Here is a 72,089-nt window from a genome sequence, read left to right as displayed (position 1 = left end):
CTGTCTTTCACCATAAGGTCCAAGCACAGGTTACAACAATGTGAAAACGCATTATTAAAATTGGTTAAAACAATTTGCAGTCATCAGTCCCAGCATACTTTATTGGGTTATGTAGTGAACTGTCAGGACAATGGGGAGGAGGAAAGGGGATCCCCGGCGAGGGGTGTAGCTGAGTCTGGGACACACCAGGGCAAGCAGAGGATGGGGAAGAAGAAGAGGAGGAGAAGTTTGGATTTGATATCCCGCTTTATCACTACCCTAAGGAGTCTCAAAGCAGCTAACAATCTCCTTTCCCTTCCTCCCCCACAACAAACACTATGTGAGGTGAGTGGGGCTGAGAGACTTCAGAGAAGTGTGACTAGCCCAAAGTCACCCAGCAGCTGCATGTGGAGGAGCAGAGACACAAACCTGGTTCACCAGATTACAAGTCTACTGCTCTTAACCACTACACCACGCTGGCTCTCCAGGAGAGGCTGGTGTGTAGGAAGTACTCACAGGGTGACAGAGGATGATGAGGGGATGGGGGTCAGTGCACAGGAACCAAAGCAGCAGGACCCATTGCCCGTGCCAGAGGGGCCCCTGTCTCCATGAACAGAGCAGACTCTGAAGCATAGGGAGCAGCAAGAGTTCTAGGAGGCTGAGGCAGACAAAGGCCCACAGCCCATCTCCCTAGCTGGCCAGGTGGGGCTCGCTAGCTCTGGGAGGAGGGGTGTGATTCCTTAGCTGGAGTAGGCTTGGAACAGGTGAGGTTCTCATGCCTCATCAAGCCCAGGTGCTGTAATCAGCATGCAAAAGCTGAGGTGCTGGGCCTGCTCAAGTGCTCCTGTGGACTCAGCTGGACTCAGCTTGCATGCTGCAGGATTTCTGTGGGACCATGCCTCAGTTTGGACCTTGGACAAGTGGATTGACACTGGACTGGAGACTTGACCTATTGACTTGCCACCAGGTAGGCCAGGGGTTCAGGAAATAGTAAAGGGGGAAGTTTTGGAAATTGCAACAGTTTGCAATCACAGTACGCATACTAGTAGTCGCAAGAAATTGGAAATCCGACAAACCAGTTTATAACAGAATAAAAACATATGGGATATAGCATTGTTGGCAAAGCTTACATATTATAAGAGTTATTGAAGTACACGTGCCCCGTGTGCCAAACAAACACTTAAAAATGGGGGTTGTTTATTATTATAATGTAAAATCCCAAAACTGTGTTTGACTTTATATATTACTTTCACTCATATAATTTGACATTCTGCTTACAAGAGAAAAGCGGTAACCAAGGACATCAAACAAGTCATATAATGTTTCTTAAATCATAATTGACTGTTTGAATGGTATTATGAAATTACCGTATTTTTTCATGTATAAGACTAGGTTTTTTCCCTAATAAATTATGTCAAAAATTAGGAGGCATCTTATACATGGATAGTGCCGAGGCCATTTTCTTAAATCTGAGCCCCCCAATATAGAGAGCGTCTTATACATGGGGGCATCTTATAGACGGGAAAATATGGTGTATATATAGATGAAATATTTTATTTCTTTCGTAATCACTTTAATTTTTTTAATTTTAAAAATAAAACAAAAAATGATGTGCAGAGATATACATACTATAGAGTCAAAGGCCAGGGTAAAGAGGTGTAGCTTGAGCATGTGGCAAAAGCTGTACAATGAAGGTGACAAACAGACATCTGTGGGGAGAGAATTCCACAGCTTAGAGTCTGCCACAATCCCCCAAACATCCAAGGGCAGTTCAACTCTCAAAGCACCACCCTCTGTTGACTTTAACTGTAGGGGAGATCTGCAGACCCTCCAAGTGTCCCTATTTTCCAGGGACATTCCTGATTTAGAGAAGCCGTCCCGGTTTCTCATTTGATGACAGAATGTCCCACTTTTCCTTAGGATGTCCCTATTTTCATTGGAGAAATATTGGAGGGTATGGAGTTATCTGCCCCCCCCAAACTGTCTGAAGGCAATCCTTCATGTTTCATTGTTTTTATGTATGTTGGTAGCTGCCCAGAGTGGCTGGGGCAACCCAGTAAGATGTGTGGGGTATAAATAGGGACGTTCCATTCCATAATGATAATTTTACTATTTTCATTGGAGAAATGTTGGAGGGTATGGTCTGTAGGGAAGTATTTCAACTATTTTTAGCTGCATCTGGAGCTACAGAAATCAGTAGGCAAACTGATGACAAGCACAGGTTTGACACTGCTCACATGTTCAAAATGTTTGCATAGGAGCCTATGTATTGCCTACCTGTTGCACTATACAACTCTCAGTGGGGTTTAACATTTGATCCTTCTTCCAAGGAACTCTGGGAATTGTAGCCCTATGAGGGGAATAGGGGTCTCCTAACAACTCTCAGCAGTCTTACTTCCCAGGATTCCTTGGGGGAAGCCATGACTGTTTAGTGGTATGATAGTGTTAACTAGATAGTGCAGTTGGAGCCTTAGTTTGACTCTTCAAGGCTGGGTTAAAAGTTGTTTATGAGGCAGGAGGGGCAGGGTTGGGCAGCATAGAACGCCTGTTTACCTGGTGTAAGATGAAGCATGCTAAATCCAACCAGTCCCGTCAAACTTGCTTCTTCTCAAGCACTCCACACATTTAATATCCCATCAGCATCCTTCTGTGAGGCAGAAGAAAGCTCTTCATTCAACACGGTGTCAGCTTTGTCATTTGTAATCATGTTCTGGTTCCTAAGCTTATGCATTCTTCCCTGTGTACCACATAAGTTTTCCGAATGATTATTTAAGCATGCCTCCTTTGCCTTCTGTGAGCTCCCTGGCCCTCAGTTTTTAGCTTACATTTCCCTTCCCTCGTTTCATGCCCAAAGAATTACAATTGCCTCTTTCTTATCACACTCATAAAACATAGAGCTGTGCCTCATATAAAACCGCACCATTTGTTTTCTTTGCAATCCAAGATACTCTGGGCATGCATTAAAAATAAATGGGGGCTGTGTTTGTCAAAGGTTTCTCCACAGTCAAGAGAGTAAAAAAAAAAAACGGGGGGAGAGAAGAAAAAGCTGTTTTCTCTAAAAACAGAGACAACGGTAATTTTTACAATTTTGTCATAGGTTCCATGGTTTCAGTCTTTTTTGCAAGGCCAATGTATCATCCATGTAACTAGGCCTGGGATTGTGTGATTTGCCCATTTATCATTTCAGAAAGAAATAAAGATATGTAAAGTAAAAAAGCATAAGGGCCCCTGGTCTTGCTATCAATGGGTCCTCAATCATGCTAGGGCCACAGACACATCTTTCCCAGTATGCGATTACTTTATTGTGGCGAAAGGGCTTGGGTTGTATATTCTTTTACTGCTTGATAAACCTATTTAGATACAATACCACAAATTGGGTGGCTACTTCTACAAGAGGTAGAAGTTGTTTTGGGTTTTTTTAGCAAAAGCCTTCTAAAGCTAATGAATGCAATCCATCAGACACATTTTGCACTAATCAGTTAATTAGGCACTGGGGGGTGGTCCTTCCTTGTCGCTTTCCTGAACCTACAGCTGGTCAACTTAACTGGATGACCCTGAGTTCTGCTCACATGAGAGGTATAATCTCCTGTTTAGAATGTTATTTATGTAGGTGCAATCCAGAGTAAATTTAGTGAATCTAGGTGGTAGTAAAAAAATCAATGGAATTAAAGTTCAAAGTTAATTTAGGCATGTATTACCTTTGGTTAATGGCAGCCCTTGTCTATAGCCATTGAAATTAGGGAATAGTCAATATAACTAGTCAAAGGGTAAAGTAAATCAATAAAATACAGGAATGTCTCAGTTGTAAAATGGTGTGTGTGTGTGTGTGTGTGTGTGTGTGTGTGTGTGTGTGTGTGTGTTTTTAAACCACCAACCATGTACTGCCCTTTGATGAACCCAGCTTAAAGGCCAATGACCATAAACATTCCTGAATAATGATAGACTTCATTAACAGACCCCTGACAGCTGTATAGGGGGAAATATGTCAAGACTTGAAGTTTTCACATAGCTTAGGGGAATAGAAAAATAAACTTTGTTGCTAGATGAATTTGATTCTACACTTGGTGGTGTGTCCGCATTACTTGAAATCCGTTCAGTGAAAGGAGTTTGAGAATTGAAACATATTCAGCTGAATGGTCATTTTAACATTTTTGGCTGCTTGGACACAGTTCCCACATGTCCACATTGAAAGGTCAGTCCTTGTTCTGTTCTGATGCTACATCGAACTCTTGCATCAGTGGTCTTTTTGCTTCAATGGAGGGTCCTTATTCATGAGTACATTGTGTTGCACAGGACACTTAGGTCTTTAAGATGTAGGCGCTCTATGTACAGCTGTGGGCTCCTGCATGAAATCACTGTACTGTATTGGGAGGTCCATGATCTGACCAGTTCATCCACCCACAGAATAAAATGCCAATCAATGTGATTATGAGGCAGGGAATGCAAGTTTCTTGTCATATTGACTATATTTTCCTGTATAGATTCTCAGTAGGCACCAAGAAGACAACAGTACTTTGCTTTTGCCCTGGCCCAACTCTCTTCCCCAAGAAACTGCCACATTCGACTACTTCCATTCCTTCCATCTCTCCTCCAGTGAATACCACCAACAGAGCATCTTCTGTACTGATAACTTCCTGTCTTCAATCCAGCTTCTCTTTTGCTAATTTCCCCTCATATGTGTGGGCAGTAGCCAGGTCATGGGCAGCCCTTGGTTTCTTTCTGGGTGGCCCACCAAGACCTGAGGAGTTCTTATTTTCCCTAACTTCCAAGCTGATAAGACATTAGCCTGGAAGCAGAGCAAAGATCATTGACTGTTCCTATGTTGCCTTGAAACATCAGTTTAGGAAGGAAGAGATTAGAGCTTCCATTTCCCATCAATGATCCAGGTGCAGCCTGAATGACTGTCATTGCATTGCTAATAGTGGCACAAAAACATTATCCATTTGAACATCAGGATAGCTAGGTTTCAGGCCTTAATTCCCCTCAGTGATCACTATGCAGCTTAAATGTGTGCCTGTTGACTGTGTGGGTGTTTACTTACTCCAACCAGCATTAGCGAAGGCCACACCCACATCCATTGTCTGTGGCTCTCAGGAACCACCCACTGCTGCCTTCTGGCCCTCGGGGGCAAGAAAGGTTGCTCACCCCTGCCCTAATACGACTTTATCTCAAGAGCACCTTCAACATTTTCCAAGTGTTGGGACCATAGTGATACAGCACATCCTTTGCATGCAGAAGAACCCAGGTTCTATCTCTGGCATTTCTGATAAAAGGGGGATGAGGTAAAAGAGTGGACAGTGCCACCACCAGAATACTGACCTAGGTGTCTCAGAACACGGTTAGATGGATGCTGACCTGGTCCAGTGGCCAGCCAAGGAATTTGTACTGTAAGACTAGATGAGATGGGGAAATAGAGGGAGACCTTCCCAAGTACACTCTCTCTCTCTCTCTCTCTCTCTCTCTCTCTCTCTCTCTCTCTCTCTCTCCATAGTCCATTCTGCTAAAAACATTAGCCCAGGGTTCAGACGCAAGAAGAAACAGGCTAGGGTCATTTTGAAAAGTGGGCAAACAACAAATAAAATAGGATGCTTGTACTTCTGTGTCTGGGGTTGTTTTCTTTACATTGTGGAGCATTTTGACTGACAGATATATGTGGCTTCTCTAGCCCTAACACATAACTGGGAGAGGGGGGTGGGTCACGTCTAGGGCAAAGGTGACAAGTCCGGACACCCTTTTTGGTGCGGCAGTGATGCGGGACAGCACAAGCTCCTTCATGGACCCAATGAGGGAACCCCATCATCAGAGTCCCATCGAGATGGGGGAGTGAATGTAGCGCCCGCACCACCTATCAGAAGCCAGATCCTAGCCTGCATCCCAGATTGGCAAATGGAGATGCAGGCTCGGACACGGGCTGGGCCAGGAGGCGGAGCAGGAAGGCTTCCCTTGGGTCCGCTCCCTGGCCATTTAAACAGCCCTCACCTGGGGCCCGACCTGCTTTTCCCTTCTCACTCTGCCCTTTATGTGCCTGGTGCAAACAGTAGTCTTGAAACGAGTGTTTGCTTACTATCCTTCAGAATTCATTGTTCAGATGAGAAGCAAAGACATTTCAGACTGAATCTGAACTACCTATCAATGGAACTCTTCTCCCAAAGGCAGGAGATAAGCTTTATGCCAAATCCCTCTTCACCTGTAGTCAACTGTGCCCTCCCCAAAGAAAAAATAAAATTATCTGGAGGGTTGGGGGGGGGACACCTGAGATGTGATGCTGGAGGTTACAGGGGGAGTTGGCAAAAAGAATCAGCCTCACCCCTTCCTCTAGCAGGGAGACTTCACTATATGGTGGTACCTTCTATCAGTGGAAGGTAGGATAGCTCAGTCAGTGAAGGCACGAGGCTCTTAATCTCAGGGTCATGGGTAGGTGACCCTTGTGGTCCCTTCCAGCTCTAAAATTCTATGATCCTTTAATACTATTAGTCCTTCCATGAACAGAAAGGCCAGTCTGGGACACATACTTTTTCCTCCTTGCTTTTGTTGATAACAGCAACAACTGCAAAACATTGGCAACTCTATTAAAGAAAAACAGTTTATGCCTAAGTTCTCCATTCCAAGCAACTACATTCTTTCTTTTTATCATCGTATTTGTTACGGGGCTCCGTGTGTGGATGGTTATTAATGGGGATGTTTTCAGGGATGTTGTAACAATTCCTCTTTCATGCAGCACTTAGTTCTGCCTTGCTCACACAATCTTTTTTTTTTTTCAAAAGTAAATAAAAATATTACACTGAAGAACCTTTAAGACTGGGGGGGGAAACATCATTTGTATATATGAGACCAGCTAAGGATCTGGAAGTATGAGAAAGTCATTTCATGGAATCCTGGCCTGGTATCAGGAAACTGTGGAGAAGTAAACATTACCTCTCATCTACTGACCATGAGGTCATAGTACACTCAATTATGAAAAGTAATTTATAAATGATTTCTACATATTACCAGTTCTCTAAATTCAACTCCTTTGGAGAAAAAGTTGGTCGGTGTTTCCCTGTGTTGTTGTCCCTTCTGCTCCTGATTGCAGCTTTTGAAAAGCAAACATCTCATATTTAAAAGGGAGGAAGTGATTTTAGTTTGCGGATGAAGCCAGGCAGAAATCATCTGAGTTTCCAGCCTTTCCAAATGTGTGATATGAAACTGCAGCAGCAGCTGCTGCAGATTCTTAAGAGGGTCGAGACGAACAGATGAACTTGCTTTTCACCAATTATAATTAATTGGCACCAAGGTGTTTACATTTCTGCTGTCATCTACATGCATTAGCACTAGGTTAATGTGCAAACCGTAAGCTAAATTATGTACTATATAAATCTTTTCATTAGATACCATGCCCCTTCTCCTTACTTCCTGAGAGTAACCTTTGATCTTCCATCAACAACAAAAATAATTACCATCTCTGCCCAACCTGGGTTTATCCATGTAAGTCAGGAATAGCTGCTGCACAGCTGGACACAGATGTTCATGTCTCCATACCTAAGCTCTGCAGAGCTTTCCACAGTCATTTATATCACTCTTGTTATGAGTTTATCAGTGTCCATATGTTGCACATTGTAAATGTACTGTAATATTCAGCAAATTTCAAACAATAATGAATCAGAGAGGGGGTGGGAAATAAAGGAAAAGAAACAGGAAAAGGCAGGAGAAAATGGAAGCTTTCCTAACACTTTAATTATGTGCCTAAGTCTAGATTTATTTATTTTTTGATAATGGATGCAAATGTCAACTCTCATCTGCTAGCAATGATTCAATCATCTAGTCAACTGATTTATCAACTGGTCATAACAACAAGCAGGAACTAAACCTCTTTCTTACCTGCCAAGTATATTTCAAATACATATAGGGACAAAGCCAACCAGTAAGACAGTAGCACCATAACCAAAAGCCTGTCCTTGACTTAATGTGGATTGTGAACTCCTTGTGCTTCTTTTAATTCCCTCTTGTTCTCCTTCAATTACTGCTGTCCCACACTGTCTCCTCCCCAAAACCCAGAGATTCCCTATGCGGTCGATGTAGGACTCCTATTTGGATTTTCAAACATTGGGACTGATGCCAGATAATTAGTTCAGTTCTGTTTCTAGCCATTACGAAGCAGGGTTCACCCCATCATAGATGGTGAAATTGGACGCACCCGATCCCACTCCCACCACCTCCATGCATTTGTACAACATCCGAAAAGGGCTAATGTAAAGAAGCAAGGACCCAGCCCTGGGAACAGGTCTCTCATTCTGTTCAGTAGCCTGGTGCCTCAGCCAACCATTTGGCAATGAAGAGTGTGTCCGAAGGAGCACATCAAAGTTGATCCTGAGACTCTCTTCACCAGCCTGCATACCACTGTTTCAGGAAGTGGCTCTGGCTGGAGGGAAAGCAGCAATGACCCCAAGCACTCAGAGAATGCCAGTTCAGGTAGACCTCGGTTGGCAAAGCACTTTCTATGTCCATGGCCAGATAACCATAAAATAATTAAGGCATAATGTTTAGGGATCCTGAGCATGCACTCTTGGTGTGTACATTTTAAAAAGGGATGGGGAACGTCAGAGCTAAAAGCCATATGCTGCCCTCCAAGTCTCTGGGGCTCTCCCTGTGTCACAGCTGTTTCCCACACCACACCCCTTCATTGGATATCCTCCACCCTGCCCACAAGTGCTTTTGCCCCACTATAAAAAGGTAAAGGTAAAGGAACCCTGACGGTTAAGTCCAGTCGCAAATGACTCTGGGGTTGTGGTGCTCATCTTGCTTTACTGGCCGAGGGAGCCGACATTTCTCTGCAGACAGTTTTTCCGGGTCATGTGGCCAGCATGACTAAGCTGCTTCTGGTGAAACCAGAGCAGAGCACGGGAACACCATTTACCTTCCCGCCGGAGTGGGACCTATTTATCTACTTGCACTTTGACGTGCTTTCGAACTGCTAGGTTGGCAGGAGTTGGGACCGAGCAACCGGAGCTCACCCAGTCATGGAGATTTGAACCACCGACCTTCTGATCAGCAAGCCCTAGGTTCAGTGGTTTAGGCCACAGTGCCATTATAGTGTGTCCTTTTTTACTATCATGGTGCCTATTGCCTATCCAGATAGAGGATGCAGCGGGGGTGTGGGGGATGTCGAAATTCTGACTTCTTCAGTGCTGGGATGTTGTCTACTGTAGAAAGGGAAAATGCACACACAAAAACTTTTTTTTTACTCAGGCCCACCCGCTAGTACTGGTATGCAGCCCCCCAAAGGTTGCTCAAAAGGGAATATGACCCTCAAGCTGAAAAAGTTTCCCAGCCTGTGATTTAAAACATATTGGTGGACCATGGGGATTGGGGGGGGGGGACAGACCACCTAAGCCAGCCCACCCCTGCTGCAAAGTGATGTGTGTATATCCATGAGTATACACACATTACCTCATTGAGTACACAGACACTCTTATTTGCTGCATTAGTAAGCCTACGGTGCATTCTGATACCATAGACAGTCATTTTCTGGATCTAATTAAAACTCCCACTTTGGTTGATTTGAGTATACGAACAGGCAACAGAAGGGCCAATGTTCTGTCCCACACATGCTTTCACTTGCCCTGTGCTAGAATAGTGTCCTCCATTATGAAGCAAAGACCATGTTCTCAATGTAAAACTGTTTCAATTTCAGACTGTTCTACTAATCAGCTGCTTAGTGTAAATTTCAGCTTTCTAGCTGAACTGGAGGTAGCTAAGTCATTTGGGGGTATATTTTCTGTTCCCAGTTTCAAGGGAGAGAGGTAAGGATGCCCCATTTTCAGACTTGTCTAGCAGTCAGGCTATGTTGGGCTAGGTGTGTACAACCTTTCAGCTCCTTGACTCCTCCATTTTGAGAGAGCGGGGTAAGAAACAATCATTCCATTTCCAGTTATTTTTTGTAATCAATATTTTTTGGGGGACTATGTGTACACAAGTTGTATTTCCTAAAGGCCTCTAACCATTTTGACATGCCTCCAGTCTGTGAAACTTATATATGATGTGACTGGCCCCATTCATACATAGAGCTAAGCCAAACCATGGCTTAGCACAAAGACACAAGTGTGCTGGTTCCCAAGAGGAGTTGGAAGCTCCCTTGCTCTTCTGTGGCCATTTTAACTCAGTGCATTGTGGCAGCCAAGCCAAGGTTTGGCCCAGCATCTCATTGTCCAAGTCTCGGTTTCTTGCCCAAGGATGATAACCAGCATCTGTAATCAAGGTTTGATTGGGGGAAGAGAGAAAAGCAGGTGTGAGTTCTTCTCTTGGGGTCAGCCATTGTAAGACATAGTTTGGCTTGCCATATTGTGCAAGCCAAGCCAATGTGTATGGATTTCAATGAAGGAAGAAGCATAACAACTTAAGTGTGATTACAAGTCACCCACTGAGCTCACTGGAGCTTATTCCCTGGCAGGCGTCCCTAGGATTGCAACAAACAGTGCCTGTAGATGCCTGAAGAAATACTGAACTTTTTCGTGTATAAGACGAAGTTTTTATACTCTAAAATAATGTTAAAAAACTGGGATCGTCTTATACATGAATAGTGCATTGGGGGGATGGGGAGACTGGTTCCAGCTGTGACCTGCAGCTTGTCAGTGGTGATTTGGTGGGTGATTGGTGGCTGTGGCAATTGGGTGTGCATTTGCTGGCTGCTGTTTGTGAGCGGGCAGACGCTTGTGGGCTTCTGCAGTGCGAGCGATTGTCAGCTCCACAACTATGGGCAATCCTCCCCCAAAAAAGCTCAACACCTCTGGGCCATTTCCCCCCATTTTCTTAAAAATAGGGGGCGTCTTATAAACAGGGGTGTGTTATACACGGAAAAATACGGTACCTCCTCATTATTGATAAGGTAGGAGTCAGACAAAGAGTGCTGCCTCATGGGGGCGAAACTGTTTTGGGCTCCCTCAGTGTTGAGGGGGCAGAGGAGGCCAAGCACAAGAGAAGAGCTGTCATCCACTGAAGCGGCTCAGCACTCAGTGCTCAGCTCGGTGCGCGGCACCACTCCGCGTGGGGTACTTGCCACATGCAGCCTCCCAACCACGAAATGTGGCGCATGTGCAATGTCCGGCCCCTCAATCTTTGGCGCGAGGTGGCACCTCCAAGTCAGACACTCAATACCAGGCCTTTGTTTCAGTTATTTTATTCAGCTGTTTTACTGCTTGTATTGATTATTGAATTTTTATCCCTCCTTTCTCCCAAAGAGCTTGAAGTTAGCCATGTTGCATTGCAAGTGTTTAATGCTTTGGTACATACATAGTAATTGTAACATATGAGTACAGAGCATGTCCAAGTCAGCCAGCTCCTACTAGGGATGGCAAACCCAAGCCAACTTCCCTAATAGGTCTAAAGGGAGAGAGAAAAAGTAAGAAAACAGATTCTTCTAAGCCACACCTGAGAAAGGGAAAAAAGTGACCAACTTGGCAGGCAGTATCTGTGTTCTATTTCCTGAACAGGGTCTGTGCAAAAGCTATCCCTAGGAGAGCTGTTAGCCTTAAATAATAAAGCAGATAACATGCACAGTGGACAGCAAGTGAGCTTTGGAGATAAACAAACGTCCTGTTATTTAATAACACAACACCGCAACAAAAATGGATGGCACACAAAGGCTAGCTGTGCTCCTCTCAGAATTCCCCACACTATTTCTGGGCAGAGAAACTGGGATGGGGAATTCATCAGATTTCTCCAGTGGGAGGAACATTTTTGAAAAGCGAGACTTGCTATTAGCAGCAATACCACTTCTCACTTCTCTGTCTTGTGGCGTAGAGCTGCAGAGCTGCCCTCCCAACATCATAGTGGACGTTGGAGAACAACGCTGGGGGCTATTGTGGATGCAAGAGCTTGGGGGAAATGAAGAGTAAGGGTGGCGGCCCGCTTAACTAAGACAGCAACCCTAACTCTCAAGTGGGAGGACTGGGTCTGAGTGGAGCAGTTGGAGCCACCACTCGCACTGGCTCCAGCCTGACATAGCAGAGACATCTGGACTGGGCCTATAAATGCAAGGTAGACTGAAGTGTAGGGGGGTTCCCACGAAGCAAGACATAGAGATAACAGCAAAAATCTTTACTGAACCAACAGAACTGGACAATGCAGCAAACTGCTTATATACATTTCTGAAGGCCTGGGCCACTCCCACCTTCAGCATGATTGGCTGTCTCAACTCCCAAGTTGCGAATCATAACTCAGAGTTTAATTGGCCAATGGCAGTGGCCCAAATCCTGAAATGTTCTGTGATTGGATATCATGTATCACATCAGAACACAGGGGCTCAGAATCCTTAGTCCAGACTCAAGCTCAGACCACTGAATACATAACATAGACCACCACATTAAAGTCCAGCAAATCATTGGATATACCAGCTCCATCCACTCCCTGCCCTCTGAAACACCCCAATTCAGGGATCTCCTGGTGACTGCTGGTATGAGTTTCCACCTACACTTTCAGTAGGCATAGCAGGGTATTCAGCAGTGGAGGTCTCCCACTGGCAGAGCCAAACCGCCACTGCATCCAAACACCACTTACAATGGCAGATCAAGGGCTTGGATTGCGCCATTGTTTAATAACCCTAAATAAGATTCCTTGTTATAAAGTCATTATGCTGTTAGTTCTATTTGAGATATGATGACTTTATGTGCCTCCAGCCTTAAGCCTGTTTGGCTATTTATGGAATCAAATATTTGCGTTCTCCCCCTCGTTGCACTTAAAACATATTGTTACTATACAAATATTCAGAATACAAATGTATCATAAATGGACGGTGATATCTGTAATAATAATAATAGTAATAATAATACTTCACAGAATACAAAATGGAGAAAATAGGTCGCTGCCCCAAGGATAATGAGACAATTTAAAACAGAGAGAATAAAATTTGCCCATAGAATATGGTATTGACTGCATAGGAGCTACTCAATTTGTCTAAGTTTGCCTTTATTTTTGTTTGAAAGGAGAAGATTGCTAATTTGGTATTACTTTTCATGAGGAGTTATGACACGCTCATGAGAGTTTTTTTATTTACTCTTTGCAGCGCCGTTTCTAGCTTCTTACATCAACTGCCTCAAGAAATGCAAGGGATTTAATTTTCTCGAAATTTAGTTCTATTTAAGACAAACTAGTAGCTTCCAAAAGGGTTACAAAATGATGGGCTCCAAAGTAAATTGAATCAAGTAGATTAGTACTTGCCTATTAAACTGCAATTAGCTCTTGTAGCAGCAAGACATCGTTTCCTGTAGTTTGTTTCATATTTAGTTAGCTGCTTTGGGAATATAATCAGGAATCCACTGTGGTCTCTCAGGAGCCAGAAAGTTTAAACTAATTAAAACTGGACCAAGAAAACTCTCTTTAAGAATCTTGCATGAAAGTGTAATGACCTTGGCCATTGACTTGCAAGGAAATGTTATACAAGTATTTTTCAAATTGACAGACACATGGAAAGTGTTTTATTAGCTACTGTGAGAAAGAGGTATGCTTGGACGCATGTGCAACTAAAATCCCAGTAGCGTATAGCAAATACAAGCCTTTGGAGCATGTGAAAATTCTCGTGCCAGTTTCCTTTTCCCCCTAAACGGAAGCAATGGTAGCAATACATAAAGAGAGGGGTGTGGTTTGGTTTTTGTCTTTCCTTGCTTACAATATCTTTTCACTGATGATGCAGTTGTAATGGTGGGTTGGAACTGCAGAACCTTGATGCTTCGTAACGTTTGCACTTCTGTCAATGTGTTGTTTATATTCTTCCTGAACAGATGTACTCAGTTTGAAAACTTAAGTAACTATGGAGTCAATCCAAAAATTCTGTTCTACACTCAGAATGATGCATTCCGTAAGTGGAACTCTCCTTCCATGAATGGAAGCTCCTTTGCTGGCCAGAAGGAGCCAACTCTGGATAATAATGGGTTATTCCTGTTCAGCAAGTTTTCCATATAATATAGCCAAGAAAGGGAAAAAGGCATGGCAGAGCAAACAAAGGTTTCAGATTTATTAGATCTTAAAATATAGACTTGTATTTCAACAGAACATTTCAAAGAATAATATAATCTTCAATTTCATACACTCAAAATGGTACACCTTTATTCAAAAATATATTACTTAATGTACCCAAAATACACTTTTCAAACTTTATTTAAAATAAATTCAGTTCCAAATAACCACAACCTTTAATCTATCTAAATCACAGGCAAATCTGTTTCCTTTTTAAATGTTTCTCAGATTAATTTTAACCTTCATGATTTCTCTTCAAAACAGCAAGTCATAAAAGATGCCTATATTAAAATGCATTACAGTACATGAACTGCAGTTTAAGTAAGTAAGGCTTTGTGGTAAATTAAAAACATAGTTAAAAGCAGCTGGAATGGGAGGGTTTTTTTGTCAAAAAGAACTCTAACAGAAGTAATTGTTTAGTATTTCAACAGATTTTTTGAAAGATATTTTAAAAACAGGAATAAATGTTATTTGTAAGTGAGATAAAGTAATTTTTCTGAAACGCCATACAGCTGACCGCATTTTTCTGCAACAGTGTGCACCCTCACTTCCCCATCACAGACACAAATCCTATTAAATAATGCTTGAAGGTGAGATTAAGTAATCCAAGAAATAAGTAAACGAGCATTCTTCTTAACTTAAATAATGCTCTTTGAGGACTGGTTTGAGGACATTTGGGGCAGGGGGGATTATTCTCTGCTTATTCTCCATTTCATTAACTCACTCACTGGCTCATGTGTTTTGTTTTGGTCGATAAACACAAACAAATCCATCGCAGTAGCGTTATAGTTTAATAGACCAATAGCATTTACTTGAGGTAAGAAGGTTGTTCTTCTACATTCCACCCTGCCCTGCTCCCGTAACTTCAAAAGCTATGGACCCAGGCAACAAGCAACCCCCAAAAGCTTAATGACTTCAGAAAAATTTGCAACCCCACAAGCAAATAGAGGTAACATAGCTCCTATGGTTACACTCCTTCTGCTAAAGAAAATAGCTTTGACAATTATGTGCAATCTTTCAGCCCCTGCATTTAAACTGCCATTTATTTATTTAAACACGGTTCAGCGTTTTTCTTTATCTAATGGAGTAGAACTTCTAAAAGGAGAATTGTTTTTAGCTAAGAATTTTCTCTCTCTCTCTCTCTCTCTCTTTCAGCCTTTCCTCAGTGCCTTTTCTAAATAAATAGCCCGCCAGAGTTTTCATTGGCACAATGTAGCCAAATGTATTCAATTTCCTTTAACAATATAAAACAGTCACGGGAGTTCTGGGGTTTCTGAGTTAAAGAGAGAGAACTATACAAAGGCTTTTTTTAAAAAAATGAAATAAATCTCAGCATGATTAGCTGAAAATCTGCCTTCAATATTCTAGTACATACTAATATAATAAAGTGTTTGCAATATCATTCATACAAAAGAAACTATATACCTTTAAATAAATTAATGCTACTATGTACATAATACTGTACATGAATGAAAAATGGCATAAACTGGAATAAGTTGTTTAAGGTCCTCGTTTCCTTTAAAAAGGCATTCTATCACCTTTACTATAATTAAGGAAAAAAGATATTATTGAGAATCTTCTTTTTTACAAACCGATTCTAATGGCAACCACATGATCGCACCACCATGTTTCTGTACTTTTTCAAAATAACATTTGAACTGTCATCAAAATAGAGCACAGAGATTGCATTCAGTTTCGTTGGGGCACAGCATGGCTTAGGGACATGATCAGGGAACATCAAATGGACCTGGAAAAGACAGAGAGATAAGTAGGACTCAGCTACATTCATAAAGATAAAGTGCATTATATGGGTTATAACACTGTGACACCAGATGGTGCTGTGGAGTCCATTTTTCGCCAGTGGGATTCCCCCGTATGAAGTTTACAATGCATTTAACTGAACGGTTTTTTTGATGTGTCTAGATCCAGCCGTAGTCAAACTAAGGCTTTACTTGTGCAGTCGTACCTTGAAAGTCGAACGGAATCCATTCCGGAAGTCCGTCTGACTTCCAAAACATTCAGAAACCAAAGGGCGGCTTCTGATTGGCTTCCTGCAGGAAGCCTCGTCGGATGTTTGGGTTAAAAAAAAACACTCGAAAACCGGTACAATCACTTCCAGGTTTTGATTGTTTGGGAGCCAATTTGTTCAGGCGCCAAGGCATTTGAGATCCAAGGTACGACTGTGGAGTTATATCCATACTTTCTGCTTGCGTTGATGTACAGTAGGTACATTGGATTGTATCCCATAAAGGTTTTCCAGATGGTCATGGATTTGCACTACTGAAAAACCCCTCCCTCTCTTCTCCCCATGTGTCCCCCATGCACCCTCAAATCTGCTCTGGGGCTAGGTGTGGAGAAAAGGGGAATGGAAGTCCCACTGTGCAAGTGGAGCTCCTTGTGCTAATGGGACAACTTCACTGGATTTGGGTTAGAGCTAGACTAAGTTGAACATAGATTCCATTGCAATTAATGCAACAAGTCGGCAATGGTTGTACTTAAATTCCACTGATTTCTCCTTCAGCCACAGTGGGCACCAGTGAATGGAGCTCAACTCAAAGGTTCTGCCAGGCAGCAGGAGCAAGTTCAGGATTCCAGCCAATGTAAGTATGTTACGGTGCTCCAGTAGCGCTGGCAAGGGTGGGGTGAAACCACAGCATATGTGATTGCTTTTTGGAAGGAGCAGGGAAGAGACTAGAGGAGGCCATTCCATGAAATGGGCTTGGATAACCATATGGAAGGCAATGCTGAACAGCTTCCTGAAATGAATGGGAAAGGTAGTGGAAACATTGGAGACTGAGATACAGGGTCTTTTGTACTTGAAAGCAAGTTAGGAATAATATTCTGCACATGTTGGGTGAGTTGGGAAGCAAAGAGGCCGTAGAGAAGGGAGTTGTAATAGGAAGGACAAAAGAGTATTAAAGCCAGGATAAAAACTTCAGCAGTAATAAGTTTCGTTTGTTTGGTAAGACTATTAAAATCTGTTATAGCCATCTGCCCAGCAGTGATATAAGTCTGTAGTCTTTGCCAGAGAACACAGAACAGGCAATCGGGAAACAGCTTTTATATAACTGTTACCACGAAGAGATCATTTACCAGGGAGAGATCTTTTCGAACAATCATAAATCCTTTAAACACACACACACACAGTGTTTAGTAGAAATAAAATGCACATGCATTTCCTAAGGTTGTTTAATAAATAAAATGAAACTGTTGGGAATGTGTGCGTCTAGTTTAATTTTGTAGGGACTGTGGAAATATCACGGGCTTCTCACTTTGGGAGGCAAGGGGAAGCACAATTCTCATTTTATCATTTCTTGCCTCTTTCTCATTTGAAGATGGAACAGATTAATAAGAATAGTGGTCAGCAGTAATACTGCCAAAGTTAATGAATGCACTTAGGAGTGTGAATTTTCCCAGCTTGTAATGCCTGATTGTAACCCCTTTGCCTTGAAATTATTCCTGTTTCTAACCTAAATAAATAATATTTCTAGATTTTGCACATTCTGCAATCATCATACTAGGTGCTCACATCTAATAGCCACTGCTGGCATAAGGTTAGAAAGAAATTACTTTAATGCGTCACATTTCACATAATTACACACACACACACACACACACACAATCGACTCAGGAATTTCCAAGTTCAAATAAGCCAAATACATCCCAAAGGCATGCATTAACCATGTACAGCCTGATTCAGCTGTAGTGTCTGAGAAAGTTAAGCTGCTGGTTGTTGTTTTTTTGAAAGTGTGCTTAATAAAACTTTTCTTGGAAAGCTACAACCTCATTGGGAACAGCCTGGTTGAAACCTTCACTTAGGTGAAGTCCAGAGAAATGAACAGTAAATGTCTTTAAATATTTTTAAAATTGGAAATGCTTATTATCACAAGGCCCTTTTTTGATTGTTTCACAGCAAGTGTCCTAATAGAGGAAAGATACTTATTGGCATCATCAGCATAGAGGTTTCTGTTTGCTACAGTCTTGGAGCCCAACTCCCATGCAGTAAGTATGCTAGAAAACACTTGCTACAATAAGCCAGTCTGCCATGTAGGAATCCCAAGGACTAATTGCCGAAAACAAAAGGCTGACCCTTATTGGAGTAATGTGATCACAGTGGAAAGGACTTTATTACAAGTTGCATGCATGAGCAGTTCGGTCCCCAAACTGCACCTTACACTGAATTCTAACATTCATAATTTGAAGTAGAACATGCCAGACTTCTGCATGTACTGTACAGTGGTACCTCAGGTTACATACGCTTCAGGTTACAGACTCCGCTAACCCAGAAATATTACCTCGGGTTAAGAACTTTGCTTCAGGATGAAAACAGAAATCGTGCAGGGGCAGCAGGAGGCCCCATTCGCTAAAGTGGTGCTTCAGGTTAAGAACAGTTTCAGGTTAAGAAGGGACGTCCAGAACAAATTAAGTTCTTAACCCGAGGTACCACTGTACATATAAATTGGAAGATGACAGCTGGAGGGACAAACAACAGGTGAGGCAAGATATTCATGATCAGATCTCAGGACACTTTTTTCTTGCAAGTTTAAAAGCAAGCTGGGTTGTGCTGGAACAAGGTGCTGTGGAAGAGGGTAATCCTTTCCCTTTGATCCCTTTTTCTACTTCTAAATAGATCCACCTACTAAAAGTGTTATCAGCTCAGCAGTTGGGGTGGGAAATGCAGGTACATGTTTTTTGGTCCTGAAAATGAACGACCGAGTCAAAATTTTAAAATATAATGGGAATGTTACTGTATAACAGTGCTTCAGGGGTTTCTTACAGAAATATGAGTATGTGGTTTGTTTTAAATATTAATCTGCTTGGAATGAAATGTTAGCACAGTAGAGGGGTTGCTGGATATTTTCTTGCCTTTGCATTGAAAACTATTGAAGCAGGGGAAGATATAAAGAAAGAAGGGCAAGCCCAGAAAGCCTGTGTGTGTGTGTGTGTGTGTGTGTGTGTGTGTGTGTGTGTGTGTGGGATGCTGTCTCCCAAATAATATTCTTACACTTAAGTACACTTAAGCAAAGCCCCGCTGGTATCCAGTGCCAAATGTATTGCTTTCCTTTCCTTTGGGCAGCATCAGTGAGGCTGAGAAGGGGGTCTTGCTGTCTGGACCGCCAAGGCTTGTGCCAACTTGGGTGCTGCAAATGCAGCAAAAACAATGCAGGAGGCAGCAGTTACAAGTCATAAGCCCAACTTGATTGGCATCTACAGCCACAGCAGACACTGCAAGTTCCAACAGTTTGACTTTACCCCCGAAGGCACACACTTCCATTGTCTCCGGAGCAAGACTGATGCAAGCAGCTGATTATCTATGAGATAATGTATTTACATTCCATTGGTTCAATTCAGACATAATTCCACCTCTTTTCCTGGATGGCACTCATTACATTTAAGGATGCATACGTACCAGAGTCTGCACTATGGCATGATTTGTTGCATTCATGTGTGCATTGAGAGGAAAGGAGCATTCTCCATCACAATAAAAGGCAGCGTAGCCCTCTGGAGCTATAATCCAATCCTAGGCAACAAACAACAGAACTTTTAAGTACAAACTCAGTACTTCACAGGTAAGAGAGAGGTGCCAAATTAGAAAAAAGCAAACAGAAATGAATATTGTATTCCACCCAGAAATGTATACAGCAGGGATGTCCAACTTCAAAGAGACTGCAATCTACTCCCACACAAAAAATAATAATGGCAGTGATCTACCCATTGTAATGACCAAAGTTGTTGAGTTTTTTGGGGGAAGGAAGACCCAAAGTTGTTGCAGGGGGGGGGGATCGATCAGGGTCACGTGATCGACCATGGATGACCCGCAACTGACCGGTAGATTACAATCAACCTGTTGGACATCCCTGGTATACAGTAACGGTCCTGGCTCTTCTAGGTCCTGGGTAGATGTCAGTGGATTAATATGTGTGAACTTTACAAATATTCCACCGTTGCCTGCAAAGCATTGTACTGGAGATCTTCTGCTCTGCTAGCTGCACATTGCTGTCAATTCCTGAAGGGGGGGCAAGGTAGCAGACAGCTTGGTCTAGCAATACCACGCTGGTGTTGGGAAGCTAGCAGAGCAACAGAACCCCAGTGGCAGCTACTGACCCTTGCTCTGAAACTATTAGAAATAAACAAGGGACACTGCTGACAGAGTGAGGTCCAACACTACTTTCCTGTCTCTAAATTGTTGGCATATCAATTTTCCATGAAACAATATTTATTAATCTGGGATAACTAGATTACCTGAAAATTGATCAGGTAGGTTCCTTTAGCAGCTCACCAAAACCAGCATAATTACTACGGAATGAGTTATAGACCGAATTTCAAGATTCATTGCAAAGATTCATGTTTAACATCCCTCCTCCTGAATTCTAAGCACCAGTTGCCATTATTATTATTATTGCTGTCTAAAATAGGATTGATCATTGCTCCTACCTGCCAGCCTAGGTCTCTGAAGCTCACGTACAGTTCATGTTTTTTACAGGCTTGTTTCTGCTCACTTGTGTTATAATCTGCAGAAAGGAAATAAAACGTATAAATACTTCTATGGTTCAAAGCATTCATTATTTCCTCCTTAGATATTACAAACATCTTGATATGAGTAAATAGCAGGAAACCTGCTTTTGATATATGAAGTGTTTCAGGCAATTGCATGTCATGCTGACTCCTGCTATTACTGACCATAATATTAGCAGAGGAGCTTTAAAAGAATTATATTAACAGCAGACTCCCATACATGTCTATTGAGAAGTACATCTCACTGAGTTCAATGGAGCTTCCTCCCAGGTAAGTAGATGTAAGATTACAGCCTCATTTCCCCTCAAAACCCGGGGCAGGGAAGAGGCTCAGTTGCAAAGGCATCATTGGGTGGGAGTATAACAGCAACTAAATAAACCTGCCACTAAAGTATGTCAGTTATGGGCATTCACCCTTTTCAGGTGGGTGGCAGTTGCGGCCCCTCACTCTCTGCCATCCCAGCAATTAGCTTGCGCGTGTTTGCCAGCCATTTGGGAATTCCCCCAGTTGGCAGGACTTCCTGCCAGAATGCCAGCTTCAAATGGGCCAATCAGAGGCCCCACCTGATGGGCAGTACCTTGCTGTCTGGCAAGGCATTGACTGCTGCCGTAACCAGCTATGATATGATAATAATAATAATATAATTGTAATTGCATGCCTGTTTTATTTTAAAAAACAGTAGCTAATTATCTCCCCTTGCCAAAAAGCAAGCAGCATGATGGATTTTCATCAACCTGCAAAAAGTTTCATTGTGATCAAGGCACACAGACATAGGGCAGTTCTCATGATGCAAACGGCAATACAATAGAAAGAACTCTTCATCAACATCATGTATCTTTGTTGACAAGCCTCCCTGGCTATTCATATAGTTGAGTCTATTGGCATTTAATACAGTGAAAATATTATCAAACCCTTCTGGCTGTCCCAGTCTGTTCTGTGTGTCCTGCACCATACCTGTAGTGCTAATATTGCTGTAATTTTCCCATATTTACAATGAGTTAATAACTTTGACCGTTAAGAGAAATGGGTATAAAATGTTACATACCTTCCACTTCTACTGATTTCAGTTTCCAGAATGTTCATAGTCAAAAGAGTGTTATAAGTCTCTAGCTTACTTTTTATAATAAGACCGATAGATCAAGGAAAGACTACCTCATGAACTGATTTTCTAAGAATGTCAATGCATATTTTGTGCCCACTCAGTGTCCAACCATGTTAACATCTACTTGGTTACTGATTCTGTTTTGGCATCTTAATGTTCATCATTACAGCATTTCTACCATTATAAGAGTAATTCTGTCTATTTTGAGGGGCTTCCCTTCCTTGATTTCTGCTCAAGAGTTTTTCCAGAATAGGCCTGTCTATTAATCTTGCACACAGGATGGAGAGAGAAAAAAATGTGCTCTATTTGCTGGCTGCTTTGGGTGGGGGGGGGTTAGACCAGAAACACAAAAATGTACTCACCAGCTTTTTGGAAGTCCCCATCTCCCCATGAGCTCTATGTGAATTTTTATTCAAAAAAACAAAAACAAAACCCAAACCCCTCTAATATATGTAAAAGTATCATTTCAGCTTTCTCCACAGTGTTAAAATTGTTTTTAGCATTTTCATAACAGATGACTGCTGCCCAGATGTGAAAAAAGCCTCAGCACACTTGATGTGAAACTAAGCATTCAATATCCAATCATAGGGGGAAGGCGGGGGAGAATTTGATCGCACACTTATTTAGAATGCAAAAAAAATCCCTAAATTAAATCCATATTCCTTCCTTACATTTCTGCATGTTAGTAGAGACAAATGTGGGATGCAATATTACATTGCATGGTAAGTGGCTAGGGTGACATTACTATACAGAATCTGGTGCCAAAGATCTAATTTCACTGACTAGGGATTCAAGGTCCATGTGCTTATTCTGCTAGGAATCAAAATCATGGGATATTGTGGCTGAATAAACTTTATACCCAAATAATTTAGGAACTGGAATTAGGTTTAGTAGAAAAATACTTTGAAGGGAGAACAAGGAAATCGGATATAAAAACTCCTAAATGTATCCATTGGCAGGCAGCAAATATTTGAGATGGGATTGAGTTTGTCTATATACCAAGGATTATTGCATGTTTAATTAAGTTATTACACATCTGGGCTGCAGTCATGTGCACATTTACCTATGAGTAAGTACCGCATATCTGACTAGACATGTATAGAATTGCACTATTAAGCATGTCCCACATCAATAAACAGAACAAGTTAGGCTTTTGTTTCTCAATGGAAGTCTGTATTTAGAATGAAATTTACACTGTTAAAATACAGCTTTTGAATGAATATTTGACTCAGTGAAAGAGCTACTTCTGTTCATTTAAAAAACATGGCTGCAATATTGGTAACAGAACAACACCATGGAAGTTGGGGAAACTCATTGCATTGTATGAGGGAGAGAAGAGAAACATTAGAGTAACATTTAGGCTGGTTAAACTCTATTGACTTCTGTGATTAAACCCCACTGGCTTCTATGGGAAGCAGTGCACCCCTGGTTTAAAGTAATGGGTTTGACTGCACAATCACTTGTGCCTGAGAGGTCTATATGTCTCCGTCTGGCTTGTACTGGGTGGGTAAAGCCACAACCCTGGCTTACTGTTACGTGCAAACCTGGGAATGTCGGCTGTTTCACTGCAACGAATCATGGTCAGTAAACCAATTACCAATCGTGCTACATGCAATCTCGTGTTTGGAGCAAACCAAACTACAAACCCAGGTTCAGGGTTGTAGCTTTTCCCTCCAAACATGAACCAGGAGGAGGAAAGATGGAACATGGCTTACCATAACATGTGAACATGACCTCTGTGCTTCCCATTCTTTGTGGGGTGTGTCATTTACATGCCCTGTGTGTTCTCTACATGTTCTGTAGATATTATGCATTCTTTGTCTTACCCCCAACACTCTGCATCCTTGAGGAATCTTGCGGAGTGCTGGATTTGTTGCGGTTCTGATTTTTCTTTTTGTTGTTGGCAGCTCGGACAGATCGAAAAAGGACTTCGCTTGCTTTGAAGAAAGCAACCATGAACGGCTGTTTTGACTGAGGTCCATGCCGTCCTATAAGGCCAGCAGATTTCACGTTGATACTCCTACCTGCAAAATACATCAACATAAGCATATTTACCAAAACACAGAATAAGCTAAGCCAATTGGTGAAGGAGCAATGTTAGAATAATAACTCTGGAACATTATTATTATTATTCTGCTGTATTCAAAGTAGCACTGCGTAACAGCTATCTAGAGTAGGCTGCCTACACACAGTGCCTCCATCTTGCCAGCAACCACAGTCAGTTTGTTGGCCCTGATCCAGCCCCCCACTGACTCCAGGCACTGGTCCAGCACTTACACAGATGTTATCCTGATATATGTTACAGAGGAACAGAGTTGTGTATCATTAGTGTACTGATGGCACTTCACCTCAAATCTTCCAGAAACCACCCTGGATGGCTTTATGGAGATGTTAAATGGCATCAGGGATGAAATACTACCCAGCAGTACCTCACAGCACCCCACAGAAATACTCCCCAATTTTTTTCTGAATTTGACCCCAGAGAGGACCAGAAGCACTGTAAAACAGGAATCCCAATGCCCAACTCACAGAGCTGGCTCAAGAGGATACCCTGATCAATAGTATCAAGAGCTACTGAGAGATCAAGTAAGAATAATGGGCTTGCATTCCCTCTGTCCTTCTCCTGATAAAGGTCACCCAAGATGACAAAGACCTATCGATAACCAGGCCTGAACCTCAATTGGAACAGGTCGAGGCAATCAGTTTCATCCCAAAGTATTTGCAACTGTTGAGCCATAACCTTTCCCCCAAAAGGGACCGTTGTCTCAAACCAATGGGCCCAGGCTTGATTATTTTTTCCTCAGGTGTGGTAGCATCACCGCTCCCTCCCACAAGGATACATTGACCACAGCTTGGATCCACCTGGTTGTACCACCTCAGCAAGCTTTTAATAAGCCAGGAGGGAGAAGGGAAGATGTTGTTATTCACATCATTGCAAACACCTTGTCCACTTCATCAGGCTCCATCAACTGAAATGTAATGTGAAAGGCAGATATGCTAGACATACATAGAATAGCCTCATCTATTTTGAAAATGGTGTAGTGCTAGAAGAGAATATTGTGTGTATTGGAATCCAACATTGTGATGGCAAAGTAGTCAACTTTTTTTTGAAGCCACTATCCTCTTAATTTAAAAAAAACAAGAATGGCAGATGGGGAATCCTGTATACTCGACACAAATCAATACGAAAGAGAAAGGCAGGCATCCTACATATTTATACTTTGAGTCATAAATAATTTCAAAGCATTACTCAAATTTCACCAAAAGCCTTAAGTATAGGTACAGCTGAGGCTTCAGTCTTTCAAGGAATAATATATAATAGAGGTTGAAATATGTACATGATTGACTCTAGTTTTACTCCCAGGGGGATGTACATATTTCTCTATAATATTTGTTCAGTCAGGACTGAGCACTACACTAGATTATAGACTCTGACCCTCCGGGGCAACCGGGGGTGGAGGAGTGTTGGAGGAAGGCGTTGAAAATGAAAAAAAAGAGGGGGGGAGCTAGTCACTAAAGCTGCATCCATATGAATTTCGAACAAATAAGCCCCCAGCTCTTAACAGAATTTATTTTGGCAGCCCGAACACCTTTGTGTCTCCACGTATTATGCAGAACCCTTCGTTCCGCCAGAAACCGAGACAGTGTCATGTGAAGCTATGCAGCTGTACAAGGGGAAAGCATACAAAATTCCTTAAAAAAGTAAAAGAAATTCTGAATTGCTAGCCTGGTTGGCAGCAACGTCCCTCTGATCTATAGCAAAGTAGGAGATGGGAAATGGTTAAAATCCTCTGAGAAAGAAGCATCTGCCTTGCAAATGTATCATGCCATTAAACTCAATCTCGCTTGAGAAAGAACTTACTAATAGTCATAGGAGTAAGCCTTAAACAAATAAGCTTATAGGCTTCCCTTTTAAAGGCAAACTTACAGTGGCTCTCTGCCAGGGTCTATATTTCTTAGAAAAACTTCTATCATTGGCGTAAATGAAAGAGGCAGTTTGATTTGTGGTTAAGGCAGTTTCCATTCTACTTCCACTGTAACAAATGTATTAATTCAGCTCAGACTTCCTCCTCCTGGCAGCCCTTTTGCAGTAAAAAAGAGAAATTAGAAGTCGCAGCCAAATACCGTACCTTGAACTGACCCACTTCAATACATAAACACTTTTACAACATGTTTATTCAGGTGTAGCACTTTAAATTGCTTTAAGATGTTTCCAGTGACAGAGAAACCAGCAAAGGTGAAAAAAGGAGAACTGAGAAAGTTAAGCAGTTCAGGAGCGGAATGGAGTGGCCACATATTATGAAAAAATATATATGAAATAATTGCTGCTTCATGGAGGGGGAGAGTCTGGAAAGGAAAATATGTATTTGTTCAATTTCTAATTTCATTTAAATGATTGTGAAATAATATAGTGAAATTCATTGTTGAATGTGAAAGTTTTTAGCAAGTCGGATCTGGAAAACCTTTTACAGATTATTACAACCACAGCGTTCCACATTTACCTTCCTTTTTCTAGGAGTCCTTCTGACGAGGCTCTCTGTTTTGTTGCAAGGACTTTCAATAATTTTATTTTACCTATAAAAGATTAATACCTTACTGGCAGACATTTCAGGAAATCTATTAGATGTATATGTCCTGAATACTATAAAGGTATGTGTGAGACATTATTTTAAAGGGAGTTCACTTTGGTTTTGAAGGATCACCCCCCCCCCCACACACACACACATATTTTGCTTCTCACAACCTAAGTTTTATGAATTTACAAAAGTGTTTTTTGTGTGAGAAGCAAAAGTGGGGGGGGGGGGGTTGAACCTTCAAAACCAAAGTGAACTCCCTTTAAAATAATGTTTAATATTATTAAGTTTCCTGTCGGTTTCTTTTTAGATTTCAGCAGTGAGATGACTATTAAGATGCCACAAGCTAAGGTTTACTTAAGTCCTCAAGATATACAGAGATACTCTTAAAAATTAGCCCAAGCCCAAATACCCTTTGAACACAGAGGCAATTTATGTGACTCTCTATCTGCTGTTTACTTGATCTTTTGAACAGCCAAGGTAAGCTGCGAGAAACAGTTTTCCCCACCCCTCACCATAGAATTATGGCTCAGCACTTCTATTTTTCTACATAAAAAAAAACCAATAAATAATCATTTATATTTCAAAAGGTTTGCTCGGCAGTAAACTCCCAATGACTACCATTCAACATAGCTCCACGTAAGTAAATTTAGCATTACACAAGTTGATAATTCTGGAGAAAAAAACATGTTACAATCATCAAAGCACTTAATTCAGAATTGCCCCATTGGTCTCAAAACTACTACAAAATTAGTGGTTTCATAACTGAAGGCTCAGCTTATTTGTTATGGCCAGGATCCAAACAAGCATGCAACTAGTTCCATGCACCCAAGGGAGTTTGGGTGTTTTCTGAGCAGCAGACCCTCATGCCACATAGCAAACCTCTTTCGAACCAGAGAGCCTTTCAAAAACAGTTTGTGATCATGAGCCTGCTATTCAAAGGGAAAATGTTAAACCGAATAGGGCTTGCCTAAGGCACCTGGGTGGGTCTAAAGTAGCCATCAGTGTGTATAAATCAGACAGTGTGCTTAAGTCATCTGATTATGGAATGCTTGCTAATAATTTTAATCAAATTCAGCTTGCTCAGATAAAAATAATGCATGTAACATAGATCTGGGAAGCACATACAGGAATCACATGTACTACCATTTTGGGATTCTAATTGACAAAAAACCCTATGTGTTTCGTTTGTAGATTTCCACTAGACAGTGTCCGAAAAAGAAGATGAGTCATTGCTGCAATCCATCCTTTCCCATGTCTGAAGAGTCCTCCCCACAAATTGGAAGGCATATTCGAAGTGTGGAAAACAAGGGCCTTGTGTACGGGGGGGGGGGTCAATGAGTTTCTGGCACACAACCCCATGTGCGTTTCTGGTAGCGAAATTCCACAGGTAATGAAAATTCTTTCTTTCAAAAGCAACCCTGATCAAATCATCTCTTTTAAGAAACTCACCCCAAACTACTAGCTGTTTGAAAGATGCCAAAATTGTGTTTGGTCACAATGGCAGGAGATGACAGGTTATGGCCAAGAAACTTTAGAGCACAAGTCTATGTGTGTCTAGGCAAAAATAAATTCCCACTGAGTTCAATAGGGTTCATTCTCAGGTAAATGAGTACAAGATTGCCTTATTTAACTAGCTTCTGCATTGGTGGCTAAATCACGCGTGCATCACACTCTGAAATCAGTAGACCTGATTACCCGTCAGTAGACCTAATTACCCAGTTTTACACTGAGTTGCCATGGCCACTGTGGAGAGGGATACTTCAATTAGTCACCCACTACAGAATTGCATAAGCTTTCCAAAACTTGTGATCACGTTGCTAAAGTTCATATTGCTTTGGCTAAGCATAAAAAACAGCAACTTGTAATGATTACCTTAAATGCAAGGCAGGCATTACGGCTCTTAATTTTGTTTCTTTCCAGTCTAGATGCTAATGCAGAGAACTCATTCTCACTCATCCACTTGCTCAAAAAAAAATGCCCACCTCCTTACTTCTTTGGCTGCTGCTCTGACAGTGATCTGCTCTCCTCTTTCTCCTTCCCACCCTGATGCCTGGAATTCTGTGGCTGAGACAGTGGCATAGCATGGGTTGCCAGCAACCAGGGCCACACAGTGGCAGTGGATGGATGGGAAACAGATGGAGTACATATTCACATCACCCAGGAGATCACAGCACAGATATAAGAAAAGAAGAGTCATTCTGTTGTCTAGAGAGGTCACTTCCTGGTTCACATGGAGAAGTCGTTCTCAACAGAGCCCAGTGACGGAAGCACACAGCTGTATTGAGGCAGCACAAGGTGCTGAAGTTTTGCAGCCCTAACAATTTTACGCCCAGGGCAATCACCGCTGTGCCCCCCCCCATGCTACACCACTGGGCTGAGATGCAGTAAATGCTCTATGTGTTCTGGACAGCAACACATATCTGGGGAGAGGGGGAGAGGCAGTGACATGCTCCCCCAGGCAGTGTTCTGACACCCGCCTGTCCCAGCGTGTCACAGCCTGTCCCAGAGAGCCAGCGTGGTGTAGTGGTTAAGAGCTGTAGACTCGTAATCTGGTGAACCGGGTTCGCTTCCCCACTCCTCCACATGCAGCTACTGGGAGACCTTGGGCTAGTCACACTTCTCTGAAGTCTCTCAGCCCCACTCACCTCACAGAGTGATTGTTGTGGGGGAGGAAGGGAAAGGAGATTGTTAGCTGCTTTGAGACTCCTTTGGATAGTGAGAAAGCGGGATATCAAATCCAAACTCCTCATCCTCTTCTTCTTCTTCTTCCCCTGCACTGCGAGGTCTGGGATAGTGTCATGCAGTTGTGAAATATGTTAGAAATTATTTACTTGTCCCAATAAGCCCATTTATAAACATGGGGTATGAATTTATTTATTTTCTCTTGATAGGTGCACAAATTTATTCTAACTGCTGGGTGAAGAATGCCCTCTCAGTTTTGCAGTATCACCAACAAGACCACATTTTGGGCGACATTCTCAGAGGGGTCGTTGCTCTCCCCTGCGGCGGCGGCGTTACGGGGGCGGCTATCTCTGCTTGAACATATGTTCTCCAGAGCCGGCCCATCCCCCCCCCCACACACACTGGATAACCCTGATGCTCCCTAGGTCCCCAGCTGGGGACTGGGGAGGGAGAACGCCCAATGCCTGAGCCAAGGTCTACCCACATTTGAAATTTAATAAAGTTGTGGCCAATTTAATCCCATAGCACATTGTCTTGAGTCGTTATTCCACATGACGGGGGGACCGCGTGGGATTTGGGGACTCCGCCTGTCCACGCAATGGGAAAGGAACATGGTGGCCTGGCTAGCCACTAACTGCAAGTGCTCTGTGGTTTTAAGAAAAGATGCTGTCCACCCTCATCTTTACCAATAAGCTCCTTGCCTTCCCAAATTTTAAAACTTTCACCAGTCCGAAGGTTAATTTTTCTTCCCACTGTTGTCCACTCAAATCCCACTACAGTCAAACCTCGGTTCTTGGACAGCTCCGTTTTTTAACGTTTCGGCTCCCGAACGTCTGACACGGTTTCTGCTTGAGTGCAAGAAGCTCTTGCAACCAATAGGAAGCTGCGCCTTGGTTGTCAAACAGTCTTTCCGGAACAGATTACGTTCGACAACCAAGGTTTGACTGTACCTCTGAAAGGCTCAACACAGCTCTAATTATTTTTTAAGCTGTTGGCTTGACAGGCAAAATGAACTTTCTTTATCCATCTGATTCTAAAGAAAACCATAAGCTGCTATAAGGGGTTTTTGAATTGCAAATTACAAGTGCATTTGCATGGAAGGAAATTCCTTGTCATTTTTCACCAATACTTTCTACAACTTGAAGGTAGCTATAGCTTTTCAAAACATTTGGCTAGCAAAAGAAAAAAGGGGGGGGAAAGGCCAAGCTGACACTACTAATTTAATTCCACTCCAAACCCAATTTATTTCATTTAGTCTCGTTACACACTATATTTAATTTTGCCCATTGATGCGTAAAGAAAATACGTTTCGGGAATTTGCAAGGAAAACTCCCCACCTCAATCTGTAAATCTTTCTTCAGGGATTATAAAAGAGCTCAAACTGACATGCTGCTTAGGCCTTTGCAAGTCTGACGTTGCCCAAAGAAACCGTTTTCATTGATGCATTAGCACAAATAATTATCATGCCAGAATAATCTTTTCATATAATCTTTGTTATGGAGTAATAAGAAACAGGAGGAAGGCAAGCAGTTCAGGGGAGGAGGAAAGGGATATGTCGGTGACCCAGGACCCAACCTTGGAGAGGCAGCAATGCAATTTCAAATGTTTCACATACCCCAACCCAAATGTTGGCTGCAGGAGGAGGGAAGGAAGGAGGAAACACATTTGAGACGTGTCTCTAGGGACACTGGATTGCTGGTGAATTCCAATGCAAGCTGGTCTTATCTGCACTGTCCAGAATCCACATATGTGTTGGAACTTGGTTATTCAGCATCTTTCACACACATGGAATCATAGATTAGTAGAGTTGGAAGGGACCCCAAGGGCCATATAGTCCAGCCCTCTGAATGTTCCAACACAGTTCTCAACTGAGAGAGAGAATTTAACAATTATACAGTGGTATCTTGGTTTATGAATTTAATCCATTCCAGAAGTCCGTTCTTAAACCAAGGCATTCTTTCCCATAGCAGAGGGGACTCAATTTACAAATGGAACACACTCAACAGGAAGTGAAACATGTTCTTATTCCAAGGCAAAGTTCACAAACCAAAAGACCTACTTCCAGGTATGCAGCGTTCTTAATCCAAGTTGTTCATAAACTAAGCTGTTCTTAAACCAAGGTACCAATGTATTTAAATTTTTTGATAGAAAAACGTTTTAGAATTTCACAACTATGGACTCAAATGCACATTTCAATGCAGAAACAGATTGATTCCCACTCCTCAGCCTTCCGCAAGCCAGCTCCTCTACTGTGTGGCAGAAACCTGTTGCCCAGTCCCAAACTGCCCCATCTTTTCCTCCACCTGAAATATGCTTTGGAGGACAAAGAAATTGCATCACCAGCTGCTCCATCTCACCTTTAGCAGGGGAGGGGAGAGAGATGTTGAGAACAAAGGGGCTGAGTGGGAAAGCTGGGAATGTGAGAGTGAAGGAAGCCTCCTCCCACCAACACTTTCCACCCCATTTGTTAAATATCACAGGCTATTAACTAGTTAGAAATATGTGTGGCTGCCACTGGGACTTCCATTCTCCTAACTGCTAAACCATGCAGAGAGTTGTTAGGAGACCGCTGGTCCCCTGACAGAGCTCATGTTCACAGAATGGTTTAACAGTCAAACTCCCTTCTCGGTTGGGAATTCTGGGAATTGTAGCTCTGTGAAGAGAATAGGGACCTCCTAAGAACCCGTAGGAACCTTAACAACCTGCAGCTCCCAAGATTCTTTGAGGGAAGCCATGACTGTTTAAAGTGGTTTGGTACTTTTAAAAATGTACAGTGGTACCTCAGGTTACAGACACTTCAGGTTACAGACTCTGCTAACCCAAAAATAGTACCTGGGGTTAAGAACTTTACTTCAGGATGAGAACAGAAATCGTGCTCTGGCAGCACGGCAGCAGCAGGAGGCCCCATTAGCTAAAGTGGTATCAGGTTAAGAACAGTTTCAGGTTAAGAACAGACCTCCAGAACAAATTAAGTTCTTAACCCAAGGTACCACTGTATAGTGCAAATGGGCGTCACGGTGGGATGCACGTATATGTGTAAGCTGTGCCATGCAACCTGTCCACCACAAAGGGTGGGGGTAGATCATGGTGGGGAAGTTATATGGGCCTTTACACCTCATCTCATACTATTTCCTACATGGGATCAGGGTCAGGGGTGCATAAACGAAAGGCTCATTTCTCCTTCCCGCTGCTTATAGTGAATGGGAACCCATCTTTAAAATTCATTTGTTTGGCATTAAAAATGAAAGTCAAAAGAGCTACATTCTTAAGACTGAACTGTAGCCAAATGGTTTTAAAAAATAAAAATCCATCTCATGGCTAAGGTCAGAATTAGTAGAATTAATTTGACAGAGTTGCTTTGGGGTTTATCTGTACATGCTGAAAATGATATCTGAAAAGCACTTTAAGGCAAACCTCTTGAAAGATTTATGAATATTTCAGGGGAATGTTTTACACATTCTTTCAGTGCGGCCTGACAGATTATTTAAAAAAGAGAAAAATGTTGTAATCATTGTAGAAAATGTACTCATGAAATACTTGACCCACCATTCCAATTTAATACAGTTCCAGCTCTGAATGGTGTGTAGGAGTGTTGCTTTTTATCCCAGTTTGACTCATTTGTAATTATCACAAAAAGATGATAGCATGGAAAGTAAACAGGAATCCTTAATAAATGACTTCATTAAAGGAACGAAAAGGACAGTGATTTTTCAAACAAATGTACCTCTTTTTATATCTAAACGACAGTTATCTTCTGTATTAAAGTGATTCTCTATCAGCCCAGTCTCCCATTGATCACACTAACACTTTCTGATGTGTATTAAACCAAGCCAAAAATGTCCTCAATCATTTGTTACACTGCATAATAGAGAGTTGTGTTCTGTGCTATACATCAGTGGAGCCCAGCAGCATCTGAATCATGTCCCAAAATGTTTACAATCTCTTTTATACACTGAATAAGACGTATATTCAGCAGGGCTGCAGAGAAAATTTGCTATTTATAATAAATGGGAAATACACAATGCAAATTTGATGGGCTACTGTGAATAGACTCCACAGGGGGAAACACACTGGTATTTAAGAAACTATTGCAAACAAGAGATTAAATAATAGCATTCAGGAACAGGCTTGCATAAACAGAAAACCCAGAAATAAAACAGAACTAGGCCTAGACGCCAGAATGTACAATGTGCTGTATAGCATTTCAATTACTTTGTGTGATAAGCATCAAATGAGAGGGGGCAAACAAAACTGAAAACTCACAACAACAGCATTCCCTTGGGACAATTCTTACACTGTGAAACTCTCAGATTAGATGCCTCCCAAATTAGATGATTGAAATCTGTAATCAGATCTCCTGTTACTTTAAATATTTGGAGAGAGAGAGAGAGAGATTGGGACCGAGACTGAGAAAATAAATACAGCTATGGAAGCAATGTGAAGGAAGATCTGTCCCCCCACCAATTTCCTAGCAAAAAATTCTCCTCTTAAAGTTGTTATTTGCCCCTGCAGGGAACACCTACAGATATTTTCCTAACAGATCAAACAGCACCTTCAGGAAGGAAAAGTGATTTTCATCAAGAAAAATGATGGGTAGAGGAGAAAGACTAGCCACCTGACCCAGTGGTCCCACAGTGGCTTTTAACAAGAAATCAAAGAGATGGTGATCCAATCTCAGTTCTCCATTGACTCATCTACTTTGGCCTTTAGCCTCACCCATTAAAACCAACCCATTAGCTAACACTGGAATGGATTAATCCAATGGTTCCTAAACTTTTCTTTCCCACTTGATAATTGCTAGGGATCTTGGCAGACAACTCAATGATTTTTCTGCCTGTTGCAGGAACTGTAACACACGGTGCTAAATCCTTTATGGTTTTTAATTTCCATTTTGCAGACATGCCATGAATGAAGGAACATAGTTTGGGAACCCCTGGACTGATCCACATCTTCATAAACCTTACAGCTCTAGACTTAAAAACAAACATAATATTTCGATGAATTTCATCCTACATATTGAACCGACCTGGACCCTGTGATCATCAGCTGAAGCCCTTCTTCATGTGCCTTCTCCACAAAAGGTCTGGATAGTGGCAACACCAGAGTGAGCCTTTTCTGTGTAGCTCCCCTCTCATGTCTTGTATCAGTGTAAGAGTCATCAACTCTCCTTTAAGACCATAAATGTTTTCAGTTACCAAAAACCTAGCATGTAAACTTCAAGGTACCCAGTGGATTATTGGAAAGAGATAGGCAGACATTAGAAGGGAGAATTAAAACAACAACAACATGATCCTTTCTTAATTTACTGCAGCCCTGGGGAAACTAAATTGTATGTTGACAGCTTCCATATGTGTTTTGTTGCTCTTTGGACCCACAATTCAATATAAAATGTGGTTTTAGCAGAAAATCAGCTACATTTCATTCAGAAATGATGCTTATGATACAAAATATCATTTTTAAAAAATGGATTCCAATGCCATGTGGCCTTTTGTACTTTTCTCAGCATTATCGGGGGAGAAACATGAACTATAACAACCAGACATTTTCCCATAGAATAGATGTTCTCAATATATGGTTATTTCATACCACATATTTTTCTTTCCTGCTCCTAGTATAACAAAGGATTTACAGTTAAGAGCCACAATCCCAAAGGAAAGCCATAAGAAATTTGTTTTAATTCAACAAGACTTAAGGACCAATGCTCACAGCAAAAGTGATGGGGCTGAAATCTAGGTTACACAGACAATGTTGCAACTGGGAGAGGCAGTCCCTGGCTTTTGTCAACAGTATGAGACAAGCTAACCAGTGATCTGGGTGTGTGGTAAAGCCTACATTCAGAGCAGAGTGCATGCCCATTTGCATACTAGATCATGTCACCCACATTTCTCTATGCTCAAAAGACTACAAAAACTAGCACCAAAAGCCCTCCAGCACCACATCAGATATATTTCAGTGGAATCTGCTTCTGTTTCCCTTTTGCATGAATGGACACTTCAATTGCTTGAAATTTCATTTAAAGATTAGGTAAAACTGATAGAATGTTGTTGTTGTTTTTCCAAAGGCCCTTTCACAGGACCACTGTAACTGTGGTGGCTCACAAAAATGTCTGTCTAGTTCAGCTTCTTGTCAGTAGCCTGGGGTAACCGGCCACAACAGGATCAAGCTATTTCCATATGTGAGTTTTAATTATCTTTTCTGATCATGTTCTAAAGCACAATTAACCTGCTCAGAAGTTTTTAAGCAGCAAGCCCAGGCCCAATTGCTGTGTGCATTGGACCAAAGTCAACAGTACATTTTTTCCCTCTTTACTGAGGTTTTCTTATGTCTATTAATTTAATTTGAACCGTCAGGATTTCCAATGGTAGCACCAAAACCAAAAATAGAGTTTTCAGTTTGTGTTCTGGCAATGCAATCATTTGACTCCTTTGGTAGTATCTATACTAACATATTATACTGACCTTATTCCTAGCTAGCCTATTGGAGTTTATTTGGGCTTTGAGCCATTACCTTTCTTTGTAATTGATTAATTAGGGTTGCTGTATTTCAATAAGTGAACTTTCTTTGGCAAGGAGAAGTTTTTGAGATATATAAAAATTTTGCACTTCTGACATTTAAGTGATTTGCGCCCGGACACCGTTTCTGACGGCCAAATCCTGCCTATGTCCAGGAAACTCCAGACGAATGGCAAACCTAAATTAATACTTAGATTATATAGGCAAAGGACCCCTGTTTACATGAATTCAGTTGCACTGCCATAATCCTGCACTAATTAGAGCCACTGCCCAGACATGAGACTTATGCAAGTGCATGTCTGAATTGCAGCAAAAGTAGGACATTCTGCATGTGTTCCCTGCATCAGTGAAAACACCATGACTTGCAATGTTGTACTCAGTGCTATTTTTCTATTTTAAAAAAAGAGGTGCTGGAGCTCACTATGAACACCTCCCTTATAATGGCAATGGTGCCCATCTGAGAGGTGCTGGAACTGAGTTCCGTCGAGTTCAGGGTTTAAAAAGCTGTGGTTGTACTGGTGAAAGAGCTACTGCATTTTGTTCACCATCTCCAAGGTTACTGTAATATCTTTTATCCAATATATTATGTGCCAATGAACTGCTGGGTTAGACGACAAAACTACCACCAGCATGGGAAAATCAGTCGTTTTGTTTTCTCTCTAGTTCCCATTTTTTACAGCCTTAAGTTCAGTTTTCCAAGGTTCCACATCAGCTTATGAATTAAAAAACAAAAAAGTCTTCACAAAAATTGATTGGCATTTTTTTCTGCATTTCTAATATACACATTTTCTATCCAATTTTGTCATCCAGACATATAGATTGTAACAATCTCTGATACTCTGTCTCTCTAAGAAGAAGAGAAGAAGAGTTTGGATTTGATATCCCGCTTTATCACTACCCTAAGGAGTCTCAAAGCAGCTAACATTCTCCTTTCCCTTCCTCCCCCACAACAAACACTCTGTGAGGTGAGTGAGGCTGAGAGACTTCAGAGAAGTGTGACTGGCCCAAGGTCACACTTGGGCCACGCAGTTGCATGTGGAGGAGCGGAGACGCGAACCCGGTTCACCAGATTACGAGACTACCGCTCTTAACCACTACACCACACTGGCTCTCTAACCCCAATGCCGAGGGTGTTGTTAGGTCATTCCTTCTAACGCATTGCCTCTTTAATTATATATTTAATTTTTATTCCACCCTTTCACCCAAAGGAGTCCAGGGTGGCAATTTTTTTTTTTTTTTTTTTTATAAAAATTTTTATTAAGATTTTTTACAGATACATATTTAACAAACAAAATAGGTTTCATAACATCTTTTCATTCTATTGCGGACTCCCTCACGTCTCCCGCTTCCACTCTCATCATTAAAAACGAATTTTTCCAAGCAAATTATCATCTTGTTTATACTCTTAAGTGCAATATTTAGGTTAAACTCAAATAAAAAATTATAATTTAATGGTAGACAGTTATTTCTGCTCTGGCTTCCTTGTTAGGATTCAACCAAATTACAGTACTTTTGTAAATAAATCTTAAATTTCTTCCAGTCTTCTTCAACCCTCTCCTCTCCCAGGTCGCGGATTCTGCCAGTCATCTCAGCCAGTTGCATATAGTCCATCAGCTGCATCTGCCATTCTTCCAGTGTTGGTAGATCTTGGGTTTTCCAGCTCTTAGCAATAAGTATCCTTGCCGCCGTTGTAGCGTACATAAAAAATGTTCTATCCTTCTTTAACACGTTCTGGCCGACCATGCCCAGAAGGAAGGCCTCTGGTTTCTTGGTGAAGGTATACTTAAATACCTTTTTTAACTCATTATATATCATTTCCCAAAAGGCCTTCACTTTAGGGCAGGTCCACCAGAGGTGAAAGAATGTTCCTTCATTTTCCTTACATTTCCAACATTTGTTATCAGACGAATGGTATATTTTAGCCAATTTCACTGGGGTCATGTACCATCTATATATCATTTTCATTACATTTTCCTTCAGAGCATTACATGCTGTGAAGTTCAGCCCGGTAGTCCATAACCTTTCCCAGTCCTCAAACATAATGTTGTGCCCAATATCCTGGGCCCACTTTATCATAGCCGATTTAACCAATTCGTCTTGTGTGTTCCATTTCAGCAGCAAGTTATACATTTTTGAAAGTACCTTGGTCTTAGGTTCTAGCAGTTCTGTCTCCAGTTTCGATTTCTCCACCTGGAATCCTAACTTTTTATCAATCTTAAACACTTCCTTAATCTGAGCATAGTGTAACCAGTCTCGCACTTTATCTTTCATTTTCTCTAAACTCTGCAGTTTCCACAGGGTGGCAAATTTTAAACAATGCTTGCAGACCTTTCATCAGTAAGTAAAATAAATGCAGTATTTCCCCATTACCAGAAGAATCAGTCCAGCTTACTTCGGCCATTAAGAGCTCTGTGTGCATTTCCGTTATTCCCAATCAGCCCTCCCTCCTTGCACATTGCAAGTTGCTCATGATCTGGACCAAGAGGAAGCGAGAGAGAGAAAGTTGCTGTTAAGCCCAGTAGGGTTTCCTTGTCATGTGGCCATTGGACCTTCACATGGAGGATTGTAATAAAATCACAGGACAAGAGGGTATACAGTCCATAAAATTTGTATAATTCATGGACCTTATGCAGCATAGATATCTACTCTGCCCAGGTAAATATAGTATAGTTCATAAGGGAGTCAGTAACTGGAAGCCCCAGTATAAAACCTGGCCTTCTAATAGCTGCAATCTTCCCCATCCCCTGTCCCAAGAAAGATAGCAAAGAGATCTGTGGAGGGAGGCCAGATTATAGAAATGAAACTTGCTAGCTGGCGGCTGTGCAGGAGTAGAAGTTCAAGGATAGGTCTTGTCCCTCCAGCACCTTAGAGTGGCCACCCAACAAAATCAGTTGCTGGCTTGGGATCTATGCTACATATAACACCAGCTTCATAACACCACTGTCAGTCATCACCAGAAATGTGCTGCTTTGGCACAGTAATACATGATGCAAAGGATCTGTATGGCAAGTGGTTACACATGTCAGTCAGATTCCCACATGGAGTCACATGAATTATGTTTACAGAGTCTTTCACACATTCTAAAATGTAGAGCATCCCACAAGTGCGTAAACGACAGGAAAACCACCAAAAAATGAAAGAAAAATATCTATTTTGGAATGAGTTATGTAAATGTAGCTTACCATCCATCATTTCTGCACAGAGCTGCAATCCTAAATTATTCTGTGGATTAATCACCCAGTGATTGCTGGTCACGGTGATGTCAAACACAAGCCAGCCAACGTCAAATGCTTGAGCCCGTCTTGTATCTAACAGAAACAGGTCTGCGTCCCTAGTTTAGAAAATAAAGAGATAACATTTAGAAATTAAAAGTAAATTATGTCTTGGATTTAGACTTTGCTTCTGCCAGTAAAGCGCTTGTCCTGGCGTTGCAACAGCAATGCTGAAAATGGGTGGATGACATCACTGACATTTCTTTTGGAAATAAAGGCTGTGGTCCACAAACCAGAGAACTTCAATCTTAGTTGTCGTCGGTGATTCATAAACACTCTTCATTTCTCTTAAGGGAAATCTTTTCTGTATTGTGTCTGTTAGCTGTGCTCTGCTAGTTCCATGTAACATATATGCAATGAAGAATTTCAGTGTGTACATGAAACACCTATCTTTGATTGAGCAGAGGCTTCTATCAGTGAAATGGAGGCAATTTTCTCACTCCTTCTGCATTTCCACACATGTCCCCTCCCTCATCAGTTCCATGATTATTGAGGGACCCTTCAGAACCATATGCAGGTGGAGGGACGAATCAATCAAACTTGCCTCCTTCCCTGTTACACTGCTAGAAACCTCTGCTGGATCAAAGAGCCTTCTGTCAGTGCACAAAGGATGTCATTGGACACAATCCATAGAAAATAACAGAAAAGCCCTGCACGCATCAGGCTTTTGAACATGCCAATGGTATTTTGAGCAGTTCCCCCCTCCCAATGATTATTAGGAGAAAAGTTATATATTTATTTGGTTTACTGTGGGGTCCGATGAAAACCACACTGAAAATCAGGTCAATTAATCTAGATAGGACTTGTAGACATTAGAACCTCAACAGCAAAACCTTTTCCAAACTCGGTCAGTAGTTTAGATGTTTTAGCTCTATAGCTCACAGATATTTCTGGAAACACCAAACCTAAAGATCATCACTTCGCCCACTTCTTACTAATGGAATATTTGCATTAAAAATTACTTATGGTGAGGAGCGTGGATGTGGCAAATCTAATCTTAAAAGTTCATTCATGGCTTAATATGCCCAACAAGCTATTCCACTCACACACAAAAGTCTTATACAGTGTATAGATTAAGAAAGTAAATGTAGCTCTTGGTTCTGTAAAAATAAATAAGAGTTGAGCCATATAGTATATCCCTTGTTGCAGTTAAATTAAACTTGGCTTGTCGTATTCATATTTCAGGGCAATGTGTGTTTTTCAAAACTAGCCATTTAAATTGTGCATGTAATTCCTACATTTGCTCATCCATAACGGTTAACTTAACTAATCATTTACATGATGAAATTGGAAAATTGGATACCTGTGAATTTTCCTTCTGGCACCCTCCCTGGGCAGCAGTACAACAGATGGGTTGTTCAAGCTTCCAACCACTAGGAGAAAAAGACTCCAGGTAGAGGCTGAAAACAGACATGCTGGTATTAGGAACCACGGCTCTGTTTTGAATCCAGATCTATATAACCTATTTTTCCAAACTTGCCAGGCTGTGTGGGTATGATGTAAAAGGCACTTGCTGGGCTCACATGGACTTTCTCCAGGGCTTAAATGAAACTACACACTGTGCAGAGGTACAAAAGAATAAGTGTTAAGAGCTGGGTTGAACTTTCCCCTTCATACTTCACAGAAAGCCTAGCACCCCCTTCTAAAGGGCAAATGAAATGCCATAGCACCAGCTTCTATTTATTCCCACCATTATGCACAGAAGCTTTAAGTTCTGAGCACACACCCCTGGGAGAAAAATGCAAAGTTCTGTGGTGATTTAGGCCTATTTTTTTTAATGAGGTGAGAAACCTGTGCTTGGGCTATCCCACCTCAGGCTACAGATTGGAGGAGGGGTATCACATGCTCCTCATAAACACCTAGCATCTCAAGCTTGTAGCCTAGCCATCCCATAAACATGCTTGTTTTCTAAGTGCAGGGAGCGTTTCTGTGTGAAACATTAAATAATGTGTGCCCTCCCTCAACTACTGTTGGAAGCGGTACAGTTCAGTTACCACCTCAGTGAGGGCTCAAGTTCCACATGATGCCACAATCTCCTGATTGATTGTTTTCTGTATGCATGTATTTTTACTAGATTTCTGGCTGCACAGGGTGAAGAGTGCTTAGTCCTTTCTCGTGCATAGTCATTTCAGGAGGTAGTTCTAGTGATCAGACTCACCCTTCTAAAGTTGAATTTTTGGGGTACCTGCATTCATGCATGCAGGCACACACAAACACACACACTTGGGAACGCATACCTCAATTTATTCTTCACCCAGTGCACTCCTACTCCTAGTTTGGGAACTGGTGTCCACACAAGGTTAGCCATGATCCATATCTATCCTGCAGTGTCCTGAAGAATGACCTAGCTGTGTTTTAAGCCAGTATTGTATATACATCCCATGTTGGGGGTAATTATGATTTTTAAAAGGGCATATGAGGAAAGAGATACCCCTTCCTCCAGTGCCACTCCTGGAATAAAATTTGCCACTCCAAACAAGCATGCTGAGCTGCTGACCACAACATACTACAACAAGTATGAAAATGCTGAGGAGAATCATAACGAGCTGAGGAAAAAACTATTTCATTAACGTGAAAACACTGCCATGATCCAAGAAATGCCAGTGAGAGATGTGATGGAAATCTGTCCAGGTAAGGGATCTTAAAGGAAAATTCACAGGTAATACCTTTTTTATTTTTCCATTCATAAGTATATCTTTTTTTATTTTTCCATTCATAAGTATGTTTACTATTCCAGATGAACATGAAGAATGGCATGCCCCCTTGGCAGAGTGTGACTTACAGAGTGTGACTTACAGAGCAGAACTGAATATTTATGTTGAGTCGCTGATGTTGACAGTTCCAGTTAGTATGATAAGTAATGCTCAGATATATTGTGAATAGGTTGCACAGCCACTGTACCCATAAGCAGGATTCTGTAAGCAGACATTTCCTGAGATAGTCTGCACCAGCAAGGATCAAAATGTGACAAATGTGTTATCTGATTTGCCTTTGAGTCAAATTGCCAGCAGCTATCTCCTAGCCATGAAACAAGCCTTGTCAGTGGTTTATGTTGAAATGATACCAGGTCATGATCTAGGGTTCTGATGTCTTACAGAGGTCGGCCACATACCACTATGAAATTCTAAAGCAAAACATGATTCAGGAGGAAAGGGCAACCCTTCATTTCCACCCTGGTTTACTTGCCTCATGCAGCACAATCCTATGTATGTTTAGTTAGAATTAAGTCCCACTGTGTTCAGGGGAATGTAATCCCTAGTTTGTGTGCTTAGGATTTAAGGAATGGAAGTATTCCTCTGTTGGAATGTGTGCAGATAAATAAACGCAACCAAAATTCTGACACTTAGGCTGCAATTCTATCCACACTTACCTGTGAGTAAGCACGACTAAGCATAGAAGAACTTGCTCAGGAGTAAACAAATAGTAGGGATAGGGAATGAATTTGATTCAGTTCACATTGAAAGGCAAACCTAACCAATTCTCACTTTCTGAAACAATACAGAAACTGAAATATAGCTACTGCTCTAAATTCGCACTTTGCAGAATTTTGCAATGCAGTTCTCCAGCTGAATAATGTGTGTTAAATAAAAATGCATATGGTGGTCAAAACAGCATTATGTTAGAGAAAATGATAAAAATGTGTATATTACATTAGGCAAAATTACATATAAAATGAGGGGAGAGGTTCACCATGAGGCAGGGTTTAGAATTTAGATGGTATGCTAAGTCAAACCTTGGCCTGGATCAGTGCAGGGCAGGAGCAAAAATAGCCACTGGACTCCCTGTACTGCTTATCACATTATCAATATGCCAATAAAGGTTTGAGATTGAAGGGGGTGGAGTCACACTCCTTTTCAGGAGCTCACACATTCATGAGGTCCTCATAAGCCATAGTTTGGCTTTCCATGTCAACTGAAGCAGGTCACTGCTGCACTTGCATACATCCCAGGCGCATAAAAAACAGATTCAACTCTCTTGTTGCTGCAAATGGAAAAATAACTTGAAAAAGAAGGCACCTGTTTGGATACTCCTTGATTATCTGATAAATGCTAATCTTAATGGTTTCATTTTCAAATCGACTGTAACTTCGATCCTTGTAAATCCGGAATTCAGCCGCCGTCACTGCCTCTCCGTGAGGGATCTGAGTCAAGTCAAATCGAAATTCTTTGTAATGCCTTCGTTGGTGGGAAAAGTCCTTGTCCCTTTCAACTGTGAAAATAAAACAATGAAAGGGTAAAAAAAAGAATGCATACCCCATAGTTAATTCAGGATTCATTGTACATTCTTTAAAACATAAACAAAGAGGGCAACGGGAAATTATACTAACAGCCAAACCACAACTCCTGAATTATACAAGTGAAGTGTCATTAGGTCAAAGAGGAAAACCCATGGTGATTGCACTCAACATTTCAGCAGGCAGAAAGCTGAAGGCAGATCAAGAAATAGGAGAAAGATATATGGTCTAAAAATGTGGGGCAAATAAAAAGTAACCGAAGAACTAAGGCATTGAGTTTGGTTTTGCTCTGTATACATGTAGGAATTATTTGCTGATTATCTTGGTGTGTATTACTGAAGGCAGCATCTGAGAATGAAGAAAAAAAAAAGCCAGCTAAGGCATAATTCTATAACAGGACAAAAGACTAATTTACACCCAGATGTGCATTTGCATTGACTGAGTGCGTAGGAGAAGTCTGTTCTCATGGGGATTTGCTCGGCTGGACCAGGATGCCTGACTCCAGATTAGCAGAGCAATCCAAAGGATATGAAGCCAGTGGAACTTAATGCTGGTTTTAAGTTAAGTTGGTGTAAATTCCCCCTATTCCAGACGCCATTCAGAAGTGTGACTACTGCCACCTGAGCTAATCCAAGCTTGGTAAAAGGGAAACAAACCTTTAAAACAGAGTTTTATTGTACCCTCTTTTTACCAACATATATTCCATCAGGTTCCCAGGTCATGTGAATGAGATGAAAGAGGTTTGGAATAGGTCTAAGACTCTTCTTGTTCCATCCCATCCCTGCCATGTCCCTGGAACGCCTTTGGGGGAACTTACACCAGAGTAGGTTCCGCCAGCTGAGCCAGCATAGCTTCTGCTAAAGCAGGTTGAGTGACTTACATTGGCATAGCCCAGCTGATCCCTGGCTCAGCTGGGAAAGCCAAAGTTCTGCCTATTCCAAACTTGCTCACCCTGGTGGATCTTGGATTTGGGCTGGGGTGTTAGGTTTCATTAAAGATACACTTGGAAGTCAAAAGAAACTAATGCACACAACACTATGTTTAGCAGTAAAATCACACACACCATTAAGCATAAACACCTCCAAATATCTTCCTAATACTCTTTAATAATAATTTTAAAAACCATTCCTTGATGTTTTAGTTTATTTTGCCATTACTATGCAAGTCAGGCAATAATTTTGGCTTTATGCTGTTCAGAATAGCTAAGCCATAAATAAATTTGGCCATCCATTAAGGATGTTAACTTTTTTTTCAACATGACAAGGAACCTAAGCTTCTGGGCTAAACAACCTACACTAGGACCCGTAATAGGGCACTTGGGTTGAAATATTTTTAAAAGGGTTTGGTTTTACTGCTAACAAGAAACTTGAACAGACACGTATAAATAGGTCATCCTGTCATAAGATAGGGAATGTGAGAGAAAAGAAGCAGGAAACACCTGATTTGGGAACTCTATTTCAGGCTGCGAAACTGAAGGGGGAAAAATGTACCGAGATAAACTTGCCCTCTTTACAAAGACGCAACCACACTTAAATGCCTCTTAAGAAGCTGCAGAACTGTCTTAGTGAAATTAAAACGTTGTTACATTAGCACTGAAATGCTTTTCAATGTTTTCAAGGAAACGGAGCACATCATGTTTTATGAATAAAACTGGTACCAAGTCCTTTCGTTGGTCTTTCAGTATTGCATATATTTAATGGTTCCAACAACAAATACAGCAGAATTCTCAATATTTGGGGGGCTATGTGCTGTTCAAAGGGAAGCCTCCTGGTGTGGCAATCAATCCCTGATTCTTTTCAAGTTTTCAGGGGACATCAGGGAGAGATAACCGTGTTCAGACAACTGCAGCAGAGCCTTCTCTTTAACCCTGTTCAGGTATTAGAGCTGAACAGGAACTATTAACATGAGTAGGAAGCACAGAGCTTTGTGCACCAGCCTCACCTGCAAAGTTTTTGTGTGTGAGTCCTGCCCTATGTTTCCAACCTTCCTGTATCTTGAGCCGGGTAGGGCTGAAGAGGACTCCTTGCATGTATTTGCTTGAACACAAGCATGCATAATCAGGAAATCTGAGAAAGCCCATTTCCCAATCACACAGTTTTTCTACTTGCATTCAACTGAAAGTTGGTAGATGCCCCCTTCAGATCTTCCCTGTTCAACACAGGCAGGATGTGGGTGTTGGGAGCAGCGTGCAGAACTACCTTCCTCCCACTCATATCAATATTTCCTGTTCAAATGATTCCTTGTGATGACAGAATGGGGAAGGAGGCAGATGCCTATTTATTTTTTATTATTTATTTCAGTCAACAAAATTCAAATATCACTTACTAGAACAAAAGGCCTCTAAGCAGGTTTACCAGAGTCTCAAACATTCATTTAAAATGCCAATAAAACAAACAAACATGAAAAAACAAGTTACTGGGGGAAATTAAAGTAGGAAATAAAACCAGGAATTTTAAAACACTTACAGTATAAGCTTTAGAAGACACCTGAAGGCAGCCTTGTATAGGGAAGCTTTTAATGTGTCAGGTATTATTATGTTGTTATATATGTTTTTTTAAAAATCTGAAAATGCAATCGTGAGCAAGACCTGAAATTAATTCACATGCATAATAGCTCTAACACTTTACAAATGTCTCCTGCTTTCTGTTAGGACAGCTTTATATGACTCTTAAATCTATTAAATATTATGTGATAGGGGATGGCTGAACCTGACTCACTATATTCTCTGCAGAAACAGAAAAGTAAACCAGTCTGTACCAACCACCTCTGGGTGATGGAGGTTACTGTAAGCTGACACAGAACAAAGTGCACATGTTTACATCTTGAACCCAATGAAATGATAGTTTATCTTCGGTGAATACTTTGGGTTATCTGACAAGCTCAGGTCAAAGGTCTCAAGAGTTTCCTCTTGAAATTACTGAGTGCTCTTTCTGATGAATGATAATTAAAAGCAGAGGCTGGAGATATCAAATGTGGTAGGTGACAGATAAGTCTCAGATAAATGCAAGGACTCTGGTTCCTACACACTCAAAGGGCAGAGGCCCCAGGAATTAGTTCTTGTGTTACTGGGAACAGACAGAAACATCAAACAGCTCTCTGTCCCTTTCTCTATCTCCCACCTTCAACCTGCTCTCACCCACACGTCTCTGATTCTTCTTCAGGAATCCTAAGTGACTCATGAGAAAGAAAGAACTTCCACAAAGTAGAAAAGGGAATTAGATCGGAATGAAGGACTACATGTATTATTATTTTTTCTTCAGGCACTTTAAATCAAAAATATATGAGCTGTGATTGCTTGAATATATTATGCACCATGCTGCCAATATTTGAACTCATTGAATTACAAAGCTATGAAAGGAGCAAGAGGCCACCAAATCTAATCCCTTGTCCAAGGTGGAAGTATTCAGATATTAGCCCCCTAGGAATAACCCACATAATCCAAGCCATAAACTTGGGGCTGTGTGTGTGTGTGCCACAGTCCCATAACAGTGTTGCCTCCAGCTGCAGGTGGTTCTAGTGTGGGTCAGCCAGAGTCCATAGGGGTCAGTTTCCTGATCTGCCACAAGAGAGGTTCTGTTTACATGCCCCTCCGCCTGCCAGCAAGACAATTTGGCTGCAACCTGGATCAGGCAAACGTGGATTACTCTGAAAGAAAAGTCACACTAGTTCCAGAAATGCAGCGCCAAGAGCAAGTCAATGCTGAACGAGTCATACCAAATTGTCAGAGCTAGGACAAATGGTAAAAACATGATCTCCATCTCATTCTGGTCGGACCACAACTTCTAAAATGCACGTATGTAGGAATCAGTGTCTGTTTTTGTTCGCATCCCTTTGCTCTAACAGAAATCCCTTTGCTCTAACGGAAATTAGAAACAAACATCACAGTTGATAACTGGCTCAAAAAGACTTCACATGTTGCACAATTTATGTGTGTGTGCTATGGGGAACTGCAGATTCTGAGGACTATGTGGGTATTGGATGGACCTTCATAATGTATCTTAATAATCACCCTCTCTCAATATACTGCCCACAAAGTGTGGATTCATCTGGAAGTAGCTTTAAGTAGTATTTTCCCCTAGTTTTGCACACCTATTACTTTCCTTGTTTGCCTATTTCCCCCCTTACTCTTTTCCTTAAAATTAGATGTTAATCTTTCATTGGGCTTTTTAAAACATAAATGTGTAATATATATATATATTCAGTGTTGCAAAATCTATATTCATGCTATTATCTTCTTTTGCAGGGCTAATCTTACCTAATCTTTTGAAAGGGGTATCAAAAGCTTTAACTGCTCAGTTTCCAAAATTGCTAGAGCTAGGGAGAAATGAATTTTCTTGCACACTCATCTATGGTATTTTATTATCTTTAAGATTACGTTATATTTTCGATTTCTTTTAGAGCCTAAGGCTAAATTGGTTCATAGAGTTTTAAAATATTCAGACACATTATAGATAAGGAGCAACTAAACAAAATGACCCCTAGAACTCTCAATCTCTGCTACTTCCGTGCAGGTTTCCTTAGCTACTAAAACCAAGGTCAAAGCACTAGGTGCTCCTATTGCAAGCACTGTGAACCCCACACTCCTCCCTGCCCTGAAAAGAAATAGACCTAACAATTTGGTCCTTGGCAGAGACTCATCTGCAGACATGGTGACGTATTTATGGTCTATGGGCCTTGTGTACAACTTTTTCGAGGGGTCCTATTGATTGACCAAAACCAGTGTTTCCAAAACTTGAGTCTCTAGCTGTTTTTGGACTACAACTCCCATCATCCCTAGCAGGACCAGTGGTCAGAGATGATGGGAATTGTAGTCCAAAAACAACGGGAGACCTCAGTTTGTGAAACACTGACCCAAATAAATGTGGCTATATCAAAATTAGGTGTGTATGAGGAAATGATAATAATGTTTCTGCCTTTGCACTGTGCTCCTCATTCTTCAAACAACCTGGGAACAATTTGGGGAAAGGTGATAATGATGATGGTGCCGGGCTTGCTCCCCACAAAACAACAACTTCAGAAAAAGGAGGTGGTGGTTCCTCAGCACTGGGCTCCCCCCACAAAACAAAACTGGGAACAGTCAGGGGAAATGTGATGGTGATTATGATGCCTTTACATTGATCTCCCTGCCACTGCATTGAACAGTTCTGGAATCATCCCAGCTGTACAGCATGCAACAGGAACAGGAAAGTTACCATATTTTCCACTCGCCCTCATAGTCAACTGATGGCCCATTTGTCCTGTGATTTCTAGCCAGGGGTACAAGATTGGGGTGGGGGTGAGTTGCCTGGTAAAACCTGTGGTTCACTGCTGAACTGGAACAAACATCATTTGGGTTGTCTGTGGATTGACATTTGTTCTGCTTCAGCAATAAACTGTGGGTCTTCTTGGGAAAAGCAGCAAAACAAAAACAAAACAAAAAAACCCTATTGCATCCCTAACTAGAAACCATAATTATCTGCTCCATAACAGCAAACAAGCACTACAACATTTGTTCCTACATACACACTTTCAAGCAGCTGCATGTCACATGGCTGGCAGGCAGCAAAATGAGCAACAGATGACTATCGCAATTTTAGTTCCCACCCTAACATACATACACTTCTTTAAAAGAGTAGCTGCCTACCCACTGTTCCATGTGGCTGACCTGCAGCAAAACAAATAGAGCAGGAAATGGGTGGATCCTGCACTTCTTCCTACACTGTTACACAAACGCGCACACTTCCCCCTGAAACTCCCCCATGCCGAGAGCCGCTACCTGCTTCTTCTTCCATGAGGCCCGTGGGCAGCAAAGCAAAGAGAAGGCAAACATTTATAGGACATCTTTAGCTCCCCGCTTTTCAGAAAGCCCTGCCATGGGCAGCCAAAGGAGGGGAGGTGGAATGGCCTCAACACTTCCCACACCCTGACATCCTCCCTAAACCCAAAGAGGTGGCACCCATCCATCATCTCCTCTCCATCTTTGTCCCATGACAACTGCTCAGACAAATCCTTCCCTCCAGAAATGAGTGGAGGAATCAGCATCATAGCCAACTGGAGTTGTAAGTAGGTGAATCCAGAAGAGGATGGATCTTCTTTCCATCTCCATCAAGGGTTCCGTGCTGCAGAGCCAGAAAAAACATTATGCTCATCCCTCTGCTTGTGTTGGGTTTGTTGCCCCCAAGCTTAGAAGGTTGCCTGAACATTATGTTTCCTAACTTTCTTTCCAGAAGAACTAGGGACTTTTTTTTCTCTTTAAATGAAAGCTTGAAATCTGGGGTCCCTGATGCCACAGGCTCCAGTGAAATTACTCCACTTACACAATTATAAATCCAAGGGATTCCTATTGCCCGGTGTCCAAACAACACACTTATCAATCACAGCTCTGATTTCACTCATTGGCTAAAAACACTGAAAGGCAGGAGCAGCCAGGCTGGCTCATTTAACAGAAATTGCTTAGAAGGGTACCTGTGCATTATGCTTCATAATTTTCTTTCTAGAAGGGCAAGAGATGTACTAAAAAAGAAAGAAAGCAAGCTCAGAATCTGGCATCCCTGTTCTGGGGTTTCAACCAAGGCCTTTGCAGGCACTGAGCTGGCAACCCCATCCTAATGGAGCAGCCTCCAGTGACTTTAATCAGGGAATAGGAGAAATGAGGAGTGGAAACAGTGCAACAAACTAAAATACTAGAATTCAACCATGGTAAATCATTGTACCAAAGGTATCCTCTCAATGAGCAATGTACAGTGGTACCTCAGGTTACAGACACTTCAGGTTACGGACACTTCAGGTTACAGACTCCACTAACCCAGAAATAGTACCTCGGGTTAAGAACTTTGCTTCAGGATGAGAACAGAAATCGCGTGGCAGCAGCGGGAGGCCCCATTAGCTAAAGTGGTGCTTCAGGTTAAGAACAGTTTCAGGTTAAGTACGGACCTCCAGAACGAATTAAGTTCTTAACCCGAGGTACCACTGTATACTAATAACTTGGGGGGCTGTCAAATGCAGAGAGCCCTAATTTTGCACATAATGTGCATATTTATAAATCCACCAGTACAGACCCCAACAAGCATATGATTTAGGCTTGTACTTCTGTAAACCCTCTAACCCTAAACTTGCCTTTATTAAAGAGTGTTCTCGGTGTCTTTCCTTTACTTTTCGCAATTTTTAAAGCCCCCATTTAAAATCACCCATGTGAAAACAACAACGTATTTCAATCAAGGAAACCATATCACCCCATAAAGCAATGTTTCGATGAAAAGTTAATTTGTAAACATGTGTTATTCATTCCATTTATAATTTCCTTTTACTTTCCAAGTCATATGTAGATGTTTTGCAAGTCAAAACAAGCGCGACGTTGCAGCTGCCTCCCTAATTATTAAATTCTGGAAGGCATTACAGTTGTTGATTTTAAGTGGGGGAAATGACACCTTGTCTTTCCTTACGCTAGTCTGATCCTTACCAGCATCAGAACGTTTAAAAAGAATGAATGAATTGGCTTGATAAGATGTCTGGAAACCAGAAATCAAGGAAAATATTAGTACTGTAACACAGAGACTACAAAGCTAGATATTTATAGATATTTCTTAGAGCCTGCTGAACTCTGTCCATTCCTTTGTATAATTAATATATTTAGCTGCTATATTATGACGTTATGTGTCTCAAGATCAAAAACCATATTGCAGAATTATACAGCATTAGTCAGTGGTTCCTAAACGTTTCTTCCCATGGACCACTTAAATGCCGTTATCATTTTTACAGACATGCCACAGACTCTTGCAAACCACTTGGTGATCCATGGATCTTTGTCCTAGAGTACTAATCTACAAAACTCTCAAGTAATCCCAGCATGGAGCCCTCCTGATGTTGTTGGCCTACAACTTCTATCAGCTCCAGCCACTATGGCCAGAGATAAGTAACAGCAGGAGTTGCAGTTCAGGAATCCACTGGGTCCATCTGTTCTAGAATGTAGCTAAATGTAGCTGAATGTAGAATGTAGCAATACAGCAGTGTGCTTTATTTCAGAATATTTCACATTCATAAAATTTTACAGAGCAGACCCCATCACTTCCGTGGCTGGCTTTGGTTTCATTTTCATTTTTCATATGACTACTTTGCTCTGTATGATACAGACACAAAGATTTTTTTGACGTCCTAGATGAATAATCCTGGACTATCCTAACACCTGCCCACTCTGCATATGTTCCTGTGTACAGTGGTACCTCGGGTTACATACGCTTCAGGTTACAGACTCCGCTAACCCAGAAGTATTACCTCGGGTTAAGAACTTTGCCTCAGGATGAGAACAGAAATCGTGCTCTGGCGGCACGGCAGCAGGAGGAGGCCCCATTAGCTAAAGTGGTGCTTCAGGATAAGAACAGTTTCAGGTTAAGTACGGACCTCTGGAATGAATTAAGTACTTAACCCGAGGTACCACTGTATGGTGATCTGCAAAAAAAGGATGTGTCTTAGTAACCTCCCCACCCCCTCATTATCCTCCAGACCCTCTAAGTGTCCCTATATTCCAGGGACAGTCCTGGATTTACAGAAGCCATCCCAGTTTCTGATCTGATCCCAGAACGTCCCGCTTTTCCTTAGGAAGTCCCTATTTTCATCAGAGAATGTTGGAGGGTGTGGAGTTATACAACCCCCCAAGCCAAGGAGATAAGTAATTGTACAATCTTTAGAAGACACCCAAGGGAAGTTTTTTAATGTTTAATGTTTTATTATGTTTTCATAAGCTGCCCAGAGTGGCTGGGGCAACCCAGACAGACAGGTGGGGTCTTATTATTATTATTATTACTATTATTATGGAACAGGACATCCCTATTTTCATCAGAGAAATGTTGGAGGGTATGCATCCTCTAGACCAGGAAGTAAAAATGATTCACCCTGTTACATGTAACAGGATTAGCAATCACATTGAAGGTTCTTAAACTACTTAAATACCTGTTGTGGAGTGGAGTGTCCTCAGGAATGAAGCACGACAGGGAAAAGGTTTAGTCCTTCTTAGCAGGACAGTGTGAGATTTTTAAATCAATACTGCAGGACTTAAACCTTGCTTCCCTGGGTGCTGTGCTTCCAAGGGCAATCATCTTCATCTGATGCACCTCATTTCCTTCCTGATTGCTACTCACATCATTAACATCATCTGTAGTTTCTTCTTATAATTCTTCCCAGTCAGCAGAATTCAGCTTTCCTTAAGTTAATCTTAAATTGGGGGCCTTTGCTGTGCTCTGGGGCGGGAATGCATTTGAGGGTGTAATTCTGCATCGCACTCTGCCACCAAAACCCAGATCCGTCAAAACTTCAATTCTCAGAAGATAGCCAGTTTTCAGACTAATCCCACTTGTTCCTGTGCTGAAATCTGAGGGGTCATGTTAGCTTTGTACTGTTCTGTTTCTCCATAATAAAAAAGTAAAAACCACTGGCAATTATTATAAACTTTTCAGGTGCCGATTTGCCAGATCTTAGCAACATACTTCCAAGACAGCTCAGCTCATTTGCCAACTTTGCAAGAACACTTACTTCACAAATTTAAATAGATCTAAAAATATTAGCTTCTAGATTGTTCAGACCTAAAGTCTTGCAGCCAGATCTTGCCAGTCCTTAGACGTGATTTGCTGTGGGATCCCAGTCAATTTTACATTTGAAATTTAATTAAATAAAAGCCTTTAGATCACAAACTAGTTCCCTAGGTCATAAATACACAAAGTATGGTACACTCAGGCTGTAATACCAATTTCCCTCCCTCAAAACAGAGAGCCCTCTAAAGAATGACGCTAACACTACCTTTTCAGTAAGGAAAACTTAAGAGAAATTAATATCATTCAGGTATGGATCGGAATACACTAAAGCTCCTGTTTCAAGTTGGGAAGTCAAATTTTCCACATTTAAATCATGTCCTGTTAGGGAGCCAGCTTCTGCTATACTGTTCCTGATTAGTAAAAGGGTAAGGTGAGTCTATAATTGCCTATAAGTCAAATAAATTATTCAGCCTGCTAAGGTTGAAAAATAAGAGGAAAATCAAGTTCACGTTATGTTGCTTTGGTTACAGTCTACTGTTTTCTACTTGACTTTACTTTTGTTCAGTAGCAAAAAAGAAAGACCCATTAATAGCAGAGTTTTCAAAAACCTACAAGTGAGCATGTCAGTTCAAATCAGCCTGGAGATTAGTGAAATACACAAAAAAATAAAAATCTGCTTGACACCCCCCACCCAGATACAATGAAGGCTCAGAAATCTTCACTGCTATTGAATGTGTCAGATTCTTTGCAAAGCACTGATTCCAATAATACTCATAACTCATTTTCCTTGAATTTTTTCATAACCAAGGTCTGCTCTTACTTATGCACTACCTCACCAGAGCATTTGACTTCCATTCAGCTAGAAAAAACAGTCACACAATTTCTGAATCAGGTATGTGTCAATTTGAAAATTTGTGTGGACCATTTGTGAAAAGACTACAGCTCAGTGGCTGAGCATCTAGTGCAAGGTCCCAGGTTTAATCCCTGGGAGTTCTGCGCAAAACTGGAAGAGAAATTTTGAAACTCTGGAGAGCCACGGCTAGTCAAGTGTAGACAATATGCTGGTTGAACCAATGATCTGACTCAGTATCAGGCGCCCTCCAGTGATCCAGTGTTCACTGGTTTTGAAGCTAAGAGAATATGTCAGGGCATGTTAAGAAGAAAATAGCCAAGGCCAACAAGGATGGACACAAAGAGAGCCACCATGGTGTAGTGGTTAAGAGCGGTAGTCTCGTAATCTGGTGAACTGGGTTCGATTCCCCGCTCCTCCACATGCAGCTGCTGGGTGACCTTGGGCTAGTCACACTTCTCTGAAGTCTCTCAGCCCCACTCACCCCACAGAGTGTTTGTTGTGGGAGAGGAAGGGAAAGGAGAATGTTAGCCGCTTTGAGACTCCTTCGGGTAGTGATAAAGCGGGATATCAAATCCAAACTCTTCTACATTAATTTTAAGAAGCACTTCTTGTTCTCAAGGATTTTGCCTCCTTCAGAAGATCAGCATAAAACAGATGGAAAACCCAGGGCTTCATTAAGCATTAAGCAAAATAAGCACATGCTTAGGGTATCAAGGGAAGGGGGCACCACCAAAATTTTCCACTGCCAGATCATAGCTGTCAACTTTTCCCTTTTCTTGCAAGGAATCCTATTCGGAATAAGGGAATTTCCCTTTAAAAAAAGGGAAACATTGACAGCTATGTGCCAAATTTACCATGTGCCATTTGGTGCAGCTGAACAAAAATAAATATTTATACAAATATACAAAAATAAACATTATTTTCTAACTTACTGTAGATGTTGTTTAATTTTGAAAAACAAAATTTTGTTTTATGGTTTATTATTTTGCGTGTGTGTGTGTGTCCCAAAATCTTTTTAAGTGCTTAGCATAGATGCCAACTCCTAGGAATTGGGGCAGTATTTTTAAGGGGGGGCGGGTCCCTTCAATTTTCAGAGGGTGTTCAGCTCCACCCCCTGGCTCCTCACAATGTCCTGTCAGGCCCCCTCAATCCTCTGCAGAAGCTGATGCCTGGAGTGCTTAGGGTGTCTAAAGTTGTGCGGCCCTGACAACTCCCATTATCCCTAACCATATGCTGTGTCGACTGGTGCTGCTGGGAATTGGATTTCCAGCCTCAAATGCCCCATCCCTGACAATAAAGTATCAAAAAAGTAGGCACCCCTTTCTGTACAATACTTCAGTTCTAAAGGAAGTGCCATCATATTTTAAGAATGGCAGCAGTCATCTGTTTATTGTTTTGTAACAATGGTGGGATGATCAATCCAGAAAATAGTACCTTGATCATTAGAATTAGGGGAAATCCCCCCCCCCCTACACATTCTAGCAATCTACAGCTAATTAACACATACATTAGTAAACACCAATCCTCAGATGACTATAGTTGTGTGATGTTGCTTAGGAGTCTTGCCTGTATGTAAAACAGTTTTTTAAAAGTGAAGAATGTGCACACATTTTGAATGGAAATGTGTCACCCTTTCATATCACTCTTAAGCGTTCCCCCTCACCCCATACCAAGTACAAAGTAACATACATACTAATCCCTTTTTTAAAAATGCTTTGGATGCTTTGGTTTTACATAAGGACATGGAGATCTTTAGGACTGATCTTGAGCATGCTTAAAACTCCTCTTTTTTCGCACCTGAAGCCATGTGCTTGCTGCTGCTTCCATGACTACGGCTACATTGAGAAGGTTTGAAAATTTCCACCACGTGGTTTCACTTTACACTGTGTTTATATAACATGTAAGGGACACTTGCCCCCTTGAGAGAAGCATCACTCGCGTATTATGTAAACAGACTGTAAACCAAAAACACATGGGACTGACATTTTTAGATCTTCCTAGAGCAGAATGCACATTGTTTCAGCTATGTGAAATGGATATATATAAATAATTTCTATTGAAATGAGCAGGGCTTGCTTTCAAGTAAACGTATTTACCAGCATCCAGGTCTTAAAGGTGCACAACATTACCATTTTTATTCATTTGGTCAAAGCGCAAATGACTTGAAGCCAAAGACACACACATAAGTCTGTATCTTCAGTCAGACAATACATCCTGGACTTACTTAGAATCAGAGAGTTCTAAAGTAAGAGTTTCACCTTACTTTAAGATCTTGAAACTACTATGCCACCCATCAGACTAAAGAAATAACCTCATGAGACTGGGCTTTATTACAACATTCACTATTATTAGCCTTCATATCCACTCCATAAGGCTTTAAGAACTTTCATGCTCATTGCAAAACATTAAAACAGGATGCAATTAAGTAAAATTAACAACAGGGGTCAGATGGTCAGCAGATAAAAATTGGCCCGAGCAAGGAATCACGCAAATGCCAGGGCTGAAATGAATCCACAGTATTGGTTTTTGCTTTTGTTTTGTTTTTTTAAAGCAACTTTAAAATAAAAAGCAATTTCATTTTAGGCAATTCAGTTTTCATAAATTTAGTATGCTATATTTTGCCTTCCTGATTAAATACATAAAGGCTGCAATCCTAAACACATATCCTAGAGAGCAAGCCACATTTAACACAATGGGACTTCCAAGTAACCAGGCATATGATTGTACTTTAAGGCTGCAAACACACCAGATCTTTAAAGCACATTAAAAGTGCAAACTGTAGTTTGCTAAGGATGCTGGGAATTGTAGCTATGTGAGAGGTAAACTACAGTTCCCATAATTCTTGGGAGGGAGCGGGAATGTACTTTAAAGGTCTAGTGTGTAACAGATAGCTATACAGTGGTACCTCGGGTTACATACGCTTCAGGTTACATACACTTCAGGTTACAGACTCCGCTAACCCAGAAATAGTACCTCGGGTTAAGAACTTTGCTTCAGGTTGAGAACAGAAACCGTGCTGTGGCAGCATCACGAGGCCCCATTAGCTAGTGGTGCTTCAGGTTAAGAACAGTTTCAGGTTAAGAATGGACCTCCCGAATGAATTAAGTACTTAACCAGAGGTACCACTGTACTGCATTATACCTTTTGCATACTCTGTATTCACTTGTAGTAGCACTAACTTTGTCCACCACAAACATGACACTTGCACAATACTAAGAAACCCCAGAATCAAATTTTTGTTGCGCTGTTGAGCAGAATATTGTATTACTTTAAGTAATTAAAACACATATATAGGCTGAAGTCAGTAGATTCCCCCAGACAATGGACTGATATGTTCCCATTTCCAATTTAGCACTAACCATGGTTTGCCATGACATCCAACTTGGCAAATTCTGCTAAGCGATTCCCTCCAAAACACAGGCAGAATCCATGATTGGAATTGGGAGTGCAATCTTTGATTTGGAATGAATTGTGTCATCTGCAGAGTCAGGTATCATGAGAAACTAGTGTTAGGGCTGAAAAGGCAAGAGTTCAAACCTATTCAGGAGGGAGGGGAGGAGGACATACAACATACAACAGCCCATGGCTCAAACCTGATTCTCATAACCAGGATCAGGGAACCTGAAGCCCTCCATAAGTTGCTGTGCTACAACAACTCTCATCATTCTTGACCATTGGTCATGCTGGCTGGGGCTGTCAGGACCCAACAACGTACAGAAGGCAATAGATTCTGCTACCGTCCTCTAAAATATGGCATGCAGAATTCTGTGAATCAAGACAATGAATTAAAACAATCCATTAAAATCCCCTTTTAAAGATGCTTTGGAAGAATATATAATTGAAACACAAGCAAGAATTTTTAACTATTGAAGGATACATTCCAGTTCAGATGCTCATAAGCAGAAATAGGTTACTCTGGGGGATTTTATAGACACTGAATCTAGTCTTTCTGCTTGGGGAACAGGGTCTCCAACATGTGTTGGCTCCTCCAATAAGAAGGGCACTTAACTCCTAACATTGTCCAGCTGGACAGAAGCATATATTTTGTTTATAAATAAGAAGTCGGGTTTGGGCAGAAACGGAGTGTTGTACAAATTATTTGGGTGGAATTTCTTGGCAAGGCTGAGACTAAACTTACATGTTTTGTCTTATGTTGAAAGGCAGCTCCCAGTTTTCCATATTGTTTCACTGAAACTCTTCTCATTGCCCTTTCTCTATTTTCCCTTTGCCACCACAGTACAGTTCCTTGGCCACTTTTGTCCAGTCTACAGTTTTAATTCTTTGGCCAGGATGAACTATGTAGATATTTGGTATGTCCAACGTGAGGACTGCACAGATGCATGGAAACAGAACAACTGTGTGTTGTGAGTGACAGTGAGCAAACAGGACTGGGTACTATAAGGACAAAGAAGGAAGTGGGAAAAAGAAACAGCATAATATAGGAAAATAGGGAGCTGCTGTATCCTTTGTTCCGTCTAGCTCAGTATTGTCTACACCACTGCTATTTTTCTTGGGGGGTGTGTGCTGGAATTCACCTCTTTCTCTTAGAATGGCAATGGCATCCACCTGAGAGGTGCTGGAACTCAGTTCCAGTGAGTTCCCCCTGGGGAAAAAAAGCCCTGGCCTACAATAACTGGCAGTGCTACCTGGAGATGCTGGCAACTGAATCAGGAACCTTCTGAAGAAAAAGAACATTCTCCACCACTGAGCTATGACCTACCTTTAGCCTCAGCCAAGAGAACAGAAGCATTCTAACACCATAGAAACAGCACGAATATTTGCCCGTTGGATTTTGGTGGCATCTTTTTCATGATGGAAGCATAGATTTTGTTTTTTGTTTTTCCATGGGTTGCTTATTACACACCACACTTTCTTCAAACTACAAGGTGGGTTACCAAACAGAGAGATTAAACGTAGACTAATAGCCTGCAAACAAACACTAATGTTTAAGAAATGTGTCTCTCAAAACGAGGACTGAACGTGAAACGCCCTACGGTCAACTTTGCACAGAAAACATCTCAATCTTCAGGGCAAAAATTGAAAGTCCCTCCAACACCACTCCACCAAAACAAACTAACCGGTTGTCAGGACTGACAGGTTTTGCCTGCTATAGCACTCATGTGTTTTATAGGAATCTTTAGCCAGGGGTGTTATTTTAAGAGATGAGCAAATGGGGAAACCCCATGGCCTAGCCAATAAAATATGAACTTTAGGTGCAATGAAGCACTCATAAATATGACTCTGAACAAGGGGATTCATTGTTTTGACTGACCTCCTTTTTTGCTTCTCTTCTGATCTCAGCCTCTCTGTGTGCGTCATGGCAGCCCTCATCCTTTAACCTGTGGTTTTTAGAAAGCTAGCTACTATGTTATTTATGGCCAGAAGCATTAGTAGCTGCTCTGTGTACTCCCTGCATGCACACATACTGAGGTGGGATGGGGTCTTTTGGTGCATGTGTTTTACTTTGCTGGGATGAAAGGATTTGCTTCTGGAACTGAGGTGGTTGCTGTACTTTAAAGAGGCCTCAGCAATTCGGATCCCTCCCTCTGGTACTAAAGTTGTGATCTCTCTCCTCCCCCCCCCCCCCGGCTGCTCTCTTTTTAACATACTGTCATATTTTATTATTTCACTTTCATTTTTCCTACAATATTTTTCCCAATGTACCACCCTCATGTTATCCCACACTGCCCACCAGTTTTCTGAAGGCAGCTCTGTATGGGAAGTTTTTAATGTTTTATTGTGCTTTAGTATTCTGTTGGGAGCTACCCAGAGTGGCTGAGGAAACACAGTCAGATGGGCAACATACAAAATTATATTATTATTGCTGCTACTACTACTACTTTTAGGTAAGGAAGTCAGAGAATTCCAACAAATATGGGAAATGAAGTGCAGTAGAAATTGCTGTAGTTCATGTGCAGAAAAGGAAATCACTTAAGTTAATATAATCAAGTTACATTGTTTTTAAGTCTGCAAAAATCAGCTACTATGTTGTTTTTAGTCTGCAGGCAACATGTAAATAAGAACTGGTTTGTTTTCTTTACGTTGTTCTGGCATTTCCTTTACATTGAAATGAATGTAAGGTGAAAGTTACATAAGTTATGTAACTTGCATTAAATGTTGGACAGAGAAAATATTATTATTTGGTGTTAATAAAACTGTAGCACTACAGAAACCGTGCTGGCTGTGATGAATACAGGTTGAAATGGATATCATTGCTTCCTTGCACCCCTGCTTTCAGGTCAAACTTTGCAAGCATTGCTGCACGCTAAAGGCAAGTTCACACAATCACTAGTTACACAGAAACATTACCACAACCTATGTTGTCTCGGCTGCTGCATAATGCAAGTAAAAAACACACACCATGAAATTCAATTACTGAAAGCTAATTTCCTATGGTGGTATCTTGATTCTGTCACTTGGGAGCACATTTGTAAGAATGAGTAACCACAGAAGGATTACAGAAAAATAACACAATTGCAGGGCTTATCCAAATTGTATCCCAATCAGTGTTTCCTTGGTAGAAATATAGCTACTATAGATGTGTGATTTACATATTCATAAATGCACCCTCACGTAGTCACTCATGAGTGTGACTTGCACAATGCAGCACACACACCACAGATTTCACTTTCAAAGAATCTCACACCATCTCAACCACAATGCTTTCTGAGAAGGCTCTGAATATTTTACATGCAACAGGATAGTTAGGGTGAAAACCAGTAGCATGTATGGACTGGTCCACAAACTGCATCCTACTTGATCTTATGTTGCAGTAGCTAGTATTTTAGATGTACCAGGAATTCAAGTTCAAATCCCACATCTACCATGGATTCTGGATGGCATTCCGCGAAGAGCACCAATCAACAGTTTTAAATCCTAGATCTTCTATAGTATTATGGGCTTTGATCTTGTTGTTCAGCTCTGTTGTGTTAATGTTTTATATTTACAGAATCCCGGGAACTGTAGTTTGTTATGGGTGCTGAGAGTTGCTAAGTGAGCCGATTTCCCTCACAGAGCTACAAATCACAGAGTGGTTTAACAGAGTGTGGTGAAGGGGTTAAGAGCGGTAGTCTCGTAATCTGGTGAACCGGGTTCACTTCCCCGCTCCTCCATATGCAGCTGCTGGGTGACCTTGAACTAGTCACACTTCTTTGAAGTCTCTCAGCCCCACTCACCTCACAGAGTGTTTGTTGTGGGGGAGGAAAAGAAAGGAGAATGTTAGCCGCTTTGAGATTCCTTCGTGTAGTGATAAAGCGGGATATCAAATCCAAACTCCTCCTCCTCCTCCTCCTCCTCCTCCTCCTCCTCCTCCTCCTCCTCCTCCTCTTCTTCTTCTTCTCTTCCCAAGGAACTGTAGATCTGTGACAACTCCCAGAACCCTTAACAAGCCACACTTCCCAGGGGTCTTTGGGGGAAGACAGTAGTTAAGCACAGCCTATCAACCAGCCAGCCAGCCAGCCAACCAACCAACCAAAGGTTTCTTTGGAAGAGTTTGCAAGAGCAGCCTGGGAAGCAGGGAAAGAATCACCACCTCACCGCTAGAAAGTCATTCTTCATGCAAGCACTTTCCTCACACGGCAAATACCTAATAGCCTGCCTTATTATTCATCATAGCCAGGGATAGCTGTCACAGAGGTCTTTGTGTAGGAACCGGCATGCTGGTTAGGAATATTACGCACCACATGGTTTTCCAGGAAACAAAAGGTTGCATCAACAACCAAGAGGTGTTATTATGGATGACTTTAATTGCTATTCACGGTTGCTATGAGGTTTTCTATGTGCATGAGTGTGTTTTCCCCTCGTAAGACATGTATTGTACCTAAACCCACAGCTTCCCGCCCAAAGTCTGTGTTTAGTCTGAAAAAGCAACTGATACTGAAAAAACAAGCGGAACTGTATCAGTCTCCTTCCTAATGGCAAAACTATTAATAACAGTACATATTTTTACACATATGTATGTCCCTTCACCATACACTCCCAGCCATCTGCTACATCAGTTTCTCTTGGGTTACTGGTGATTTCTTTCATATTTTTCTGGCAAACCAAGATGCTGAGTCTCTTTCAAATCCACGAGGAAAAACAAAATAAAATATGTGTTTTCAAAACACTGCTGGATCAATTACTTCAGAACAGTGCTCGCTTCGGCAGCACATATACTAAAATTGGAGCAATTATTTCAGAACAGTTAGAGTAAATGTCCTAACTGTACACATAACTCACACACATATATATCTATTTCAGAACTCATTCATTAATGTGAATTGCCTATTTTCTGTACCCAATTTTTCAAAATCATTCATGACCTTTCTGACAGACCTCTTTATGTGAATATAGTACTTAACCAGCAAATGGGAGTGAAGGGCAAAATTGGAAATGTGGGAGAGCACTGCTAGGTAAGAGAAACAGGCTATTTAACTTGGTTTCATTTCAAATAAAGGTAATACAATTTTTACAGGTTTTCCAAGGTTACTATGACAATACTTCCCACCCTCACAACCTGAGTTGGCCAAGTTTGTGGCAAACATGTTTTTGTGAAAAACTGAGAGGCAACAGGTGTTATGCTACCATGAGCATAAATCAGAATGTTATGAGTACTGGAGAAAACACAGGTTTGTTTGCTTGCTTGTGGAAATGCTTTCTTCTTTCAAAACGGAAAAAAAATCCCACACCTAGCAGTAGCTGCCAATTTTACTGGCAGTTACAGTGCTATATAAAACTGGCTGTTTCCATGCATAGCCCAAAAGTCACATTTTTTTCCTCATTAAGATAAGAGAGCCCTGCTAATCTGAAGTGGGGCAACTCAGCTTCAAAACCCTGTGAATTGGCCCTCAGTTTGTACAAGATGTGTAAATCCTAGCGTTTCTGCAATGCTTTTCAGGTCTTTCCTTAGTGATATACAGTGGTACCTCAGGTTACATACACTTCAGGTTACATACGCTTCTGGTTACAGACTTTGCTAACTCAGAAGTAGTGCTTCAGGTTAAGAACTTTGCTTCAGGATGAGAACAGAAATCGCGCGGTGGCAGCAGGAGGCCCCATTAGCTAAAGTGATGCTTCAGGGACACGTGTACTATGAAGCATTCCCAGTTAGTACGGACCTCCGGAACGAATTAAGTACTTAACCTGAGGTACCACTGTATACATGTGTGTAAACCTTTCAGAAATTTCTTTGAACTATGGAGAGGTATATAAATATTAGTAGTTGATAAGATGAAAAAGATGAATTAAAAACTCCCTTTCTTCAGTTTATTCCTGCTGCTTGTAATTGGGGGAGGGGGGATCATTCAAGAATTTGATACAGAAAATCTACAGTGGAATCTAACTAAGGGTGGTATTCAACAAATTTCTAATCAGAGTAGATCCATTAAAATTAATGGATATTAATTTCAGTAGATGTACTCTGAATAAAACTTAGTGGAATACTACCCTAATAAATTACTTCCTTGCTTTTCAATCCTCAAACCTACAAGCTTGACAGTATTGGTAAATAAAAAGAAAATTGAGGATAAGTACAATCATAGTGTCTACTGAATTTGGAATTATCCGTGGGAACAATATGCCAAGCATCAATCATCCACTGCCTGTATTTATTTCACTCTCATGGGAGTCTCATTGAAAGTAATATACAGAATGTAAAGAGCCTTCCACTATTCAACAACTCATTTGTAAAATAAAAAGGTAGCCTAGTTCCCCAACCCCAGTGATCCTTTGAGATCTATCTGAGTAGATAGTTTTATGTCGGCAATCCACTTAGTCTTAGACAAAGCTCCAATGATCACCTGGGAGTGAGGCATTAGACAAGCTTTTTATTTCACCAGTGAATCACTGAACAGAACTGTGCTTAAGTACAATTATTATTATTATTATTATTATTATTATTATTATCATCATCATCATCATCATCAACATTTCCAACCAGGATTGAATCACACATTACTACAGATTTTGAAAACTCCTTCCAGAATGCTGCATCTCTCCTTCCTGCCTGACAGCGGGGGAGGGGGGCGTGTTATCAAAATCCCATGCCAGTTATACAGTTCAGCTTTTAAACACAACAGAAAAAGTGGTGGGGTATGAAAACAACCAGATTCCGTATCTGACATGAATTTTAATGAATAAATGTAAGCTAAAAATGGAAACAAATCTCCAAATGTTGGCAAGTTTTTATTTCAATCTATAGAAGATCCTTTTTAGAGGAGAAGCTGGGCACTATGAGGTAAAACTATTGTTAGCTTTTGTCTACTATAATCAGATAACGGCAATAGTAACAAAGGCATGGATTTACCTATCTTTGTTAAGTAAGGTGTCCTGGTTGTCTCTGAGTACTAGAATACTGAAGTTAATTATTTCTCAATAAATTTAAAGGGGTTTTGGTGACAATTTCAGTGTTACAAACGTCAGCTGAAAGGGAAGAGCAGAATGAGAGGTTACATTATTAAAAACATAAATGAGAATACTCCTAGCAGAAAAGAAAACACAAATTTTTAAAAAGTATACATTTGCACTTCTTAAGAAGAAGAAATCAGGATTCAGAGATGATGAAAAGGCAGACATCATCTTAATTGCAGATTACTTCGTTTTCCCCTCTAGCCTGATTTCAAAATTAGCATTTCAATAACCCCTCAGGCACTTCTAAATTTCATTAGCAAAGCATGCAAACATTATCAAAAATTATTCTGTCAGAATAATTATTATGACCACCTTTTGTTCCTCAAGGGGGGGCGGGAATGCCTCATAGTACACGTGTCCCTCAAGACTAATTTTATTACCTCAAGCTCACAGAAAACAGCATTTCTAAGACTTAGCACTTCACGTTTGTTATTTTTAGCATATGGGTTTTTTAAGTTACAGTTGGCAATGCAATGATTTATGCAAATTCTTTTATCACCTCATGGGGGATTAATGTACTGTAATTTGATAATAGCCCTCCACTTAAACACAGTCAGCTCCTTCCAAAACAGAGCAATTTGATTGCAACTGACTGATAGCTCGAATCACAAAGAACTTCAGTGATACTTCCAGTCACAAAGAACTGCAATTATTTTGTAAAACAAATCTTGCGGAGTGAAAATAAGGACTGCCCATTTGTCGCTCCCATCTTTCCCCTTTTACACCTTAACCCAGATTGCCTGATGGTTTTCAAATAAATAATAGAAGATAGTTGCCTACATGAAGGGATTAACCCTGCAATTCTATACATGTCTTCTTAGAAGAAAAGTCCCACGGCATTTCATGCTGCCTACTCCCAGGTAGGAGGGTATAGGATTGCAGCATAATTTAATTGTAGGGCAATGAAATTAGGCTATTTAAAATCAAAATGTCTAGTTAGCTCACGTTATGCACTGATATTTTGAAATAAATGTCGCAAAGTTGGAAATGCTTTAGAAGCTACATAACGCACAACTACAGAGAGGTGAAGAACTGTAGCGTACTATGGGCCAGCTCATAGAAACCTAATAAAGCTTGAAATTCAATAATGTCTGCACATAGTAACCACAAGAAAAAAAAAGCCTTCCATTCCAGATTCCATAAAAAGACTCTGATATGCAGCTGCTTCTTAAAGTGCTTCCAAAGTAGTAGGATATAAGCAATAACGATCTAGGGAGGGGGTCGGTGGGAATCTAACTCATAAGAAAAACAATAGTCCGCAAAGAAAATCTTGTAACAGTTTTGTCTGTGTTCTGCCTAATCTCTAACCCCTGAAGATCTATGAAGGATTCGGGCGTAGGGAATGTAGGTACTGTATTTCCTTAATAGCACATTCATTAACTGAATGATCCTGTTTGAACCAGTGGAGTTCAGTCCTGACACAAGTCAGAGCAAACGAATACGAAGAGATACGTCAATCTGCCTCCATCAAGGATCTCTGTTAAAAAGCATAAATTTAAACACTTGCTTGGTACTTTGTAGAATCCTTGGCTTCCCTTAGCAAATATGCGTGGGTCTATATAGCCATTTCAACTTTACTTTGGGCACAGGAGTTAAATCAAGCTACAGATAAGGGCAAAGCAAAGGTAACAGTAGGACAACATTTGAAAGGAATGCGAGAAATGAAACTCCTGAGGGATAGTTATACTTACAAAAACAAACAAAAATCCGGACTGCAATTGCCTTAATAAGCACACAATAGTACATTTTCAAAGAGATTTGAAATCAGCTTTCTGCTAGCAAAGAACTGGCATAATATTGTTATTCTTATAGCAGCTGAACTTTGTCAATTTGGTGCTTTCTAGAACATAAGATATTAGCAACTGAGGACTGGAGTAACTTCACTATAGCGAATAAAAATTCAGAAGATGCTATTTACAAGACACAGCCATTGCAAGATATTTCAGGTCATATGCTGGAAAGAATAGCTGTATACTAAGGGAAATAATGTTGTTGTGGCTATTTTGAAGAGCTGAACACACACTCCTTACCAGAGAACAGCATATACAAGATATTTCCCCCCTTGAACTGAAAACTGGCAAACTGGTAAACAATTGCATAGTGACAACATTCTTAAACTGACCTTTTCTATTACAAGGTGGGCATGTGGATCATTATTTCATTATGCAGTTTATTGTAATTATATTCCTCCCTGAATCATATACTCAAAAACGGAAGACTCTAAAACATGCTCCATTCATTATGCTTCTGATTCTAAATATTATAGAATTAATATTTTTCAAATATGCATGGGGGGGGGCTCCCAGGCTTAGATGAATATGAGAACTGTCACTATAAAATAACAACAAAGGAAAGGCAGTGCATCTCACAATACAAGAATATTCACCACAGATCTTCCTCTTAGATAGGAAAAGCAACAAAAATCTCAAGAGATGTGAAATCTTTTTAAGGCTGCAATCTTATGCACAATTACTAGAGAATAATAATAGCCCACACTAGTTATGTCCACAGTAGTTATGTCCAAGTAAAGCTGCACAAAGTAAGGCTGATAATCTCTGAAACAACTAAAACTTATCTTCCAAACTGTCCGTCCTTTTGCTTCTTCTCCCACACAATTCTATAACTTTCAAATAACACGCTTCAACTTCCTATTCCTTTAAGTTTTGTTTTGTCGTGCATAATCCACCAACTCACGTGCTTATTTTTAAAAAGATTTTACCAAAAAAAAAAAACACCAAATAAAAACCCTTGCTACTAGCCTAAAGCTACACAACTTCATTACATCAAGGAAAGAAGTCGAGAGAGGAGAATTATAAAAACTGACTTTAACATAAACAGTGAGAGAAACCTACACACCCCATGACCACCTACAATGTAGCCTGTTTTAGCATTAGCTCAACATCAGCTTGCATTATTAATACACCTTCCAGGGACCAATTTGGCCATGACAGAAGCCAGCTTCTAGGTCCTGGCTCCTAGCTTGTCAAACACAGAGAAACGTATCAGAAAGAAAGAAAGCAACATACCTAAATTGACAAAGCTCATGACCATATCTGCATCATTCAGAAAGTTGGTATCATGCAGGCTAGCTAAGGGAGGGCTCCGTGTAGTCAGCGGAGTTGTGCGAGATACGTGTATTCTCCGAGAGTATCCATTTGGAGATGCTGGGTAGCCCTTCCTCAGCCCTTTGCTCTCTCCGCCAAGTGATCCCCTGAGCGAATACTCCAGTTCTTCCGTATCTTCTTCATTTGTCATGGCATTGTAGAGGTCGAGCATGAAGAGGGGTGCTGAAGAAGCTTGCTTTCCAGGTGAAAATGGCCTGGGTCTGTGAGGCAAACCCAGGATGGAGAGAATTTCTCTCTGGATCTCTCTTCTTTCATGGTTCCGCAATCTCCTGTAAATGAAACTGGAGTGGACGTGGTTGTCTCCTATGCCTGCCTTCACAGAACCCATTAGAATCCAACAATTCCAGAGTAAGCTCACCAGAGCTTTGAGCACAGTTTGGTCCATATTTTTCTATATATCTCAATATGCAAAATAAATAAAAATAACAAAAAAGTAATCCCTTTCTTCCACCTTCTACTTTTTCTTATGAGGTCTGCTTTCCTGGTGTCTGGGGGGTAGGGGGGCAAAAAAAAGAGGTGAACTGTAAATTACCTATTCTTCATGTCAACGTTGTCATTTCTGAGCACAACATCTTGCTGGTTTTATTTCTCCACTTATTTAAATATTACAGGATGTGTCGGGGCGCAGTTCTTTCTAAGAAAGCTGAAATTCGGACTTCCAATTTTCCACTGTTGTTACTGTTTTTCCTGCATTGATGGAGCAGAGGACCAGAACTTGGTTAGTTGATGCAGGCATTCCTGTAAAGAACCGTAAAGAACCAGTTTTGGGGGATGTGGTTCTATTAAACGACAGACCATCTTCAGTCACACAGGCATTCTCAGAGCAGTCTTCTCCTGCAATGTTTTCAACTCAATTAACTGCTTAAGACTCTTCTCCCATCTTTCATTCTTTTCTGGTCTGAGCTGCAGCTTGGTGGTGTAACATCTAATCCCCCCCCCCTAATAATCAGCTGAGACCATTAACATCCTAAGTTCTCTCCTTAATGTCCAGCAAATCTGAAACATGTACCAAACATTTAAAAGGCCTTTCCCTGAATTCATTCAGGGAAGGGGGGAAGAGAGAGAGACCCTGCTGAAAATCCACCCTTTGAGTTCCTTAACTGTTATTTCCACCTCTAGCAGGCAAAAACATAGCAGCTCCCTTCAAGAGAGATCTAAAAGCTAATGTAAGCACAACCCTGCTGGGAGAGAAGAGGCTTCTCATTGTAATTTGAAACGGGCAAAGTGAGGGGGGAAATGGCTTAACCCTTCTGTTACCAGACAAAGCTATTTCCCCCCCTTCAGATTACAGTCCTGCCTCTAAGAGGGCGAGATAATGACCTCTTCAAAAGGAGTGTGGCACCAAATATCAATGAAAATAGTTGTGTGTGTGTGGCACATGTAAAATGTTTTCAAAATCCTTGGTCCACAGCATTATATTTTTTATCATATTGATTAGCATAATATATGGAAAAAAACTTCAAAAAAAACACAACTCACCTCTCTCCTTGTAATAATTATGGCACGATGCACCAAAAGTTAAGTACTTTAAAATTCCATTGATATTGTTGGGCAAAGACTTTGAGTGCTGGATGTGTGTTTGTTAATTTGGAAGAGCACGATTCAACAAAGTCAAGCAATCTGAGATTGTGGAGACTGAAAAACATGTTGAAGCCATACAGAAAGTAGCTGGAATTAATATGCTTAATATGCTTAAACGTGCTTAACTTTGGTCAGGTTGTACCCCTTTCAAATAAAGAAAGTTGCATTCTTTTCTACTTAGCTGAAATGCATTTTAGAATGATAAATTAGAAATTATTCACCAGGTGTTGGAAGCAATGTGTTGGACATTTAACAAATAATCAGTTTCTTTGTCATTACGTATTAATAGCATCTTGAATTTCTAAAGATTCTTGTCAAGTCAAATAAATGCAAACGTATAAATACGTAAGTTTGCTAATTTGTTTGTTTCATTTTTCTGCTTCACAAATTTCAAAAGAAAGGAAGGTATCTCATCAATACAATGAACTTCCCTCTGGAGACATATGCAGACCTCCGGGTTATACAAAATACTTCATTTGGCAGAATGGAATGGTTTAGGGCTAAGTCACACCCACATATATATAATTCAATGTTTCTCCAGTCAGTTGCTCAACCACTGCTAAGTCACAGCTGACTGTGTGAGCTGCTTCTATTGAAGTTAATGATTTTCTGTTTGTAGTGTTTGATCTGTCATTACTATTGCATGTGTGGAAGTCATCACAAAGTGTTGCAGTCCTTAGATGATGAGCCTGTTTGTGTCAGTTCAGCCTTTGCTCCTGCCTGAATAGATCTGCCCTTCCGCTTCAGCGGAAGGAGATATTGGAAGTATGCATCTGTTTCCATCCACCGAATTACACACTTCATTTAACTGAATGGAGAAACACATGGGCGCTTCAGTTATCAGCTGATAAAAGGAAGAAATCTCTGGATTTGGGCAATATAGTATAAAGTATCCAAAATAAAAAAAGAGGTTGGAGTCATAAGAGGCTGCAGACAGTTCTAAAGAACCAAGAATGTACAATCTCTGTATTAATAATAATCAACCCAATAAATAACAACATCACCTCATCCCCACAAAACCCTTGAAGACGAAGACATCCCAAAGAAGAGCTCTACAGTGCAATCTTTTCCAACTGGATCTCCTCCAGATATGGCTGGACTCCAAGTCCCATCAGCCACAGCCAGCATGGTCAGGGATGATGGGAGCTGAGAGTTGGAAACATCTGGTGATCACCAGCCCAGAGAATGTTCCTGCAAAGGAATGGAAAGTGGCAAGGCTGTTCAAATGGGGGCAGACATTTGTAGAGGAGCATGAGAGTTTAGCAAACTGCTTGGGATCCCTGGGAGCATTGCTGCAGCTTGTGATGTGGCATGGGGTCTTCTGCTCAAAGACAGGTGGGGGGGGTGGGGCAGAGGTCCCATGGAGTACATGCAAGCCCTAGGATCATTTAAAAGGAACTACTGGCCTCAGTTTACAGTATAAACATAAGTTTGACCTGACCTCCTAGCAGCTGCTGATCAGCTTGGCTGGTCTAACTAACAAGAGTAACTTGTTTCAAAACATCTGAGTTACATATGATTATGCCGCGTATCTTCTTAGAAGTCAGAAGCTGAGATTTCAATCTTATAAATAAAAACACTAAGCTTAAAAAAACAAAAACGAGGAAAAATTGAGATGCTTTCCTTGAAATGAAAGTTATGTTCTGACTTCAATGGGCACATGAAAGACCTGTGATGTAAACCAAACACCTTTTGAATTTATGCCTGTGTTCTATATTCAATTCCTTTGGGGGCGGGGTTTGGCTTCTTGTATTTTATTATGCTTATTTGTTGCTTTTAAATGTCTGTATATGTTTTGTGAATTCATTTTATTCACGCTTCTGCACACCGCCCGGTAATCTTTGGGCGAAAGGCATCCAAGAAACATTCTCAATAAGTAAGAATGGGATCTTTCCCAGCCCAGCAGAACTTTATAGAGCAGCTAAGCCAGCTGGGACAGATAGCTGGGACAGGAGGTTGAGGCAGGCAGCAAACAGGCCTGGACTGGGCACAATGCCATCTCATGTGAAGACACCGGGGTTGGTTCAAGGGCCAGCCAATCCTAACTAGATCAGCCCTGCCCTATCTCTGGCAAGCGCCATTCCATGGGATTTCTCTAGCTGCCACCACTAGCACCAGCAACCTCCCCCCTGCCCCCCACAAACACACATTTGGTGGGAGGAAGGGAAAGCTTTGCACCAATGAAGTACCACTGGCACCTGTCTGCAGGTGGTGGCTTGTGAAATGCGGGTAGATCTGGCCAGGCTGAGCACAGGAACACCTTTACCCTATCCACCCCTGCTCACAAGGGGCTTGGATTGCCCTGTTCGTATTTCTTGCTGTCTGTTTTGGATTTGTTCACATCATGGATTGTATTATGGTTCGTAGTTTAAGTATGTTGTTCACAGGCCAGCACTGGTGTTTATAAGCTAACGTGCAATGAAAGTTTCCCCAAATGGTGGAATATAAAAGCATAAGAATAAAACTAAAAGTGTTTCCCCCCGTTTTTCAGTTTCTTCAAAGAACATGATCTGCTGCCTTAAATTTCAATTTAATGAAAAATTGGGGTGGGGGAGAGGTTTCCTTGGGCACATGGTGTCGCATTAGACTTCCTTCAAGTAGACCTATTAAAATCAGTGGTCTTAAAGTTGTTCCCGCCTGCTGATTTCAATGGGTGTCCCACAATCACAATTCCAAACATGTCTACTGAGCGAGGGGAGGAAGACCTATGGAATTCACTGGGGATTACTCCCAGCTAAGTGAGATTAAGAATGCAGCCTAGGTCTAATGTTGTTGTTGTTTAGTCGTTTAGTCGTGTCCGACTCTTCGTGACCCCATGGACCAGAGCACACCAGGCACTCCTGCCTTCCACTGCCTCCCGCAGTTTGGCCAAACTCATTCTGGTAGCTTCAAGAACACTGTCCAACCATCTCGTCCTCTGTTGTCCCCTTCTCCTTGTGCCCTCCATCTTTCCCAACATCAGGGTCTTTTCCAGGGAGTCTTCTCTTCTCATGTGGTGGCCAAAGTATTGGAGTCTCAGTTTCACGATCTGTCCTTCCAGTGAGAACTCAGGGCTGATTTCCTCAAGAATGGATAGATTTGATCTTCTTGCAGTCCACGGGATTCTCAAGAGTCTCCTCCAGCACCATAATTCAAAAGCATCAATTCTTCGGCGATCAGCCTTCTTTATGGTCCAGCTTACAACCCACTCATAACAACGTAAGCAAAATCTTGCTGCTTCTCAGCAGCAGCCTATTACCCACAGTAGTCTAGTGGGAAGTCCACATGCAGGGCATGTATGTGGTAGCCCTCTTTTTGGCCCATCAAAATTGATATTCAGAGTTGTGCTGCCTCTGAACATGAATGCTCCATTCGGTTATTGTGGAGAAGAAAGAAAAGGGAAGGAAAAGGGAAAAATATTGCAAGAATATTACCTTTCCAGAAAGATACTGAACTATCTGATGTCTACCAAAAAAAGAAGGAAAATTCTTATTTAATCTAATTAGCTGCTTCGATTTCATTTCACAGAGACACAGATGCAATACACACATACAAACCCTGTTTCGAACACCACCCACTTCGCTGCTAAGCATCTCGCAGCATCTGGATTTCATTCGTACCAACCCGATCAGCTCCTTAATGGGGGAAGAACAGTACTGGAAGCTGCTCTTGCTTGTCCAAGAAAAAGGACGTGAAAATGATACAACAAATTTACACAGCAAGTAAAGACCAAAGATGCATGAACATGCATGGAAAGCCTGACCAGTTCAGATCTAACCATGTTTACTTGAAGGTCCAT

General features: G+C 41.2%; 1 protein-coding gene across 2 annotated transcripts; it reads right to left on the bottom strand.

Moving 5' to 3' along the window:
• Positions 1 to 13,949: 13,949 nt before the first annotated feature.
• On the bottom strand, positions 13,950 to 67,899 carry BMP5 (bone morphogenetic protein 5). 2 transcript variants are annotated; one of them, XM_081906402.1, is made up of 8 exons: positions 67,263 to 67,899; positions 66,632 to 66,999; positions 42,643 to 42,835; positions 38,537 to 38,685; positions 23,410 to 23,607; positions 20,401 to 20,477; positions 19,376 to 19,486; positions 13,950 to 15,712 (listed from the first exon to the last, which is right to left on the bottom strand). In XM_081906402.1, the coding sequence occupies exons 1-8, from the start codon at positions 67,271 to 67,273 to the stop codon at positions 15,563 to 15,565; spliced, it is 1,257 nt and encodes a 418-aa protein (XP_081762528.1). In that variant the 5' UTR covers positions 67,274 to 67,899; the 3' UTR covers positions 13,950 to 15,562. The 2 variants fall into 2 exon arrangements, with proteins under 2 accessions (XP_081762528.1, XP_081762527.1); XM_081906401.1 differs by having other exon boundaries at positions 66,632 to 67,898.
• Between the last annotated feature and the right edge of the window lie 4,190 nt (positions 67,900 to 72,089).

Source organism: Podarcis melisellensis, assembly GCF_964234715.1.
Source record: "Podarcis melisellensis genome assembly, chromosome: 3".
NCBI classification, from domain to species: Eukaryota; Metazoa; Chordata; class Lepidosauria; order Squamata; family Lacertidae; genus Podarcis; species Podarcis melisellensis.
This window is presented reverse-complemented; position numbering and strand designations above follow the sequence as displayed.

Coding starts and splice junctions, on each gene's coding strand:
- BMP5 (XM_081906401.1), bottom strand. CDS start 67,115: ATGGACCAAACTGTGCTCAAAGCTCTGGTGAGCTTACTCTGGAATTGT. Junction 42,836..66,631: donor CATGAGCTTTGTCAATTTAG/GTATGTTGCTTT, acceptor TTATTTTCACAG/TTGAAAGGGACAAGGACTTT. Junction 19,487..20,400: donor TCAGAGACCTAGGCTGGCAG/GTAGGAGCAATG, acceptor TTTGTTGCCTAG/GATTGGATTATAGCTCCAGA.